General features: G+C 32.3%; 1 protein-coding gene and 1 pseudogene across 1 annotated transcript; both read right to left on the bottom strand.

The window, feature by feature from the left end:
* Positions 1 to 12830, bottom strand: part of LOC131064594 (sesquiterpene synthase Cad-like) — a 24854-nt pseudogene extending 12024 nt beyond the window's left edge.
* Positions 12831 to 61242: 48412 nt separating this feature from the next.
* Positions 61243 to 62270, bottom strand: LOC131857431 (sesquiterpene synthase Cad-like). The gene is made up of 3 exons (XM_059210004.1): positions 62178 to 62270; positions 61809 to 62048; positions 61243 to 61707 (listed from the first exon to the last, which is right to left on the bottom strand). Exons 1-3 carry the CDS (start codon positions 62241 to 62243, stop codon positions 61408 to 61410), a joined length of 606 nt encoding a protein of 201 aa, XP_059065987.1. The 5' UTR covers positions 62244 to 62270; the 3' UTR covers positions 61243 to 61407.
* Between the last annotated feature and the right edge of the window lie 9819 nt (positions 62271 to 72089).

Here is a 72089-nt window from a genome sequence, read left to right as displayed (position 1 = left end):
TTATTCAAGGTGCAATGAGATCTCATAAGATATTGGCCAGAACCTCAATTATGTGCATATCTTGTTTTAATCTTTTTTTATTTACTAGGTTATAGAACTTGTTTCATGGCATTTAACAAGATTTACACTCACAAATTCTTAGTCCCATGGATTTGTTTGATACATTACTTAATCCAATGATTTCCACACATACAAGATGTTGTAAATTTGATAATAATATTTTGGTTTTCCACTGACTAAAGTGTTGTGTATTCATTCATGATGGGACCTATTTCATTTTATTGACTACATTAGCCCATGGAATATGCTTTTTCACCTAAAAACTTGGTGCATATCCTTAGTTTTGTCTTCAATACTAGTACTTCACATTGCATAATTCCTTGGTGAAGGTGCACATCCTCATTGCACTCTTTCTTACTTCAATCCATGTCCGATATCCAATCTAAGAAAATAGTTTAAGGACATTGTTTCATTCTTGTGTGCTCGATTTCTTTCCCCACCATCTATTCCTTTATAATCATGCTCATTCCTACAACTAAGCTATGAAACGAAATCTAATAAAACCCATTCTAAATTATCACAAACAAAGAACTATCCTTTTTCCTAAATTTCACATTGAATCTTAATAGAAACATTCTAGAATTTTTATGCTAATTTTTACAATTAATTTATTCAACCATATCTTATTATGTGTTTTCCATCATCAAAATAAACTTTATATTATTTTTGCACAAATTACCTCATTCTTATTAAATTATGTTATGATTTGTACACAATCTAAAACATGAAAAATATACCTTCTTTCACCACTTACTCTTTACAGATTAAAATGTTTTCCTTTACCCATAACTATAACTCTATTAATATTACTTACCTTGATGTCAAATTTAATAGATTTATCTAATTTTCAAACATCTCTTTCATGTTATTATTAAATAATTTTAAAAACTGTAAGAAAATTAAAAACTGTAGACAATTGCAAAGAAGACCAATACCACATAACACATAGAAATACCTGGAAATACCTAGTAAAATTATACTAGTAAAAACCATGGGCAAATATTTTTCATATTTATTCTTAGGAATTTTATAGAGTTACAACAATATTTAAACTATAAATCAAAACACGACTTCCATCTACATAAAAAAAAGTTGCAAAGTCCTAATTGAAGATATCTTAGTAAATATAATAAGCATGACTTGCACAACTACATGTTAAACACATGTTGAAATTACTATTTCTAATAAGTCTCCTAACAAAAATTACTATGGATAGTAATTCTCAAATAAATTTGCACCTTCGACATGTTTCCTAACAGCAAGTGCCTAGCGGCGCACTAAACGAGAATCCATGATGACTCAACCACATCTAAATAAAAATCCAATTTAGACTTCACATTCCAGCACAAGCTACAAGAAAGGAAAGAAACATAGTAAAAAAGAAATAAGAAATAAAAGTTAATTTGTTCAATTTTCCTTAATCACTAGCTGACAATAAATTCTTACCTAGGAACACTTTTTTTTCTTAAGTCGCCTATTTACAATGATTGCTTACATAATAATTCTGACGAATAAGAACCACACAAAATCTCTACAAAAAATCTCTTCAAATGATATGACATATTACTTACAACTTTCTACTATATAAGGCTCACGAGGTGAAGTTTCTTTCCCATAATTCACTCTGAATTGAGTCTCTAAGTTTCATATATTTGTTGTTCCTTAATGGCAAAAGTAGGTCTCCATGTTAGCACTTGTCATTAGGCTAGTACTATTGGAATCGGTTGCATCCAATTTTATTAATTAGTTATTATTCAATTGCCTTTCCATCAATTATATCAATGAATTTTTTGTTTCGATGTTTATTTTTTAATTTTTCAATAGTTAGATGCATGATTTTTAAGTTTTCAAATTATATAAATTATTTTCCTTCAATCTAATTGGCTCAAACAATTTGCATCTTATTATGGGATTTTTCAGATCCACTGTTTACATGAGATTTTTTAGGCAAACTTTTAGATCATCAAAATAATATTTAGTATATTTTTATTTTTCTTTCCAAATTATTTTGAATCTATATGTAAATATTTAAATCTTTTATATCTTTATTTTAATTATCCTTGTGCAATTTGATAATATAAAAAATTTCATAAATTTGATAAATGTTACTATCATGACAAATAAATTTTGCCTTTATTAATGAGACTATGAAACTATTTATAATACTAATTGAATGTTAATTTAAATTAAACATGTTTAGAGATATTATAGTTAATTTTAAATGAAGTAACTTAAAAATAAAAAATTAACCCAAACCTTACACTAAATCAAATAGAAATCTAACCCTAAAACAATGCAAAATTTAATCCTAACTTTAAACATAATTTTAAACTAAGTAAAGTTAAATGCTATCCCTTTATGTAATTTAAGACAAAACCAAACTAAACATTAAAACTAAAAGTAAATTTTAACCTTAACCCTAACCTATAACAAAAATTAACACTAACACTAAACCAAATTTAACCACCGACCTAAACTATACAAAATTGAAAGCTAACTTTAAACATAATTGAACACTAACCCTTAACCTGAGTCAATACTAAACAAAACTAAACACCAACACAAAAACCAAACTAGCTTTTAAATCCCCACCCATAGCCAAATTTAACCCTAACACTAACACCAAACAAAATTTAACCATCAGCCTAAACTATACAAAATTGAAAGTTAACTTTAAACATAATTGAAGACTAACCCTTAACCTAAGTTAAGACTAAACAAAACTAAACACTAACAGAAAACAAAACTAAATTTTAATCCCCACCCATAACCAAATTTAATCCTAACGCAAAACAAGATTAACCCATAATCAAATTTAATAATAGTCCTAACCCTAACCCTATAAAAAATCAAATCCCAAAGTTAAATATAATTAAAAAATAAACCTAATTCAATTGTAACCATTATTAAAGTAGGACTAATGTGTTTTTGATTAGGATAAGTAGGTTTTGAGGGAGCCACAAACCCCGTACAATAGGTTTTGAAGGAACCTGAAACCCATAGATTTTTCACGGATCCATAACCAATAAAGGGTAGGATTAATGTATTAATACCAAGCCTAACTCTAATTTTAAATGAAATATTAACCATAACAATAAACCAAATTAAATTGTAACTATAAATGAAATTTAACATTCGATCTAACATAAAATCAAATTGAACCATAACCAAAATTGGTTGAATTCTAATCCTAATTACTTAATAGTGTTATTTAAACTCTAATCCTTAATATTGAATGCAAATATTATTAAGGTTCAATTTTATTTGTTATTAGGGTTCATTTTGGTTTAGTTTAATTCAAGTTAATATTTATTTTAATGTTAAATTTGATTTATTAAAAGTTTATTTTAATGGCTATACATTAGAACTAATTCTAATATTTAAATAAATTATTATACTTACAAATTAATAAATGTTTTTGTATTTAATTTCTTTTGACTTGTGCATGTGGATGCTTTATGATTAGTTATTTGTGTTGTTACTAATGGCAACCATGTTTGTTTATGTTTGGTATGTCATCTAAAGTATCTAATTTTAGTCTAATCAATAATAGATTGAGATGAACAATAAACTGCTAAGCGGCAGTCAACCGATAAGACGGAACAAATAAGGAGATGGTCAGCAGCTTTTATTTGGAGGGATGTAGATGAGATTTAAAATTCTAGCAAGGGTATTAAAAATGACATAATGAGAATTCTAGTTGAACCTATCTTTTTCTAGAGAAAAAGATACAATAATGTGTTAATTTAATGCTATCAATAAGTATGTGTCATATTAGCCTAGTGAAATTTATTTAGAAAACATAAGTTGTAAGACTATAAATGAAGGTGACAATCATGTAATTTATTTATATATAATTTTATTAAATTATTTTTTAAATAATTATTTATCAAAATTAAACTTTTAAATTTGTGAATTTTGAACTTCGAATTTTATGACTTTTTGAAACTCCTTTAAAGGTGGATTTCACTATTCACTTAGTTTTGATAAATTTTGGAACTTTTTTAAACTGTAATTTTGGTGAAATTCCAATGGGATGTTATGTGGAATTATGAATTCATATATGAAATTTCAACTTTTATCAATGATGAGAGTAGCTCCCTATTTATTTTGAATTTCTAGAAAAGGAAATTCATGTTGCAAGAACACAATATTTGACATTGTGTCATGCATACAGTCAAACACAAGTGCTACATTATTTGTCCTTGTAGAAGGTGAGACAACTATCTTCTACAAGGCTTAGTGGAGCATCTTGTGGTATGTAGGTGAAATTTGATTCAATTCCCAAAGGGAGATCTTAGCTAGGGTAGCACCAAGTTTCTCAACAAGATCATACTCCTTACTGAAATGTTGTGGAAGATAAGGGGGTGGAGGAAGAAAAGGTTGAGAAGGATGAAGAAAATTTGTGTCATGTTTATTGCTATGAGTGTTATATGTGTGAATAACTACATGATAATGAGGTTGTTGTGAAAGTTTTTGATTAAGTCTACTACTTTGAGTGGGTTGTTTTTCAAAGTTTAAATAGTCACTAGGAGGTATAGGTGAATATTTAATACCTTTGACAACAACCATTGGTTTCTTTTTTGGTTGGGGATTTGTGATTTGTCTAACAGTAATAAAACATTTATTTTGAGGTTGGGAAATATAAATTCTTTTCACTAGATATTGAATAGGATCTTTATTCACTAATGCTTCATCTCTAGAAGGGAGATTATTGAGATAAGTGAAATTGATATCATCCTCTTGCATCAAAATATCCTCATAAGACGGATAATGTTTTTGGAGAGAGATAAGCATGATACATCAGTTCTTTATCTCTATAAGGTAGATCATTGGAGTGAATATAAGGTAAAGTGTCATTAAGGAAAGTGTTAATGGTATCATCCTCCTATTCTAAAATATTATCATGGGTAGAGAAATTTTGGGAGATATAAAATCATGATCCATCAATGGTTATATCTATATAAGGGAGAGCATTGAGAAAAGTGCTAGTGCTATCATCCTCTTATTTTAAAATGTCTTTATACCTAGCATGAATTTCATGATAGGGATGGAGTGACATAAGAATAGATAAGAAAACATCACATCCATGCAATGTATTCATTATGAAATTAATTTAATCAACTAATTAAATACACAAGGGAATATTCAAAGAAACAACAATTCTCTAAACTATCATATATGTAATTACTTAGCCAATTAAGCAATATAAAATAGTAATAGGAAATGTTGTCATTAATTAATCAATTGATTAAGAAATTTGATGTAGAAATGTTATGGTTAATTAACCAATGCAAGTACATAATATTTTTTTTATAAATAATTGCATCTAAATAAAAAATATTATACAAATAGATTAGATTGCTGCCTTAAAATCAAAAAATATCTTCAACCAAGTTCCTAATTGGAGAGATGAACACTTGGGTGTATATTCAAGTTTATTGCAATGAAATTGAGATTGCAAAGTGTGTGTGAATTAACTAGATTAAATGATAGAAAAGTGGTGATTTAATAACAATAATAAGATGCATAACATAAAATCAACATAGGCCAAATCTAGATATAAGACACAAAGAGGAATTTGGATCTAAAAATGGTAGATTGGTAAATTGGATGCCCTGGTTCAATGGACTATCCATAATGATCTTCCTTGCACTCATGTAACACTATTTGTTTTCAGATCTAAATCTACACAAACGAAAATGAGAAAGAATGGTTCTACTATCTAGGGGATTGCCTAAATAAAAATTTGTGTTAGTGTTTGAAACTCCACATAAACTATGGTCGATGCAAAAGAGAGATTTTCCTAGGGAGGAAAAACACTAAACAGTAATGAAAATGTTAAAATGAAATGATTATACTTTAGAATTTAAATGCTCTCATGAAGTCTCACACAAAAGTGATGATGCAATTTTTCTTGGACAAGTCTTGCAAGTTTAGTGAAATAACATGATAGACATAAATCATAAACATGTTGATTTAATTTGATTGGATAATGCTTTCTCTTAGTAGTTATCTTTATGAATGATAATTGGTTTTCTTCATATACACTTAACAAGGTATTTTTGATGGCGAGTGGGAGTGGGACTAGGGTTTCAAAGGTGGAAAAGTGCTCTAATAGAGGGGAGATTATTTTCAGCTCGTTTTTCTCTATTGGCTTTAACCTGTGGGTTTTGGGACCTTTCCCAAAACTCAGTTTGTTGTTGGTTTCGGGAGCTTTCTCAAAACCCATTTTTGTTTGTAGGGGCCTTGATATACCCTCTGGTTGTGGGAGTCATGCAAAACCCAATCTCTTGAAGGTTAGGGGAGTCTTTCAAAACCCCTATGTCTCGATTCAAATTTTAATGCTTCTTTTATGTAATCACTTCTAGCTGGATGCTAATAGTTTTTGAGGGCCCAACATAGACTATAGCTGTTAGGCCCAATATGGAAAGCTAATGGACTGAGAGGGGAGGGGTGAATCAGTACGACAAAACTTTTCTTCAATAATAACTTTACTGTTATGCATAAACAGAATAGTGCAATAACATAAAATAAAGCTAAAAAAAATAAATAACAATCATACATGATTCACTCCATAATACATATATTTTGGTTATGCAGAAACTCTTGGTTAGAGAGAAAACCTGCGGTGGGGATGGCACCCATAAATTCACTACTGCAATAATAAAGAGTACTCGGTTAGAGCTACATTTTAGCTATTTCTGATAGCTTACCCTGTTAGGAGTAACAAGATCTGTTAGATCTACCTTGCTAAAGGATTTTACAATATTTATTCTAAATGTTGCACCTGGTTAGAGGCTTTACAATTTATAGACTTCATTAGTGTCTTTTACCCTGTTAAATGTTTCTCTTTCAACTTCACAATATTACAATAAAATCATTACAAATATCTGCAACTTTATATCTGAAATGTTATAGCAGATTATATGTGCTCAAAATAGATTACCTTGCTTATAGCATACCTTGGTAACCCATATAGTAACTTGGTAAATCCTTCTGTTTACTTTGTTCTTCAACTATTCTCTAAAAAGCTTCTCAGTGACCTCTGTGTCTCTGTAACAGTCTTCTTTTTCATACATACACCTTTTAACTCATGATGTATAAATAGATCTCTTAAGACGGTGATCCAATTCATTGCTTCGATCTTACAAACAAGATTCCTCGAATGAATAATTATACAAAATATTTCATTGGTTAGATTGATCTCAAAATCATACACAATCTTCTAGTGCAATTTCCAATATGATAACGGTTAGATGTGCCTCTATCTTGTAACACGTTTTCATATGCATGTCCAGGTTCAATGTATCTGGTAACACATTTCACTCGGTGTATATCAACTCGGTGTGTCATCTTTGTTGCTCGGTAGACATGAGAAGATACTTGGTAGACAACTCGGTGTATACTGCATTTTGTGACTACTTTCTTCTGTAACCGACTACACTGTGCATACCGACTTCTCTATGTATACCGACTGCATGATTCGATAGCGTTAACTAACTAGAGTATATAGTATGACTTTGAATATAAAAACTAATGGAAATTTGATAAGTAGTAACAATAGCTATTTTTGGTTAAGAGATGGGCTAGCCTTTTGCTACCTATTTTTTTAGAATATGGGTAGGGGATCCCAGAAAATCCTTGATGTTTGGTTGTGGGAGTCTATTGACTTCATCTAATGCTTTAGTTTGTTCTGCCAGGTGGTTTGGCATTGGTTTTTTTTTCTATTTTTTGTTGTGCTAGCTTTTGGCTAGTTCTAGCAAAATCTATTGTTTTAGTCTATTGATCTTATTTGTCTATCTTTATGGCAAAAGTTTCTTTGTAGGTTCTATATCCTGGAAAAATTAGAGGATTTCGGGTCCCTTGAAAACATGATGTGCAGGGTTTCTAGTCCCCTCAAAACCTATTTTCTCTTAATAAAAAAAAAGGTATTTTCGATTTTAAAAAAAAGTTGAAATAAAATAGTCAAGGACAAAAATTAAGACCAAAATTCAAATTATGAAAGCAAACATTTTCACTAACTATAATTTTAGGAAATTTTGATAAGATTGGTGATCTAGGAAACTAGGTCCCATCAAAATAGGATCCCCAAGAGAAAGACACAAATTTTTAGGTTTTTTTTTGGTTATATCTAGTCCTAGTTTACGTATTTAACAATAGTTAAACTGTAAAATTAATGATTAAGTTCTAGAGTAGAATAGGGCCCGAATAGGCTTAAAATGATTTAGGAAAAATGCACTTAAGTAGGTCCCAAATAGAGTGTGAAATTGTAAAGGGATATAATTTACTATATTAAACTTGCAATAATATCCTAATATTTGAAACTTATAAAATAGTTTTTCAATTTATTTCTTATTTTTGGAAATATATATTGTCTTGAGGAGATTATAAATTGCTTTGGAAATTGTGGATGTGTAAATTTGAAGACAAAATTCATCTAAAACACAAAAAATATTATTAGTAACTCTCAACCTTCTAATTGGGTTTATCATACCAATTCCTCTTATCTCTATATTAGTCACATTTATTGATGTTTCTAAAACTTATGTCTTACAAATCTTCAAAGTCAAGTTGATTTTGAACCTTTTTTCTTTCACGAAGAATAATTATTACCTCTCAATAGATAAGATTTAGGAAGTGTTACTTATGGAATTTTAGAATCCATTTTATTGGAAGTAGTGTAATGCCCCACCAGAGACCCTTAAGGAAAACAACACAACTAGGCAACTAAAGGGTGAAATATTTTATTTTTATTTTTTTAAAAATTTAAGTGCATTAATTATAGCAATAGCACATTTAATAATACAACGGAAGTCTACAACTAGATTTCCTAAGGTTTACCAATGAAGATTACTTCACAAATTATATTAACACCATGACTAATCCAATTGTTCATCTAATTAGGAAAATTAAATGCTTACGATAAAACCTACACATACATCTAAATTCCATAATGAAAGAATTAAAGTAATCAAATGCATCTATTTATCCATAATTCATTTATACATAAGATTTAAACCAATTGAATTAACATACATTCCAATGATCAAATATTACAATATCCATCAATACACGATTTCCAATAATACCACGGATTACAAGGTTACATAATCAGTTGATACAATGACCACATGCTCTCAACTGAACAATGATCATGAACAAGAGCTGGTACATGAACCACGAACTAAAAAACACTAGTGAAGCCTTTCCTCGCCTGAAGATACAATCCAGAACATCCGATCGGAAGTGGCACTACCACCCGACCATGTGATTCCAAAAGGGAAGCACCCCACCGTGTTGGGAGATAGTAGAAGACCCTCAAGAAAGAAAAATAAGATAAGTACAACGGAACTACATGACTCTACAAACATCCATGTGACTCAACTCATAAACACTTGTGACTCTAAGGAGAGAGTGTCATCGCATGGCCTAAGGTGGTTACCCAAGGTAGGCCTCCATAGGTTCTGGCCCCCATCCTGGGTTATCCTAGTAACTTCTCCCAAACCCCCGACCCCATCTAAGCGTCATGCGGACCCTACCAGTCCTTTCACAGAGACAAGGTGGTAGCTTTCCCATTCCAGGCCTTCTCACCACATCCTGAGCCTAGACAATCATTCAACCATGTGCGAGCAACATTATCTTAATTAATATTTTAGCTACCCACCCCTTAATCAATTATTAGGTCATCACTTCTTAACTAACTTTCGAGGGGTTATCCTGCCATCCACTTTGGGCATGGCCCCCACTCGAAAGCCACTCTCTCTCATAGGACACTAATAGGAAAGGTCTCTCTCTATGAGAACACTATGGTGAAATTGATAGCCATAACTAATCCTGACCAAATAACAAGTGAAAGGTACACTATCAATAAACCAGGATTGCCCATAAGGAATGTAACACACTATGGCTCACATCGACAGGCTTACACAACAACATCTGGCCAAGGGGTATATCCATATATGACATGATGACAAATTAATCAAAATTGCAACGAAATAACGCTTGACTGAAAATATCGTTAAACTAAGATTCTAAAATAGATAATCTTTTCATAAAATAGCCAAAAGCATAAATAACTTGCAATTTAAGTGATTTTAGAAGGTAAGATAATACACTCTATCATAAAGGAATTCCAAGTTGCCATTTGTACGAAAGCTAAATTTATCACATTGAAATAAACCCCTAACATATTGCCATGATTAATCAAGAATCTAATTATATGCTTTTCTGAAAATAAACTAATTTTGGAAATAATTAAATATTAAACATAACTATTTGCAAAATATTTGATAATTCCCAATTAATAAGATGCCATTTCTTAAAACATAATTATATAAATAGAAATATATATATATACATATTTTCAATAAATAAAAGAAATTGATTCATGAATTGTACAAGGGGCATGCACAAACACAGGGGCGAGTTAACTTTTTGGCATGGCACTTATACTAACCCACGGTAGCCCTGCTATCGCACAGTAGTAGATACTACAGTAGGTAGCACTACTACCTTATAGTAGCAGGTGCTACCACCGATAGTACTGCTACCATTCGGTAGCTTTGATACCGTCAGTAGCAACTACCGACCCCCCCCCTTAATATATATATATATATATATTTTAATTTAAATTAAATTTTAATAAAACACTTAGACCTCCAATTTACAAATCCCCTTTCTTTTTTTAAGAAGAAAGGAAAATTTTACCACAGAGAATATAAAAACCAGTTTCCATAGAATGTATAAATCAATTTTCACAGAGCTTTAAAAAAAAAATAGTTTCCATAGAGATTAAAATCAATTTTCACGGAGATGAACAATTATTTAAAGAACAACCATAACCAATAACAAAGATAAACAAATCTCTGGATTAAAAAAAAACTCTAAGATAGTACAGGGAAGAGAAAAACTCAATCGCGGTCCAAAATTATCGAAACTAATACCAAAACAAGAGGAAATATTTTCTCTGGCAAATACCATTTTCTCCCAAAACTTGCAACTTTTTATGCATAGTAAAATTTCTTGGAAAAATTTTGCCAGAATAATTTTTCCAAATTCCTCAAAATATTTAAATCTATAATCACCCATGGAAATAAATTCTTTGCAAAAACTAAAAATAATTTTCAAGAAAGGATTTTAGTGCAGAACATGAAATAACCAGAAAGGGGTTTTCATTTGAAAATTTATTCATAACACACAGAGGTTGAAATTTTTCTATAACTTTCATAATATTCATTTCCAAAACTACTGCATGCATTCTAAACATCTATTTAAAGCCCAAGGGTGGATGAGTATTCAAAGCCCTCCTGACCATAGGGTGAGTAATATGGTCATCCCGAGGGTGGCCACCTTAGATAACCCTCTTATAAACTTCCTCTTACACCCCAAGCCCTTCCGGGCAAGATGGATTTCAAATAGTCAAGCATATTTTATATTCTATCATATGAGTATACACTTAAGCTATTATCTATTTATGCACACACACACACACACACACACACACACACACACACACACACACACACACACACACACACACACACACACACACACACACCACAGGTGAATGTGAGAATGAGAGTGGTGAGAAGGGCAAATCTGAAATAACATCAAATTGTTGTATTTCCCCTGATCTGAAGATTAATTCCTTGTTAGACTTTTAAGAGTCAATCTTAGATTTATTTGGTCTTATTTGAGTGCTTCAATCCTCCTAATTGATCTTCCTTGTTGCAGGTGTATTGCTTCTAATTTTTGTTGATCTGTAGAATATCTTTAGGAATGAATTGTTTTGACTAATTGCTTGATTTCTTCCTTCCACCACAACCCTCTCTATTTGTATCCCATTATTTGTAATGTTCCAGACCTATACGGTGTCAAAATGCTGATCTACCGTACGGTGGAAGGGACATCCGTACGATGGCTGGGCGGTCGTACGATGACTAGGAGTCACTTGTACAGTGTTGGGTGGTCGTACGATGACTCAGGTCACCCGTGTCTTGGGGGTCATAGGGTGACTAGGGTCACTCGTATGGTGGCTTCTCTCCTTCTTCTATGTGCCTTAACCCTGCACACCCTTCCACTATGTATTTGCCTTCATTGATAATATAATTGCCAAAAAGTAATATAGTTCAAGGTCATAGAGATGTTGTGTTGCGTCTAGAAGAAATGATCAACAAAAAGTAACCAAGACAAGATAGCACTTCAGATTAATAATGATAATACTTCATATTTCAATAATGTCGAACTCAGAATAGGGAAAAATAGGGAGAGGGATGAGTCCCACTGAAACTATGAATACGAAGTAGGGAGGGTCTTTCACTTCCGAAATGGTGGACAACAGAACTCCAAATGGAATTTGCAAAAGCAAGAGAAATACCAAATTTGCATACCTATAGTAATAACTAACTCGGCCATATATATGGGCTCCAGGGAGATTCCTGAAGGGTTACAAATGGGCCAACACCAATAAGTTTATAACTAATTAATAAAAGGGGCCTGAAATATATTATTACATACGGGGTCATACAATAAATTATTTAAATTAACTATTTAATTATATCGGGGACATTACAGTCCTCCCAGCCCAAAAAATGCTTGTCGTCAATCAATTGCAGACTCAGATTCGCCCTGATCTGTTCACTCTCCCAGATGATGTCATCATGTCTGAATATTGCCTCCATCCGCCTCGCCAAAATTTCCCTCGCACAGCCATTGGACATTCCCCTTAGTACCACCTTCTTGCCATCCACTTCAAATGAGAATTCCATCCTCTTGAAGCTTTGTGTTTATTGGTCGAGGGTCTCCATCCATTGAATGTCGAAGATGACATTTATATCATCCAAATCAATCATGAAGAAATCGGCTATCACTATGTAGTTTCCCATGGTGATGTTGAGTTGTGGAACTAGATGAGTACATGACAATAGATTTCCTCCCGCTACCTTGACTTCAAATCCCTCATGCTCCTCTATATGCAAACCCGAGATAGAGTTGAGAGTAGCCCCACTATCCAACATGACTATGACCCATTGCCCTTGGAGTGTACCGAGAAGCCGAAATACACTATACTCTGGAGGGGTGGTCAAAGCAGCAATGGTACATCCCCTACAAACCAATATTGAAATTATCTCTACACGATCTATGTTTTCTTTATCCTCCCCTATTCTTTGTTGACCATCTTCCTCATTCTCTTCTTCATTGTTGGACATCACTTCAATGGCTAAGAATCGGTGCCCTGGTCCCCATGGCTCCTTGCAGGTAAAGTAGAGTTTTCTTCTCCTGAGTTCCTGCCTTGTGGCTTCATCTAATGATGGCTTCTTTAGGGTAAGGGATTGTTTGTCATGTGAGTAACTCTCAGAAGAAGAAGATGAGGTCGCCATTTCACACACCTTCTTAATCTCTTCAGAGTGTGTGTTGGGATTGAACCCTTTCACCCAACCCTTCAATGGTTCCATCAATCCATTCATGAATAGAACCACCAATCTCCTCTCTGAGATATTTGTGACCAACACAGACTGTCTCTAGAATTCTGCAATGTAACTATCCACAAGCCCAGATTACTTTAATTTAGCCAGTTCTTTGAAGTTGATTTCTGGGTCCTTTCCATCACAATAGTGTATAAGCCTCTCTATGAATTTAGCATATGAATTTATTTGATCATGGCCGAGGGTGACCATTCCATGATGCCAGCATTCGTGAGCGACTCCTTCCAGAGGAAGTGCTACAAATTTGATAGCTTCATCTTCAGGCATCGGGTTGAGCTGGAAGTAGGTATCTTTTTTTGTACCCAAGCTCATGCTAATATTGCTCCAATCCCATCAAAGGGTGACAAATTAATCTTACCAACCTTGTATTTGATATCATAATTGTAGCAGCCACGACTTCTACCACCCTGGTATTTCATCCGGAGTTCAACTTAATCCTTGAAGGATATATCTTCCTCAAGATTTGCATCCTTCCAATTTTGATTCAACTATTCTTGCAAATCCTAGAAAGTGGCCTCTTGCTCCCCACGAGGTGCTTCTGTTCTCTAGGGAAATGTCGGTATCAGTGGTCATAAATGGGAGTGTTGTGGGTTTGACCTTCTAGTGACCAAATTATCTCCATGATCTCCATTTGTTTTACCTACTATCAATTGTTGCAATGTATCCTCCATGATTTTTTGTCGTTGTTCCCCTCTTATCATTATTTTATTGAGTTGAGCTTGGCTTCTGGTCAGCTCCCTTAACAATGCCATAACTTCCTTGGTAGGATCCTGTGGTTCCCCCATTCTATTGGCAGAATGGTACCTCCTTCTAGTGTACACATGCATCCACTACCTAACAAGCTAGCAAGATCACTAGCTCTGATACCATTGTAATGTTCCAAACTTGTATGGTGCCTAATGGCTGATCTACTGTACCATGGAAGGCACACCCGTACAGTGGCTGCGTGGTCATACGATGACTATGAGTCACTTGTACGGTGTCGGGTGGTCGCCCGTGACTAGGGTCACCCGTACAGTGGCTTGGTAGTCATATGGGTGACAGTGGATTCTCTCCTTCCGCATGCCTTACACTTGCACACCCTTCCACTGCGTATTTGCCTTCGTCAACAATATAATTGCTAGAAAGTAATATAGTTCAAGGTCACAGAGATGGTGTGTTGCATCAAGAAGAAATGATGAACAAAAAGTAACTAGGGAAAGATAGCACTTTAGATTAATAATGTTAATACTTCAGATTTCAATAATGTCAAACTAAGAACGGGGTAGAATAGGGTGAGGGATGAGTCCCACCGAAATTGCGGATACCAAGTAGGGAGGGTCTTTCACCTCCGAAATCGTGGACAACAGAACGCCAACTAGAATTCGCAAAAACAAGAGAAATAAAAAATTCGCATACCTACAACAATGACTAACTTGGCCATATATATGAGCTCCAGGAAGTTTCCCGAAGGGTTACAAACGGGCCAACACCAAAAAGTTTATAACTAACTAATTAATAAAAGGGGCCTAAAATATATTATTAAGTATGAGGCGGTACAATAAATTATTTAAATTAACTATTTAATTATATCAGTGAGATTACATTATTCCTTTTAATTTAGGTTGATTCTTGTGAAGGGAAATACCCCTTAACTACTAATTGATTATTTGTTTCTTTTTCTTTATTGCACCTCTTCATGTTTTATTAACACCTTTAATTATCTTATAATGTTGTTTGTTATTGTTGTTTTCTATTAATTTAATCATTGTTCATCCTTATCTTCTCACTGACTTATTATAAAAATTACCACATTAAAATCATTCATCCTTATTTTCTTGCTTCATTACTATCTATCCTTCTCATTCATGATAAGAGTCTAATGAAGACGCATATACAAAAACATGAGACTTACAAAAAAACACAAAGCATATACATAAATATATGAGATGAAAAGCATAGACACAAATACATGTATTGTCAAATGCATTCATTGATTCACCTCTACCTTGGAATGTCTAATGAAGAGGTTGTTCCTTTAATAGACAAGGAAACTTTGGGGTCTTATGAAGAGATTTCAAGTTGACATATTAAAATTTTTATTGTGGAGATTCAGTTTCTAGATCTTAAGGATAGGAGGGCATTGTGATTACTAGATTGGTTCTTTGACAAAGCTCCATTTGTTCACTGTCCCTTCTTATTTTGATAGTATTCTCTTAAGATGTATTCTCTTAAGATCTCCTTCATCATACCCTGTTTTCTTGTGTTGGTTTATTTTTGCTTCTTTGTCAAAGGTTGCTTTATATTATAACCTTGGCTTCCTTTTCCACATGTGTCTATGTTCCCATGGTTATTTACACTTGAAGCACAAATTCCTCCTTTTTAGGTTATCTTGTCATTTTTTAAGGTTATCTTCTTGGAAAACATGTCTGAGCTCCCATTTCTTATTACAATGGAAACATGTTTTCCCTTGGAGTTCCTCCTTATGCACATCACCATTATCAGGATAGTTGGAGTGTGTGTTCGATGTAATGTTTTTTGGATTGGGCATATCATTTGATGGGGTAATTTCCAACCTCATTGCCTTTTGTATTGCATCTTCAAGGTTTGTTGGACCAAGGGAACTTATCATACAATTGATTGAATATCTTAATTCCTCCACAAATAGGTATGTGAGCCTTCTTTGAGAAATCCCAAGTACCATAACTGCTAGTTTTTAGAATAGTGGGGCATGATTTTCTATGTCTCCATGTTGTTTCAATTGTGTTAATTCTTTGAAATACCATTAAAGATGCTTTTGATCAAATCTCATGATAATTTTTTGGGTAAATACATCATAAGTGATTATATGTTAGTGGCCTTGAGTAATATGGCCATGATACCACCAATCATGGGTTGTTCCCATTAAATTGAGTATGATGAATCTTATGGCATTTTTAATAGTAATGGGGCTAAGTGAGAGGTAGGTGTCTAGTTTTTGCACCCAAGATCGTGTTGTAAATTTCTTGGATCCATCAAAATTAAGAAGGGTCATCTTACTTACCCTTTCTTTCAAATATTTGTCAAGGTGCCCTATTCTCCTATTAGGGGCAATTCATGCTTTAATGTCACAATAATCCCTAAAGGTGATAGTCCTCCTAATTTTGAGATCTAATCTTAAGTATATTTCAGTAAGTTCTTCTGCACTATCTAAAGATGGATTATTTACTTTTTCCTCTACCATGTTTTCTTCCCTAGGTAGGAAGGGAGGTCTTGTTCATCTAGGGGTTGATAGGAAGAGAGAGTAGGAGGATTAGAGGATGAGAGATATGAGGTAGAGAGAGAGTGAGAAGGAGAAAAGGGTTAGAGAAGTGTGATGGGGAGAGACATGAGATAGAACTCAAGGAGGATAATTAGGGCTTAGAATAGACAAAGACGGTGATGGGGGAATGAAGATGAGAGAGAGAGGAAAAGAAGAGATACATGCATGTATACAAACATATATATATGTGTGTGTGTGTGTGTGTGTGTGTTTGTGTGTGTGTGTGTGTGTGTGTAACTATAGATATGCATATATACATACATAAACTTATATTATATAGGTATGTCTAACATATGTATATTAAATGTTAAGTTTACAAGCATGCATTATTATGTCTTCATAACCTGTATGGGTTTTGGGAAACACAAAAAAGTGTTTTGAGTTTTACATATCCTATACTGGTTTTGTGAAACACAAAAAAATGTTTTTAGTTTTACATAACCTGTACGGGTTATTTAGAATTGCAAATAGTACTTTTTTTTTTTCAAAACCCATGCAGGTTTTGGCTTGGTAAGAGGGTTGGAAAACAACCCTAAGGCTTGCAAGCCCACTTCTTCCCCATTTTTGTCCCTTTACATGTTTTTTCATCCTCCAACATGATTTCTCAACTTTGTTGTCATCAGGTTTACAAATGATCAAGTGGGTATCTCTAAAATTACCACCATAATCTCACACATCTTCTCAGTTTTGTGACCATATAAATTTTTCTATTTTTGGACAACATTATCATAGTAAAATTTAGTTTTCTTTATTAGTTCCTTGATAGTCCTCACAAACATATGTCTACCATTTTTTTAATAACTATTGATATACTTGACCAAATTCAAAATCAATTACATATTATTGTTCTACACTAGATTCTATTTAGTTTTTTAAAAAATTTCATTTTCTATTATTTTGATGCAAGTTATGCCCAGCGCATGAACAGGTACCAAATCTTCAGGATGCGGTCACTTCAAAAAATCATAAAAAACAAAATACTCAACTAAAAATTAAAAAAAATACACACAACTTATAGATCTCACTCTTGCCTATCATCCTACCAAAGGGTTTTGTAAAATACTAAATATAACTATATATTGTGTGCAGCACACTAAAACAGCTATGCTATGTTTTTCTAAAAAAACAGGAACAATTTTTCGTGTGTGAAATTTTTGGCCCTCTTAATCTTATCGAATTTTTTTTTAAATTATTAGTTTAGAAACTAGATTCAAAGTACTACAATCATTATTCTTTTCTTAACTCCTAGTTTTGAGTGCATGAGCTTCAAATATCTTTTTGAAGTTCAAGTTTACCTATTTTCAGAAGAAAGAAAAAAAATGGCCACTTATACCCCCTTTTTTGTTCACCATCTTGGTACACTTACCCAGTGTCTTATTAATTATTAATCATGCATATTTATTTAATTTGAACTTATATAACATGAATTAATTTTCATGCTTAGCATATGCATAAGTTAGTTAAATGAGATTGAAATGTATCTTGTCAAATAGTTAAATCAGCAATATGATTCTTTATGTGGTAATTAAATGCTAAATAGTAGATATGTGGATATGATGGAAAATGGATGTTATTACTCCTTTCTTGTTATCTCTTTAGAAATGGAATGAATTAATACTTGTACCCTTTAATATTTTCATATGGATATAGATTTAAACTAAGTAGATGTTAGCTCACATTTATGAGATCAATGATATGGACAATGACATTAAATGAAGAACTTATACTATCATTGGTAAAGCATGTGAAATACAAGATTCTTGTAGATGTAGTTAGATTCTTGAAAACTAGAACAACAGTAAGGCTGAAAACTATTACGGAACTTAGTAAATAGACATCATTAGATGCTATAAGAGAATTTATACAATTGTGTTATGGCTTCCATAAAACTAATGTCACATAAATGGCATTATGAACATGTATAATTGCATATGTAGGTTAATGAGCATGCCCTGGTAGATGCATTGAATAATAGACAACAATAGTAGCATAAAATGTAAATCATATGATATAGGTTAAATTGTATACATGCATTATATTTGTGGTCCTCGGTAAGATTAAATCATTATAATCATAGAATTGGACCAATATGATGATGGTAAATTAAGTATCGATCATAAACCAAATGGCATAGATCTAAATAGTGACATCAATATTGTAAATTACTAAACCTTGGAACATGTCTTCACTTGTATTAGTAACGTAGTGCCTGAAGCATCATATAACACTTAACAATAGATTTTAAACTATTGAACTAAATTATAAACTTAATGTCTAGATTGAGTTAGACATAACGTTGTTAGTAAACAAAAAAAAAAAATATTCCACTCTTTTAGACCTAGTTGTTGTAAGTTTCCTTGGGGTTGTTGGCAGGTGCTACAATTTGGCTCTAGGTGTTAGTTGGGTTTTATTCCTTTTTGTCAACTGGTTCTCTAGTTCGAGGTTCTCACTCCCCTTGAGACCCCTAGTTTCTTTTCTTTTGTGGTTATGTAATGGTTCATGCATCTCCCAATTTAATCTAATCAAAACATTGAATCATATTTCTTAGCTATTATATTAAAGAAGAAGTATATAATTATAATTTGTTAAGATGTGACTCATAAATCTTTTACATGATTTTATATTGTCATATATATAACAAATTAATGGAAAGGGTATTATTTGGGATTATAAAATCTTATCATTAATCTCAACACTATTATTTTGAAATTTTAAATTCATTATCTTAATAAGTATTATGATAAAAAATTTACCAGAATACTTATTTATTTATTATCTTGAATGGGTAGGTGAGTTGGTTTCGGCGATGAATTTTCTTCCCAACGGTCTTAGGTTTGAATCTCTTCTCAAATTTAAGAGGGAGAACAGCTTGTGAGATATGGATCATACCATCAGGGACTAGTTGCACCTCAGCTTGCCTTGTTCATTGGGGTGGATCGCGAGAATACCCTTAGTATTAAAAAAAATAAAAATACTTATTTATTTATTATGTATCCTCTTTATGTTGAATTCATCTTACATTGTAGATAAGTATAGGATGTCAAACCAACTAGGAAGTCTTTTTTGTGTATCCATATGTATTTATAATATTATTACTTAAGGAATAGCTTTTAAAACTTTCAAGATAAAAAGGGATAATGCATTTATCTTGAGAACTCTGAATAGGAAGAATCCAAATTAATAAGCTCAATGAGTTTATATCGATCATCAATTATTTCATTTTGAGTGGAGGAGATATTCAAATGAGAAAAATAATGTGCTTATACATACCTATCAAACAATTGAAAACAACTAGATGTTAACAAATAAAAAACTTCTAATTCAGATTACAATTTTATTACTTACAAATAACTTTTATTTCCCATTATAATAATTGATGTTTTGAACATATAAATAGTAAAACTCAAGGATTGTGACATGAAAAATTTAGGGTTATAACTAGATTATAATAAAATAAAAGTAGTTAGACTTGTTTTGTACATAGATAAAACTTTAAATTGCATGTTTATTACCTGTAGACACCGAAAATTATTTTTTAATGAAATAAATATTTATTATTTATTTAATTAATTCTTGAGCTTTTTCTACTATTAATTAAAGATATACTGTATTTATTTAGTTAATTCACTAAGCATCTTCTTTCTAGTTTAAATAAATATTTATTATTTATTCAATCTCATCATTCTTTCCCAAATTAAATAAATATTTTATTTATTTAAATTATGTGGTCTTTCTTCTATTAATTAAACAAATAGTTATTTATTTATTTAATTAATTCATTTACCTTTTTTCTTATCCACATGACAACTTGTTTTCCTAAATACTTACTTTTTAATTTTATCCCTTCATTTCATCTTTAACTTCTTAATCTAAACCCTCCATTCTTATGATGATCTTTATAAAATTGGTTTTCTTCTCTCTTTTTCCATATAGCATACACTATAATACTTAAATTCTATTGAAATTACTCTAGCATATATCATCAAATCATCTTTGGATCATATCTTTACATTATCACAACCACATTCCTTCTTCCTTAAGATCTTGTGTAAGTGTAACACAAATATGAGAGCAACAACAACAAATAGAAGATCATGGAGGATAGGAGAACAATGGAAACAAACCTACTTTGTGTGTGAATTGTTTAAGCTTTGTTATTTCACTGTCATTTACATGCATGGTAGATCTCTACTGATGTTGTGTTGAATTAGTTTGTAGATCTAGGTTTGTGGTTTTCTTTGTTAGGGTTTACAAATAGGTTCAAACTAATATTAAACAATTGATGCTTTTCTTAAATTTGATTTTTATGTGGTATAAATATTAGTGATTCCATGTGAACAATGACTCTTAGTATTTTTGAGTTAGTTCACAAGAAAATTTCCCTCTAATTGATCTATCATCATGAAAGCCGGTATTCAAAAGTTATAATACAGAAGATTTTTTTATTATAACAACTTAGTCAATTTTTATTACTGTGACCTCTCACCTTATCATAATAGTTAAGTTATCTTACCACTTGGACAAAGAGGAAATCCTTTAATAAGGTACCATTTATTATTTCAACTTGTGGTTATGTCTTCCAATGTTGTTAATTAATTTTAGCAATATTTAAAATTAACACAATGTCTTATTATTCTAATTGTATAGGACAAAAATATTATAGAATATCCATATAATTGTAGAGTTCCAAGATGAGAGGTGTTTCCGTATCAAAATATTTAAATAATAATTTGATGTTTTCATGTACATGAACAAAGTTTTTCAATAAGTTCAAATATCATTCCATACCCTCCTCTGAAATTGTGTACAAACAAATGTATGATTATGTAAGTTATTTGTTACAACTAAATCTATTTTAGTGTTCAAAATACTCAAAATATTATTATATTTTGTTTATGTTCAAAATGATTTGTTACTCTAATTCTAATGATTTATCTATTATTTAAAATTAAAAAGAAAAATTATAATTTTGACACAACTTCAAGATACAAAAAGGAGCGCTAATTATTTTGATCCAATTTTGATTAAACATTTAAAGAGTATTATAATACATAAGATAATTATACAAATCAATCTCTTTCCCATTCTTTTAATTCAAATATTTTTCTCGATGATATTATTGAAAAAAAAAAATTTAATTCTAAAGTTGTGTAGTATGGAATTGTTGATTTGTTGATGACTCCAATATAGATATATTATTTTATAAATAATTTTTATTCATTGCCTATAAAGTATACATTCCAATAAAACATGATATTATTATTTATTTATAATGATCTTTTAAGGATTCAAAATAGCATTTAGAGAATGCATCATAAATATAGGGTTGTATGAAGAACAATCCTAGAAGTACTTGGTAGTCGGATTTAGATCATGTCAACATGATTATCAACAAAGATAAATATCAACAAATCCAATAAGATTCCCTTTTGGAAATAATTTTGTTTTAAAAAAAAACAATGTAATAAAATATATATTATTTTCCTCTCATTAATATCAAATGAGAAATTATTAAGGCCTATCGTGGATATAATTAGTGATTTGTTAAAAAGGTGGTGGAAAGATAAGTTTTCTCCTCCCACTAGATAAACTGAGTATGCAGTTGTATCTCCTCTCAAAGGAATTTACCAATTGTGAATGGAAGCCCATGTGCTTTTTTTTCATGTTCTCATGGTTTCTATCAAAGAGATCACATCCCTTGATTCATTTTTACTATTTTGGTAAGAAATGGGGAGATCGATTCAATCTTGCTACAAATAGAAATAATGGAAATTGTGTCAAAATTACAAGTGATGTGGAAGCAATTGCATAGTGAAAATTATTTATGAAACTACTTTTTTTTTTTAAAGAAAATAAGTCAAAAACCAAGTAGATAACAATTATTCTTAAAAAATATCATTTATCTATCAAAACTCATAAAATCAATTTTTTTCTCTAATTTTACATTAGATATATGAAGATATCTTTGTCAATCTATTTGGGATACAAAATAGGTTCATTGTATATTATTGATTCAGAATTACCATTATTTTGTGGAGACAGTAAGGCCTCCCTTTAGGGATGTTTCATCAACAAATGTAGCAATATGTTTATATTATGGAAGGGAAAATAACTCAACTATATAGGAAAATCATTGATGCTCAAATCAATCATCTTTGATAGTCTTATTTACCTAATGTCCAATCTTAAAACAACTTTTAAAACTTGTGATAGTTTGGAAAAATAATGTATACAATTAGTTTAAAATAATATTAAATAAAAATTTAGAAAAGATTGTATATTAAAATAGGATTGAGCGAGCATGCCCACTCATTTAAAAGACACAAAAAATAATTATATAAGAATTAGTAGTCATTAACTTAGTTCTTTGAAAAGAATCTACCATAATATGATATATTGCAATTCATCAATAAACAAATTTTTTTTGTCCTAGTGACTGACATACATTAATTTCTTATTAAGTACAACCAAAAGAAACTTCCTAGAAATACAATAAAAGAATTGAGTGATATATTTAATTTTAGTCACACACACACACAGATATATTTAATTTTAGTCACACACACACAGGTACATGATAAAAATAGGCACCTCGACAAGGATATCTCTCACTGTATTTTATATATATGTGATTAAAATCAAATATATGTAAGCTAGTAGCAGTCCCAGCACAACATGGGAAACAATAAAAAAATTAAAAATAGAACTATATAATATTATATTATTAATGTTTGTTGCAATAATATGTAATATTATTATTGCAATTGATAGTGATGCTCATATGTGGGAGGTAAGTGTGGATGAGATCCCTTCCTCGGTTTTAGAATTTTTGAAGTAAAGAAGGGCATAGTTGTTGTCTTCATCTACCTCCTTATTTGGTGTGGCTTTTCTTTGGTGTGGAATCTGTTATGCTAGATCACAATGTTTATTTTGATAGGGTGTCTGATTATGGTTTCATTTCTGCTATGTGGTATCATTCTAACTAGTGGTTCGAGAATTGTGTTTCATAGATAAGGGTGGTTCAAACTGATGCTTTTTGGCAGCAATGGATATGCATCCTTTAGTGATCATACTTTAATCTTCCTTCTATATTCTTCTATTGGTGGCTTCCTCTATATCTAATGTGGCTTATGTAATTGGGATGGGTTTTTTGATGTACTATGCCAATGGGCATTTGGTATTGGGTAGAATAGGCTTGTGTTACTTAAGCAATACTAAAGGGTTTTCTTACTAGTTCTTTCCCTTCAGTTCTTTTTGAACCAGACATTGTAAAAAAAACTTTTAAAATTTAATATAGTTCAGTGGTTCTATCCACTTTTATCAAAAAAAAAAAAAATATTATTATTGCAATTATTATTATTATTTTCTATTTTTTTGTTCTAAAATAAATTATATTACAATATTATTATATTATTATGTAGAGATATATGAAATTTAAAACAACGAAAAGAAACTTCCTATAAATAAAACAACAAGACTGAGTGGGCATGTCCACCCATTTAAAAGATACAACATTTACTTATATAAGATTTTTTTATTCTTGATTTAATTCTTTGAAAAAATCTACCATAATATGATAGAAGGCAATTCATTATAAACCATCAATCTTTTGTCCTAATCGGTTACAACAATAAGTAGAACGAAAAGAAATTTCTTAAAAATACAAAAATAACAGTGTGTGGGCATACACATTTAAAAGATACAACAATTAATTATATAAGATTGTTCTATCTTTACTTCAGTTATCTAAAAAGATATACCATAATATGGTAGAAGACAATTTATCAAGAAACAACCACCTTTTGTCCCAATCACATGAGCACAATAATTTTTTATTAAGTAGAACGAAAGGAAACTTCCTAAAAATACAACAATAAGACTGAGCGGACATGTCCACTCATTTAAAAGATCTAACAATTATTTATCTAAGATATTTTTATCCTCAATTCAATTCTTCAAAAAAATCTACCATAATATGATAGAAGACAGTTCATCAAGAAATGCAAATCTTTTATCCAATTCTTCCAAAAAACAAAAAAACAAAAAAAAGCAACCTACCATAATATGATAAAAGACAGTTCATCAAGAAACACCAATCTTTTATCCTAATCAATTACAACAATTACTTAATAAATAGATAGAAAATAAATTTCTTAAAAATAGAAATGAGTGAGCATGCACACTCATTTATAAGAATTTTTAATCCTTAATTCTATTCTCTGGAAAGAATCTACCATAATATGATAGAAGGACATTCATGAAGAAACAAGCACCTTTTGTCGTGGTCACTGTATGCAGTTATAAAGTAGAACGAAATTTTTTTCCCTTAAACCAATAATCTGAAAAGTATCTATGGACTACAACCCAAAAAATTTCGGAAAAATATAAAAATAACTGAACTACAACCACACGAAAATGTCAAGCAGACCATCTCTCTCGCAGTATGAGGGCGCCAATATGAGATTTTAGCCTGGAAATTTTAGTATGGTGACCAATATGTTATTTCACCATTCGTACATAATTATAATTGAACATAATTTTATCTGTCTTAATCTGCTCAGTAAATGTTTTAATTCTCTCGCAGTACGAAGGCGTCAATACATACTGATATATGTACATATATATACTGTACATGTATATGTATATGTATATATATATATATGTATATGTATATGTATATGTATATTTATATTTATTTTTATATCTATATTTATATTTATTTTTATATCTATATTCATACATGACAAGAAAATATGTAAGACATAGCTTGTAAAAAATTGCTTATCAAGATAACATGACTAAAAGAGAAATAACATCCAAAATCAAAGTGATCTCACCTACAACTCATGATGCACATTAAAACAATATATGCACAAAGACATCATTCAGTGTATACATGTGCATGAGTTCTCAAAGTCATGTGATGCACATGTCATTCTCTAGAAATTGCTTCCCTATCTTCGATGATGCTTTCCCTCCTTTTTGAAGAGGGGAACTAGTTTTTCCTACAGCCACCTCCTCCAACCATCAAGGTAGTTAGTCCATTAATCAATAGTGTCATAACACAATATAATTTTTTTAGTAAACATTATCAAGATAATAAATTCACAAGCATATCTTTTCAATCAACATCTAATTGATAATTTCATTTTCCTTAACACAAATAACCATAGCATAAATATCCACAATACATTTTTGATGTTATAATTGAAACAAATATCAAAGTATTTAAAGTTTATAGCTAGTTAGAAATGCCTTGGTCAACTTAATTCAAAAATAAGGTATGACAAAATTAGAGAAGTTATTATTAAAATAAGTGGTATCATGGTAGCAATGGCTATTCAGTGCAATATGTGAAGGTAAATTTGATGCACTACCATCCCATGAATATATTAAATATTAATCATTTCTTCCACGCATCTACTTACCATCATCTACTAAAATGCTCATCTATTTAAAAAGGTCTTGCTACATTTGAATCTTATAATTTAGAGTCCAAGAAACTCTTTTGCAAAACTTTATTTGATTTTTCCTTCCTTACTATTAACAATATCAATAAAAATCTCGCTAGCTCTCTTACTCTCTTATATTTTATTTGCACACTTCATTATTGTGGCTTGCTCAAGAAAAAATATTGTTGCATTGAATTAGCATCTCTGAATGCCCTCAATATTTTCTTCATCAATTGGTTGGTAATGTTCTTAAGCAAGTTTCAATTCTTTTTTTTATTGTAATTATTTTCTTTCTATGCAATTTATTTCTATCCTTCTTGATAAATCTATTGGTTAGTATCACCAAATTTTTATCAAATATTATACACACAATCTATAGTTTATCAATCCTTGTTGACCTAGGATTTGATATTCATAGTTATATTAAATTGATTTGTTCTTCTTATTCCTAAATGCACATAGGATAATAGAACATACAATTCTAATCTGCATTTTCTATATGAATACATCAGAAGGTTGAAAAACAAAACTATGAGCTTGGCCATTCTTATCTATAAGACTAAATATGTTAATCACCTAATAATTAATTGACAATGTATTGGTTACTTAGGTTCTTTATTAATTTATTCACTTAAGATAAACTTAGAATTAATTTTTAATATTTATATTGAGATAATAATAAGTCATGTTGTCTCAATTACATAAGATGAGTACAAGTGTCTTGATCTATCTTAATCCTTTTTTAGGGTTTCATCTTTTCACTTTTAGAAGAATTCATTTATATGTTGTAGTAACCCAATTGTATCCAAGTTAATATAAATATAAAATGATTTTGTGGATCAATTTATCTCTCGAGGTTTTATAAAAAAATCATGAATTTTTGTCTGAATATGTGATAAGTATTTTGGTTGTAGGTGATTTCTAGGAGCTATGGGGTTCACTATCAATGCAACAAGGTATCAGAGCTGCAGATCTATGAGTTTCTATTTTTAAGGGATCTAGAATTGAGAAATAAACCATTATATACAAGAGATAAATAGACTTTGCCACTATAATTAAAGTGGCAAACATTTCATGAGAACTTGAGAATTTGATTTTTGGGTGATCTTTTGGAAGAGTGGAGAAATTAAAAAAAATTGTACAATTATATCAATATGTATAATCATATTGATTCATATAGGGTACCTATTTGTATACCATCATTGTCCTCTGCATTTTTTTTTTGAGATTTGGCATCAATTTTTGGCCTATCTGCATTATCTTTCGATGCATGTACAAAAGCTAGAGCATCATCATGATTTGTTGTTGTTGTTGTTGTCATGGTATATTTAATTGGAATAGTCCTTCAAGAATTTTCCCAAGAATATTTCCACACACATTGATTCTAGCACCTATCACTTGCCACTCACCACTTGAGTATCTCCTTCACTTTCCCCTCTACCACTTGTTTGTTGGCATCAGCTCCCTACATGACTATGCTTTCTATTTTGTCCCCTACACACTAGCCCCTAATTATATTAGCAACTAGGGAAGAAATTTAGCCCTTTGTTCCTTGTGGTGGTCTCCTAGGTAACATGAGCTACTTTTAGCCCCTTATTTTCTTTTGAGGATAAATTTTACAACATGGGTATATCGTATGCTTACAAACTTTGATTTACATGAGTCATATATTGTTGGAAATATGATTCCTAGCCCAATCTAGTTGTGATGGTGATTTTTCTAGAATCTTATCTTGGTGATTTGTACAAGCCTCTAAAGTTATATCAAGTTGTAAAATAGATCCTCTAGTGTCTAGTTGCTTTCCTTTTGTTATTTACAAATTTGAATTTAGTTTGTCAATTTTGTATATCAATTTCCTATAAACTAGAATTTTATGATCCAACTGATTTTTGACATAATAGAGGTTTAAAGGTATAACTTTTACATGTTACAAGATCATATTTGTAATGGATTATATGGTCATACTATTTGGTCTATTATGATATTTTATAGACATAATATGCTAAGGAGGGATGGAATGGTGTGTGGGGATATGATAATATAGTATATTTTGATGGTTATAGATGCCAATATGTGACATAAACTCCTTAACTTAGTTATAGTGGGTAAAGGATTATATTACAATACTAGGAGACCTATATGGGTTTGTTAGTTTACTCCTCATTATGTTATTAGGAAAATGTCTATATAAAATAGGTGAATTCCATTGTAAGAATGTGGGAAAATTTTGATAGTTTGCTATTTTTTGGTGCATAACAACACCATTGCTAATTATAGATAAAATTAGAGAAATCTTAAGTTTTTGTTTGTTAGATCCTTAATTTTATATTATAGTCCTAATACATGAAGCATTATTAAGATATTCTTTCTCTTATTTTAGTTCTTAGGTTCTCCATTAACAATCAACATGGGATTATTCTCATGTGTACCTCAATGTATATTTGGTGCATATCCTTATGATTTTTCCATTGTGCCTGATTTCTCCACATGGTTTAAAATTGACAAGCCATTTTTTATCCTATTTATGTGTGTTCATTAGCATTTATTTATTTTTGTGCGACATATCCTTTATTTGAGAATCCTTAATTTAAGATACAATGAGATCCCATAAGATATTGGTCAAAATCTCAATTATGTGCATATCTTGATTTACTCTTTTTTTATTTGCTAGATTATAGAACTTGTTTCATGGCATTTAACAATATTTACACTCACAAATGCTTGGTCCCTTGGATTTTTTTGATCCATTACTTAAGCCAATGATTTCCACACATCTAAGATGTTGTAAATTTGATAATAATATTTTTGTTTTCCTTTGACTAGTGTTGTGTATTCATTCATGGTGGGACCTATTTCATTTTATTGTCTACATTAGCCCATGGCATATTCTTTTCCACCTAAAACATTGGTGCATATACTTAGTTTTATCTTCAATAGTAGTACTTCACATTGCATAATTCATTGGTGAACATGCACATTGGCAACATTTGGAGTTTCCATATCTCACATACACAAGTCATTGAAACTTAAAATTCTAGTATTTGTATTAGCACATGGCTTCCTTGTGCATCATTGAGAGGTTGTTAGACTAGCAACATTTCCTCATTGCACTCTTTCTTACTTCAATCCATGTCTGATATCCAATCCAAGAAATCTTTTAAGGAAATTGTTTCATTCTTGTGTGCTTGATTTCTTTCCCCACCATGTATTCCTTTATAACCATGTTCATTCCTACAACTAAGCTATGAAACCAAATCTATTACAAACCCATTCTAAATTATCAAGAAGAAAAAACTCTCATTTTTTCCTAAATTTCACACTGGTTCTTAAAAGAAACATTCTATAATTTTTATGCTAATCTTTACAATTAATTTATTTGACTATATCTAATTATGTGCTATCCATCATCAAAATAAACTTTATATTTTTTTTTGCACAAATTATCTCATTCTTATTAAATTATGTTATGATCTATACGTGATCTAAAACATCAAGAATATAACATGAAGAATATACCTTCTTTCACCACTTACTCTTTACAAATCAAAATGTTTTCCTTTACCCATAACTATAACTCTATTATTATTACTTAACTTTACGTCAAATTTAATAGATTTATCTAATTGTCAAACATTTATTTCATATTATTATTAAATAATTTTACAAATTGTAAGAAAATTAACAAGTGTAGACAATTGCAGAGAAGACCAATACCTAGTAAAATTATACCAGTAAAAACCACAGCAAATATTTTTCGTATTGATTTTTAAGAATTTTACAGAGTTACAACAATCTTCAAACTATTCATCAAAAAAAGACTTGAGCTGCATAAAACAACCGATTTCTAAAGTCCTAATTAAGGATATCTTAGTAAATATAGTAAGTATGACTTGCACAACTACATGTAAAAAACATGTCCAAGAATAGGAGAATTTCATCCAAATGTTTGGGAGTACGACTTCCTCCAGTCCCTTTCATTGCCATATGGGGTAAGTAAAAGTTTATAACTGCAAAGTTCTTAATACTATATTTCATTTCCTTAGACTGTTTTTTCAGTCCTTTCATCACCATGTGGGGTAAGTAAAGGTTTATAACTGCAAACTTCCTAAATACTATATTTTATTTCGTTCTACTTTTTTAATCCCTTTCATGGCCATATGGGGTGAGTACTTCATCTTTGGACTACAACCAAGTTTTTAATTCCCTTTTGTTTTTTTCTCTACTGTTATGAAATCTCACGTTGCTGTAAACATCAGGCACCTTCGTACTGTGAGAGAGTTAACACGTTCGTTGAGGAGATTAAGATGGATATATTAGATGGTCTGGTTGGGGATGGAGAAAAGAATCCGTGTGCTTATGACCTGCTTTAAATGTTCTTCATTGTTATAGGATTTCTCGAATCTACCTTTTATATGAGATTTTTTAGACAAACTTTTAGATCAACAAAATAGTATTTAGTATGCTTTTAGTTTTCTTTTCAAATTATTTTGAATCTATATGTAAATATTTAAATCTTTTATATCTTTATTTTAATTATCCTCGTGCAATTTGTTAATATAAAAGAAAATTATTTATAATACTAATTGAATGTTAATTTAAATTACACATGTTTAGAGATATTATAGTTAAGATTAAATGAAGTAACTTAAAAAATAATTTAAAACCCAAACCTTACACTAAATCAAATTGAACTGTAACCCTAAAACAATGCAAAATTTAATCCTAACTTTAAACATAATTTAAAACTAAGTCAAGTTAAATGCTAACCCTTTATGTAATTTAAGACAAAACCAAACTAAACATTAAAACTAAAAGTAAATTTTAACCTTAACCCTAACCTATAACAAAAATTAACACTAACACTAAACCAAATTTAACCACCAACCTAAACTATACAAAAATTGAACAATAACCCTTAACTTGAGTTAAGACTAAACTAAACTAAACACGAACACAAAAACCACACTAAACAAAATTTAACCACCAGCCTAAACTATACAAAATTGAAAGCTAACTTTAAACATAATTGATGACTAACCCTTAACCCAAGTTAAGACTAAACAAAACTAAACACTAACACAAAACCAAACTGAATTTTAATCCCCACCCATAACCAAATTTAACCCTAATGCAAAACAAGATTAACCCATAATCAAATTTAACAATAACAATAACCCTAACCCTATACAATATTGAATCCCAAAGTTAAATATAATTAAACAATAAACCTAATTCAATTGTAACCATTATTAAAGTAGAATTAATGTGTTAATACCAAGCCTAACTCTAATTTTAAATGAAATCCTAACCATAACAATAAACCAAATTAAATTGTAACTATAAATGAAATTGAACATTAGATCTAACACTAAATCAAATTGAACCATAACCAAAATTGGTTGAATTCTAATCCTAATTACTTAATAGTGTTATTTAAACTCTAATCCTTAATATTGAATGCAAATTTTATTAAGGTTCAATTTTCTTTTTAATTAGGGTTCAATTTGGTTTAGTTTAATTTAATTTATCAAGGTTTGTTTTACTATTCAATTTGGTTTATTAAAAGTTTATTTTAATGGCTATACATTAGAACTAATTCTCATATTTAAATAAATTATTATACTTTCAAATTAATAAATGTTTATGTATTTAATTTATTTTGACTTGTGAATGTGGATACTACTTGCTTATATCTATATTGTTGGCTTGTTGGCATAACTGATGGAGATGATGATATACTGGTAAAGGTTGATATAAGTATATTGATGGACTATTGGTGATGATATAACTGTGATATGATGCTTTATGATCAGTTATTTGTGTAGTCATTGATGGCAACCATATTTTTTTATGTTTGGTATATCATCTAAGTTATCTAAGTTTAGTCTAACTAGTAATAGATTGAGTTGAACAACAAACTGCTAAGTGGCAGTCAACTGATAAGCAAGAACATAGAAGGAGATGGTTGCGGTAGAGATTCATGTTGAGTTAGATGTTGTGGTTTGGAATGTATGCTAATGACATTGTAAAGAGTCTATGGTCGCAACCGCATCATGTTTTGAGAACCGAAAGTTATGTTTATAATTGAATACTATATATTTAGTGTAGGGTTTGAGAATCGATATCTTGATCTTTAATTAGTGATGTTTTATGGTTTGGCAGTGAAGCTTATCATGTTTATTACTTAGTGATGATGTATCAAAAACTGTGTGATGATAAGATTGCATTTAAGCGTGTACAAGGATCAAATTTCTTGGGAAACAATGAAGTACTTACCAGAATGTGATAAGGGTTTGACAACTTATCAGATCGATGTGCAGTGATATGTTATGATCACTCAATGGTTGTAATTGTCCTAAAATTTATTGTAATGATCTAATATGATCTATGATGTAAACTCATTTTTGGTTAGGGTTATGTAACCAACCTAGTTGATAAGGTTGTTTAGGTCGAGTTTGAGAAGGTTTAGTTTGTCAGTGATCAAAGAAGAAGAGTGTGCCAAACCAGATTGAGATGTCTGCATTTGAGAAGTAGATTGGAGCTGAAATGAATCTAAACTAGCAAGCAGAGAATGCATTAATCGGATAATTTATCTGTTGTACCCTAACAATGGCAACAATATTAAAATCCCTTAATCGGGTAGGTCCTAATAGGCCTAATCTTTTAAATCACTTCACTAGGTGGCTTACTAACTTGAGTTTAAATCCTTTAGCAAGGTTATTCCTAATAGGGTAGAGCTCCTAACAGGGTTGAGGTTAAAATCCCTTCACTAGGTGACTCCTAACAGGCTCAGCTCTTAACCGAGCATTATAGTAAAGCTCCTAACTAGGCAAGGCACTTAACAAGGCACATTTCGAAAGAGTTCAAATATTTTGTGGGTACCAATTCCCACCTTGATTTTTCCCATTTGGGTTTCCAGGTGAAAAATCCTTGTGTTCATGTTGTGGATGGATTGTTGAGTTATTCATTTGATGTATTTACTATATTTTCTTAATGATTAACACTTCAGTTGCTACCAGTAATGTTTTGGTAAATCTGATTTGAAGACTATTTGATCAGCTACCGATACTAGTTATGAACTATTTTATGAAGTATTTTGAAAATTGGTGAAAGATTGTATCTTATTGTTATCACTGATTCACCCACCCACCCCCTCTCACTATTAACTGGATCCTCACAATAACATATATATATTCTATAGTTATTTTTGTTAATAATGGATTTTACTTTTAAGTTAATATAATTTTTTTTATGAAAATTAAATTTATTAATATAAATTAATTATTTGAAACAATTATTACATTTTATTAAATAAAGAGTATAGATTACATAAATTATTATGGGTTTTGAGTTATTTAATTAAAATATTGATAAAATTAAGAGATAACAAAATTAAAATAATCTTATTATAACAGATGGTAAACTCATCAATTTAATCATTTGGGTTGCTTGATTCTCTCTCTCTCTCTCTCTCTCTCTCTCTCTCTCTCTCTCTCTCTCTCTCTCTCTCTCTCTCTCTCTCTCTCTCTCTCTCTCTCTCTCTCTCTCTCTCTCTCTCTCTCTCTCTCTCTCTCTCTCTCTCTCTCTCTCTCTCTCTCTCTCTCTCTTAGTGTCGTACTATAATAAAAATAGAATAATAATGTAAAAAGGAACTTTGTCTAGGAGGGAATTCATCATTAGGGTCAATAGATATCGTGAAATTATACAATTTACCATTAAGCTTGAAAATAAAATCTAATTAACATTTAGTTTTAGAGGGGAAATTCATAGTTAAATCTATGTAAGAACATTACCATTAATTAAGATGCAAACAAGGTTCATTTAATGAGAATGAAACAAAGCTGAAATTATTTTTTTACATGAGATTATTAAGCATGTCTTGCCTTGAAAATCTCAAATTTAGTACTCATCTTTCATTGTAAATGTCTAATGAAACTTAGTTTGAAAGCCAAAATAAAAATAGAATTTTGTTGTTCTAGATTATTGGATTCTTATCCTTGCCAAGAAAATGAGATTTGAAGAAACCTATTCCATGATGACTTAGATTACTAAATTGGATTAAATTTTAGGAGAAAACATTAGCTCACTTTTAGGAGTTTGAAATTGAAAGATTTATTATTTAAAATATCTAAGGATAGAGTCAATGTTGCTTCAAGTGAAAAAAGTAGTTAGTTATGAATTGGCATTAGTCTAAGAGTAACTAGAAGTGGGCTGATTAGAATTATTTAGGAGCCATACTTACATTGGTTAATTAGAATGTAATAAGACTAGATCTCTTAATCTTATTTTCAATATTGGTAATAAAGCTTATTATTAAATAGTTTTCCCTTCAATAGGTTAGTATTGAATTCATTTGTTACTGAATAATTTATTTTATTTTATTCAAGCAATTAAGTATGTTTCTAGTATTAGGCTTCATAATTAAAAGAGATAGTTTTGGGTTTCAAAAAAAATGGTTTCTTAAAAGTAATACAAATCATTCTCATAAGTTCATAAGTTATCTCTTACAAGTATCATAGTTTCCAAGCAATTAGTGTTGGCATTTCAATAGAAGGAGATTGTTGATATTCATTAAGGATATTGAGAAGGTTGTTGAAGATTATTGATATAACTGAAGAAGGATGATAACTATCTTTATAACATTATTTTATCATTGATGTCATGAAATTGATATTTTGATTCAGTATGATGTCACCATATCTTGAGAAGATTGATTTGAAGAGAATTAAGATGTCGGTAAAAGACACAAAAAGAATGTGATGAATAAGGGGAGAAATAAGTTATTCAATGGGCAACTATTACCAAGTTAGACAATGATGAGATCATGATATTTAGATTGTTTTGATATCCTACATATGTTGTTGATTGTAAGGTTAATACTATAATATGTCACCGAGCAAAGAACCTAGTCGGTAAGCCCTAAGGAACCTAGTCGGTAAACCCTAAGGTTATCAATATCAGTAAATGAAGGCGGAATGTCTACCGAGTTGCAAGCGAGTTATGATAGACATCATTGAAGGAATGAAAGCATTATTTAATGAAGGAAGTTGATTAGCTGGAGTAGATTAAATGATTGATATGACATGCAAGAAATTTATTAAGGATCTACGGCTTTGAAAATTCAGGAGCTAGATCTACAGCACTAATTGAACCGCTTAACCTAGCACAAGTTCTAATAATGGAATGCAAGTTCCTAGGTGAAGTAAAACATTTTTCAAATCGAAGGATACATTGAACCTAGTCAAGATTGAAGATCCGATGGCTATGATTGATCAAGGGAAATGTGATCAAGGAGATTCAGCAGTTAGCAAATTGTTTATAAATAAGGAATTATTGATGAACAATGTATGTGGGCAAGTGTAAGCACAGGGATGCTACATAGTGATTACCGAGCACAAAAGCTTGAAGACCTGTTTGAATAATAAAGTAAGGAGCCCAGCAGAGGGACAAGATAAGTCCTGTGACTAGACAGTATTGAGCAAATAAGAATCTGCTTTAGCATTTTAGATGTGAAGCTGTAGATATATTTTTATTACTGTTATTTTGTAAAGTGACAGAAAATCTCTTAACCGAGTGGACCTAGCAGTCTTATTTGTAAATCCTCTAGCAAGGTAACATTTTAATTGAGTGTTTGAAATCCTTTGACAAGGTCGCTTCTAACAAAGTGAAGATCCTAACAGATCTGAGGGAAATCCTTTAACTAGGTCACATCTAGCAATGTGTTTGTAATCTTTAACATGATTTGCTTTTAACTGAGCATACTATAGAAGAGTATATTTCTTAGTGGGTCTAAAATCCCACATTGGTTTTTCCCTATTTGGGTTTCCACGTTAAATCTGGTGTTATATGTGTTATGATGATTATGTGTTTATGAGTTAGCATGTTTAGCAGTTTTTGGTTATATTGCTGAAGTATAAGCTACTGAGGTTGAATCTGTTGATTTTACGGAAGTTTAAGTTTGTATGATTCACCCCCCCCACCCCTCATCTTATTAGCTATTGGCATCAGAAATTTACAATTGGTATCAGAGATTTGGACTCTAGAAGAAAAGTTTGAAGGTACTTGAGTTAAGATTCGAAGATATATAAGAGGGATGCCCCAAAGCTAAACAAGTCAAGTTTTTCCACATGGCAGAAAAGGATGAAGCTGCACCTATCAGGAATTGGAGAATATGCTACATACTATCTGGAGAATGATTATGTTGCATCAATCACCTACCCGATGACTATGGAAGAGATAAGAGTGAAGCAAGAACACACTCAAGCAATGATTGAAATATCATCAACATTGACTAACTCAGAGTTTAATGATCTAGAAGGTTGTATTGATACAAAGGCAATGTGGTCTAAGCTTATATCTGCTTATGGCGGTGATGAACATGTAAAAAGAGTAAAAGTGGACAGTTTAAGAGGACAACTTGAATCTATGAGGATGAATGAAGGAGAGAACATAACCCAGTATAGTATAAGATTAAAGGAAATTGTCAATCAAATCAAAGGAGTAGGAGGAACTATTGGAGAGAAGGATGTCACAAGTAAGTTATTGAGAACCCTTCTACTTGCTTATGCAATCCGAGTCTTTGCAATCAATGAATTGAGGTATGTACCTAACATGCCATTTTATTTAGATGCTACTATCGGTAAGATACATGCATTTGAGTTAAGTAATTTTGATAACAGTGGGTCTTCGGTAAATAAAGTTGAATCTGCATTCAGTTCTTTTCATCTTGGTGAATCTAATGATTAAAATGATAGAATGAGTAAGTATTCTAAAGGGAATCACAGTGGAGCAAGTGAAAGATTTCGTAAGAACATGGAAGAAGTGCACAAACTATATGAGGAAATCAGAAAGCAAGAAGAGTTTGAAGCATTGTTGGCCAGGAGGTTACCGAGAGGCAATGGTAAGTATAAAGGAAAGCTACCTTTGAAATGTTTGAATTATGATAAAATAGGGCATATGGCCTCTAACTGCCTTGAAAAAGAATCTAGTGAAAAGAGAGAATACCGAGATGACAGATAGAAAGGCAATCACTACAAAGGATACCGAGATTTCAGAAGAAGAGATAGAAAGACATGCCTAATTGTCGATGATGAATCCAATGATGATAAATTTGATGAAATGGACACAGAGGAAGTTGTTTATGTGGCCATTAAGGATGGATCTGATGAAGAAAGGTATGAAGAAATAGCCTTAATATCTCACATAAATAAAAATGATTCTTGGATTATAGATAGTGGATGCTCACATCACATGATAGGTGATAAACACAAATTTGTGAAATTATAAGATTATGATGGAGGCTATGTAAGATTTGGTAATGATGCACCATGTCCAGTAAAAGGTAAAGGCTCTATCACACTTCTTGACAATGCAAAATGTGATGATGTTTATTGGGTTGAAGGTTTGAAATACAATTTGTTGAGTGTAGCACAACTAAACAACACAAGTTACCAAATAGAATTTCAGAAAGGAATTGTCAAAGTTCCTGACAAGCATGGAAAGTCAGTAGCTAGCGGGACTCAAACAAAAGGTAACACATTTCACCTTGACTCAACTCGGAACAAGTGTCTTTATGCAAAGATAGATGATACCTGGTTATGGCATAAAAGGTTTTGTCATGTAAATTTTGATAATCTGATCAAAATAAGTAAGAAACACCGAGTAAGAGGTCTACCGAGTTTGGAGAAACCTAAGAATGCTATATGTCGGGGATGCCAGATGGGTAAGATGAGAAGATCAAGCTTTACAAGTAAGTCCTACACTTCTAAGGGAATTTTAGATCTTGTACATACTGATCTTTGTGGTCCTATGAAAGTTCAGAGTTATTATGGTGATAAATATTTCAAATTATTTGTGGATGATTATTCAAGGATGATGTCAGTTATGTTTTTAAAAGAAAAATCAGAAGCCTTTCAAATGTTTAAATGGTACAAGGCAAGAGTTGAAAATGAAACAGGAAGACAACTGAAATGTCTTAGATCTGATAGAGGAGGAGAGTTCACCTCTAATGAATTTAACTTATTTTGCAATGATCATGGTATAAAAAGACAAGTCTCTGCACTGAGAACTCCACAGCAAAATGGGATTGTGCTAGAACCCTAATGATTGAAAAGAGAGTGCCAGAAAATTTTTGGAGAGAAGCAATTAGCACTATTGTTTACACCCTAAACCAAGTACAACTGAAGAAAGGAACTTTGAAGACACCATATGAAATCTAGTATGACAAGAAACCTAATGTAAGTTACTTTAAAATCTTTGGAAGTAGATGCTATGTACACAAAGATGACATAAATGAAAAGTTTGATTAGAAAAGTGAAGAAGGAACATTTATAGGTTATTCTTCTAGAAGCAAAGCATTTAAATGTCTGATCAAATCATCTAACAAAACGGTAGAAAGTGCAAATGTGAAAATTGATGAATTTGCAGAAAGAAATGATGAAGGAAATTCCAGGGAACCAGAAGATTATGAAGAAGTTGTCTATGTTCAACTGACAAGTCCTACTGAGAGAGTTACTGAAGAAAATGAAGAGAATATCTAGTTATTGAGTAATGAAGAAGATCATACCAACCCCACCTAGCCTGTATTAGCCAAATATGTCAGAATGAATCACACATCAAGTCAATTATAGGAGATAAGGATGATCCAGTGATGACAAGGAACAAACTGAGACAAAACACATATCTGATATCTGAATTTGAATCAAGAATAGTAAAAGAGGCATTTAACAGTGAAGATTGGTCCCAAGACCGAAGGACAAAAATGTAATCGGTACAAAGTGTATTTTCAAAAACAAGCTAAATGAAAAAGGTGAGGTCATTTGAAATAAAGAAAGACTAGTTTGCAAAAGATATGCTCAAGAAGAAGGAATAGATTATGGCGAGACCTTTGCACCTGTGGCTAGACTTGAAGGAGTAAGAACATTGTTAGCATATGCTGCTTTCAAAAGTTTCAAGGTATATCAAATGGATGTCAAATCTGCATTTTTGAATGGTATACTAGAAGAAGTTTATATTGAACACCCTAAAGGATTTGTTGAAGACAAGAATAAAGATCAGGTATGTAAATTGAACAAAGTTTTATATGGTCTGAAACAAGCACCTAGAGCATGGTATGAGAGATTGCACTCTTACTTAATTAAGATTGGTTTTATAAGAACAAGTGAAAACATCAATATGTACATGAAGAATGATGAAGATAATGGAATATTGATCTTAGCCATATTTGTTGATGACATTATATTTTGTGGAAATGATTCTCTATGCAAAAACTTTGGTAATGAAATGTGCAAAGAATTTGAGATGTCACTAATTAGTGAGATAAAGTATTTATAGGTTTATAGATACTACAAATGAAAGATGATATTTTCAATACTCAATCCAAGTACATAAAGGAAATCTTGAAGAAATTTGGAATGGAGGATTCAAAACCAGTAAGTACTCCTATGACTACCAACTATAAACTATCAAAGAATGATGAATCTACATCTGTTGATGAGACACTTTACCGATCCATGATTGGAAAGTTACAATATGTTGTGCATAGTAGACCGGATATAGCACATGTAGTAGCCATTGTTGCAAGATTCTTTGCAGATCCCAAAGAAACCCATATGACAACAATCAAGAGAATTTTCAGATACCTGAGAGGAACTAAAGATTATGGCTTAGTATATGAAAAGAGAAATGATTTTGATTTAAAAGTTTATACTATTGCTGATTGGGCAGGCAACGTTGATGACAGGAAAAGAAAAAGTGGAGTAGCTTTCTTTTTAGGAGAAAGACTATTGAGTTGGCTTAGCAAGAAACAAGGATGTATTTCATAGTCAACAACAGAAGTTGAATATGTTGTTGTAGCATTGAATTGCACTAATATAGCATGGATAAAACAACTGTTGGAAGGTATAAATGAAAAGGTTACCGAGCTAGTAACTATATTATGTGATAATACAAGTGCCATTAACATTTGAAAGAATCCGATAATACACTCTAAGACAAAACATATTTCTATCAAGTATCATTATCTCAGAGAAGAAGTTTAAGAAAAGAAAGTTGTGCTGAAATATGTTAGCACAAAGGAGAAAATTGGAGACATCTTCACAAAGCCACTACCAAGAGACACTTTTAAGTATCTGTGAAGCAAGTTAGGGGTCCTACCTCTATCTTCTACTCACTGACAGAGTTTAGTGAAAGCATCAATTCAATGAATCTATAGAATATTATGTGTGGATTGATGTTGATTTACACACTTTAGAAAGTTTTCTAAAGGTGTGCAGGAACGTGACCAGGGAACAGGATACAGGAAATAGTATTGAAGGAAAGATTGCTCTGATCAAGTTTTAGATGTTACATTTGCATGTGTAACTCAGCAAATGCAAGCACTTCATAGTAGAAGAGTTCATGATTTAGTTCTTTTACTTTTTGGCATTGTTGTCAAAGGGGGAGAAGACTAAATGGTAGACTAAATGGTAAAACCCTAAATGAAGAAGATAACAAAAGACTAATGATAGGGGGAGAAGATTACTGAAAAAGGGATAAGATTAAATGCAAGATAATAACTCAGAAGACTGATGAAAGAGGGAGAAATCCTAGAAGACTTCAGAAGAAGAAAACAACTCAAGGATAACAAGAGAAGTCTCCATAGCAACCGAGTTATGACAGACAACATTGAAGGAATGAAAGCATTATTTAATGAAGGAAGTTGATTAGCTGGAGTTGATTAAATGACTAATATGACATGCAAGAAATTTGTTAAGGATCTACGGTTTTGAAAATTTAGGAGCTAGATCTATAGCACAGATTGAACCGCTTAACCTAGCACAAGTTCCAAGAATGGAATGCAAGTTCCTAGGTGAAGTAAAACATTTTTCAAATCAAAGGATACATTGAACCTAGTCAAGATTAAAGATATGATGGCTATGATTGATCATGGGAAATGTGATCAAGGAGATTCAGCAGTTAGCAAATTGTTTATAAATAAGAAATTATTGATGAACAATGTATACGGGCAAGTGTAAGCACGGGGATGCTACATAGTGATTACCGAGCACAGAAGCTTGAAGACCTATTTGAATAACAAAGTAGGGAGCCCAGTAGAGAGACAAGATAAGTCCTATGACTAGACAGTGTTGAGCAAATAAGAATCTACTTTAGCATTTTAGATGTGAAGTTGCAAATATATTTTTATTACTGTTATTTTGTAAAGTGACGAAAAATCTCTTAACCGAGTGGACCTAACAGTCTTATTTGTAAATCCTCTAGCAAGGTAACATTCTAATTGAGTGTTTGAAATCCTTTGACAAGGTCACTTCTAACAAAGTTAAGATCCTAACAAATCTGAGGTAAATCTTTTAACCAGGTCACATCTAGCAATGTGTTTGTAATCTTTAACAAGATTTTCTTTTAACTGGGCATACTCTAGAAGAGTATATTTCTTAGTGGGTCCGAAATCTAACAGTGTTTTTTCGCTATTTGGTTTTCCACATTAAATCTAGTGTTATATGTGTTATGATGATTATGTGTTTATGAGTTAGCATGTTTAGCAGTTTTGGGTTATATTGCTGAAGTATAAGTTACCGAGGTTGAATCTGTTGATTTTATGGAAGATTAAGTTTGTATGATTCACCCCCCCCCTCTCATCTTGTTAGCTATTGGCATCAGAACTTTACAATTAGTACTTTCATGTATTTAGTTCAAGTTTTAAGGTTTTAAATATTACCTTGGTTTACCCTTCAAGAAGTTGATTTGTTATTCTCATTCTTATCAAATTTTCCTTTCAACTATGCAAATTTATATCTTAGTTTCAATTTAAAGCAATAATTCCTTGCATGTAATAGTTACATTGTTCATAGTTATTTTAGCATAATGTTTATTTAAGCCTTCTTGAATTCAAAGTTAATTCCTTGTTAGACAACTAAACAAGAGGAGTTTAAACAAAAAACTAGCAGTGTTCAGTATCTATGGTGCCTCTAGGTCATGCTTATGGGTAATGTCATTGTTGTGAACTGCTACACTTAACACCTAATAAAGTTGCAACAACGATGTTTGTGGCATCGTCCCTATAAACCACCAAGGAGTAATAAGGATCATTTGGAAAATAAAATCCGAGGGGTGAGCAATCCCCCTTGGATCGATAATCTAAAAAGATTAATTTTAAAATGAATTTCTACCCAACCTTGAAGCTTACATTCCCTATAATTCTGGGTCAATCAAAAATACCCGACCCTACATGAATTACTTAGCAAAATGAATTTGATAGACAAGATGGAATCTAGTGCATGCCTATAATGATACATGCATTTTTACTTTTCTAATTCCATTAAGAAACAAGCAAGATCAATCAACGATATGGTAGAGAGCATAAATAAATCCATCAATTTCAATGGTCAATAAGTTACCTGGCCGAGTATAATGCCCTCCATAGCAATAAAAGATAGTTTGGAAAATAAAACTATTCTCTCTATGATTCCACATTCGCCACCCATCCCGGAAGTTAACTTTCCCACAAACACAAGCATGTCTCTCTTTTCTAATTTTCATATGAAACTAGAATAAATATATAGAAGAAAATCTTTCTTTTTTCAATTCTAGCTTCCTATTTTTCGCATGATAAAAATATAATGTTAAAGAAGAAAATATTTCATTAAATAGATATAGAAGAAAACAATATTTCATTTACAACCAATTATATCTGACAAGAAAATAATCTTTTTATGGACAAACAAAAATATATATCCGAAAAGAGAACATTCTTTCACTTCTATCTTTTCAAATAAATCAAAGACAAGAACTAAAATAAGTAGTTGTAACACATGTATGTATATTTAAATATAAACGAATAGAATATGAGTACACATTTTTCTTCAAATAACATATTAAATTTGATACTAACATGTGTTTTTTATGATTTATGAATTCAACTATCTAAATTCAGTAAATTTTCTACAACGAGTATTAAGTAAGATGACATTTCATATTGCACATACCTATTTGGCTTCTTCAAAAGAAATATGAAAATAAATTATCACGTGTTCTAATGTAGAAATTAATTCAAAGTTTAACTTGATGACATGATGAAAGAATAAGGATCTGGTAGAATACCGAGAGGGGGGGGTGAATCAGTATACTAAAAAATTGATACAAACTCCCAAACTCAAAATAAACTTACCGACAAGATAGTTTTGTCAAGATAATGTCTCAAAGATTACCAACATCAACTAATCATAAACCAGTTTGACTGTTATACCAACTTAACAATAAACAACTTCAATCTTGTAAACATCAACAATGCTTAATCAAATATCAACATATTCATCTCTCAATGCCTCCAATTAATCATGCCATATCAAAATAGTTAATTAATTAATCAAATCAACAAATAAGATCATAACCACAAAAAAATTCACCACTTGACACAAATATTTATGTGTGGAAAACCCAAATAGGTAAAAACCACAAGGAGATGAGACTCACAAGGATAGCTATCTAAACTCTTTTGAAGTTCACCCTGTTAGGAGCCAATCCTGTTAAAGCTTCACAATAAGTCTTGCTAAGAACTAATTCTAGTTAGGAATCACCTGGTTAGAGGATTTTACAAATATGCCTTGATGAAAAGAACAATACCCTATTAGGAGTAACCACGCTGGAGGATTTGAGAATCCAAACTAATGGACCACCTTGTTAGATGATTTAATAAGTAACAAATCTTGTTAGAGCTTACTTGGTTAGGGGATTTTGATTTCTGTTGTAATTGTTAGAAAACAATAGGTTTTCTTGATCTATCTAAATAGCACTACATCTACTTGATCAGATCCTTTTTAAGATTCAATATGCCTTTACACAAATTAAAGATCCATCCACTGGTTTGGCAACCACACACTCAACTAATTTCTGCCAACTTTTCCAAAAAAAAATTCGAACAACTTCATCGACCTTAAATACAAATCAACTAGGTCATAACACAACAAAAACCCAATTCTCATTGTCGAGATTACAAACAAGTCGGTACAATCTTGAATGTTAGAAATTATAACAATCTCTTCACATTATTCAAGAAAATTCCAACCGCTCCGTGATCACCCATTCACCAAACTTGTAACTCATCACGCGCTATGAATTTGATATAATCCACTTTTCTTCTTTCCAAGACAATCAAACACACCAAATTAATCTGAACTTATCCTCATACAATGATCATACGTGTCTCCATCATTATCGCTCAACATCAAATCTTAAACCAACAAACTTGATCGATTAGGATTTAACACAAAATAGATGGTAGGTTTTATCGGTTTACGTAACATAGAAATGTTTAACCTTATACACCGCTTCAACGTACAAACTACCATATACGGATTACAACATCTTTCACAAAATTTATCATACTGGTTACAACACAAAACTAATATCAACAATAACATCGGTAATATCATGAATATCATTCACCGGTTCAATTGACATCAATGACAACATATCATTAATGCAAAATGCCAAAAATCTAAAAATACCAACAATCTCCCCCTTTGGCATTGATGGAAATACAAATATCAACGCCTCTGATTGTTGATATGATTGTGAGTAGGAATCCTGGTTTACATCACCAAGTATTTACTATGTTCTATCTGTCTTCAGCTTGCCGCTAGATTCCCTTTGCCAGTCACATAATTATTCTCATCAATCATATAATCACATAATTCTTCTCTTCCTTTAACGGCAATGCCAAAATGAAAAGTTAACTATGTAATATCAAAATCTTATTGTGCATCAACATACTGTAACTTGATGCTCCCCCTGTGGAATACATCCACTCCTTCATCAATCAATGTAAAATTCTGCAACTAATTCAGAGACTGATGCAATCAACATGATGCTCAACTGACTTCATGAAGAGGGACAACCCCCAACTGACTTCTAAGATACTCAAAAGTGGTCTTAGGAAGAGGTTTGGTAAAGATATCTACAAGCTACTCCTGGGTAGAAACATGCTCTAAGATAACATATTTACTTTGAACTTTCTCCCTCAAAAAGTTATACTTCAATTCAATATTCTTAGTCCTTGCATGCAAAAAGGATTCTTAGAAATATTAATTGCACTCATATTATCACACAAAATATTTATAGGTTCTAAGATCTTCATCTTAAAACCTTTCAAAATATGTCTCATCCAAATAGCCTATGTGCAATTCATATAAGTTTCTACATACTTAGCTTCAGCAGTAGATTGTGAAGTACAACTCTGCTTTTTACTACTCCATGAAACTAGCCTTCCTCCTAGAAATAATGCTCCACTAATAGTACTCTTCTGATCATCAATATTTCCTGCCTAATCGGCATCAGTGTATGCCTTCAAATCAAAATTTCCTCCATATGGATACCATAATTCATAGTCAATTGTACCTTTCAGATATCTAAAAATTCTCTTGGTTGCTATCGGATGTGCTTCCTTTGGATTTTTTGAAATCTAGCAACAATACCAATTGCATGGGTAATATTCGGTCGACTGTGAACAACATAATGTAATTTTCCAATTATTGACCTATATTCCTTATTGTCTATATACTTAGATGCATCTTCCTTGGACAATTTACAACCTGTAATCATAGGTGTTCCAACTGGTTTATAGTCACTCATGTCAAAAGTCTTCAAAACTTCTTTCACATAGTTAGATTGAGTAATGAAAATACCATTCTTCATCTATTGTATCTGCAAGCCTATCAAAAAATTTATTTCCCCTACTAATGACATCTCAAACTCATTTTCATTTCATTTGCAAAGTTGTTGCTCATGACATCATTACCTCCAAATATAATGTCATCAACAAATACTTCACTAACTAGTATTATATCTCCTTCAGACTTGAGATAAATGTTGTTGTCATCACTGGTTCTTGCAAAACCTATTTTCATTAAATGCGTATGAAGCCTTTCATACCATTCTTTGGGTGCCTTCTTTAAACCATACAAATCTTTATGCAATTTGCATACCATGTCTTCTTTGTTTGTCGATGCATAACCATTAGGCTATTCTATATATACCTCTTCTTCCAATATCCCATTCAAAAATGCAAACTCAACATCCATTTGGTATACCTTGAACTTCTTGTGAGTTGCAAATGCAAGTAATGTTCTTACTCCTTCTAGTCTTGCTACTGGTTGAAACTTTTCTCCATAATCCTCTCCTTCTTGCGCATAACCTTTGCATACTAATCTTGCCTTATTATGAACTACAACACCATCTTCATTTAACTTGTTTCTAAACACCCATTTAGTACCTATGACATTTTTGTTTACTGGTCAGGGTGCCAGGGTCTAAGTGTTGCTTTTCTCAATCTGATCTAATTCTTCTTCCATTGCCTTAACCCATTGATCATCACCAAATGCCTCCTTAGCACTTCTAGGTTCAAAGGTAGAAATCATGCAAGAGTTCTCTCTAAGTAAGTACTCTAGCATCCTTATGCCCAATAATATTCTCAGTACTGTGATTCAGTCTCACATATCTAGGAATAAAATGATCATTCTCCTCAGGTTCAACTTCTTCATTGTCTTCTTCCTCTAGAATTATATGTTCTAGTTGAATAAGTACATCAGGATTTGCCTTACCGGTTTTAGTTTTAACTATTTTAGGTTCCAAAAGAAAAATGCAAGGATCTTCATCCTTTATCTCTGAACTTGTTTCTTCTAAAACTTCAAGACATTCATCTACACAGACATCGGCACTCTCAACAATTCTCTAAGTCCGGTTGTTGAAACATTTGTAGGCCTTACTCTTGGTGGAATAGCCAAGAAATATGCCTTCATCACTTTTAGCTTCAAACTTGCCAATGTAATCACCTCTTTTGATAAAAAAATTAATACCCAAGAATTTGAAATAACTAACATCTGGTGATCTTTCATACCAATATTCATAAGGTTTCTTGTCCTTACCTCTTTTCACCAAAACTTGGTTCATTGTGTAGACCATTGTACTTATAGCTTCTCTCCAAAATGTTTTCACCACACCTCTTTGTATCAACATAGTTCTAGTTGCTTCAACTACTGACTGGTTATTTCTCTCTACTATACCATTATGCTGTGATGTCCTTGGTGTAGAAAGTTGCCGCTTAATACCATTTTCATCACAATACTTAGTGAACTCTGTAGAAGTGAATTCAGCGCCTTGATCTCTTCTTAGACATTTAATCTTTTTGCCACTCTCTTTCTCTACTAAGGCTCTGAATGCCTTGAACTTACCAAAAGCTTCATTCTTATCTTTCAACAATGTGACCCACATCATCCTTGACCAATCATCAATGAAGATCATGAAATATCTATCACTTGAAATGCTTCTAGTTCTTATTGGTCCACATAGATCTGTATGAACCAAATCTAACAAGTGCTCTACTGAGAAAGACTTTCTCTTGAAAGTAGAAGAAAATTCATCTTCCCTAATTGACATTCTTTACAAAGAGCATTAACCTGTTTATCTATCTAAGGTAGACCTCTTACTATCTTAGACTTACTCACTTTAACAATATTGTCAAAATTTATATGACAAAATCTTCTATGCCAAAGCCAACTATCATCTATTTTTACAATCAAACAGTTGATAACTTTTGGATTAAGATGAAATAGATTACCTCTAGTCTATTTACCAATTGCAATCAATTCACCTTTGTTGTCAAAGATTTTGCATATTCCATTTCTAAATTACAGTGGGTATCCTTTGTCATTCAACTGTGCCACACTCAGAAGATTATGCTTAATACCTTCAACCCAATAAACATCAGCAGCACTGCTCTTCCCATTAAGAGAAATAACTCCCTTACCTTTAACCATATAGGGTGAGTCATTGCCAAATTTGACAACACCACAATCAAATTATTTTAAGGAAATAAATTTGCTCCTATCACCAGTCATGTGATGTGAACAACCACTATCAATGATCCAATTATTAGAGTTATCCATCCGGGATACTAGTTCCTTCTGATCAAATTTTTCTTCCTTAATAGCTACAAACACAATATCTTCACCAGCATCATCATCAGATTCATCATCAGTAATACCACTATCAATAGCTACAAGACAATCTCTCTTTCTTGTACCCTTATACTTCTTAAATTTCTCTCTTGTATTCATTTTCACTATTAGGGCAATTAGTTGCTATATGACCAATCTTATTGCAAGCAAAATATTTCAACAGTAGCTTACCTCTATATTTACCAGTGCCTCTAGGTAGTCATTTTTCCAAAAATGCTTCAAGCTCCACTAAAATGTCTTCATCATCAACATCTTTGCTGGATCTAGATTCATAGCTATGGTCGGTATCTCTACTTGTTCTCACAAATGGGTTAGAGACAGAAGCTCTAAATGCAGATTCTGATTTTTGTACGCTACCATCACAACCATTTAGCTCAAAAGAAGGAAGTTTGCCAATAATAGAGTCAATAGTTACCTTTGTCTTATCAATGGATTTCAGCTCTTGAATAGCTGCAACTCGAATAGCATAGACCGATAGCAAGGTTCTTAGTACCTTACTAACAACTATGGCATCTTCCACTTTCCCTCCTACACTTTTTATTTCACCAACTATTTCTTTAATCCTTTAACCATATTGCTGGATATTATCACCTTCAGTCATTCTCATGTCATCAAACTTTCCTATTAAACTCTCTTCTTTAGAAATCTTAATATGTTCATCACCGTTATAAATCTCTTCAATTTTTTTCCACACTTCATATGAAGTTTCAAGACCATGAACATCTACATATTCAACATCAGATAGGGAACTGATAATAGCCTCTAATGCTTGATGATTCTCTTGTTGTTATTTCTTCTGATCATCAGTTAGGATACCAGTACGTGCAATATACTTAGTTTCTATATGATCCCAATACTGACTACCAAGACTCTTAATGTTAATCTTCATTCTGTCACTCCATATTCTATAGTTCTCTTTGTTGAAATTAGGACCTTCTTTCTTCATCATGATCTACAAGATCTTTTCCTCAAGTTGTTGGGCTTTCAGGTAAACAAGACCTAAGACACTCTAATACCAATTGATGATATGATGAAATAATAAGGATCTGGTAGAATACTGAGATGGGGGGTAAATCAATATACTCAAAAACTGATACAAACTCCCAAACTCAAAATAAACTTACCAACAAGATAGTTCTGTCAAGATAATGTCTCAAAGATTACCAACATCAACTAATCATCAACTGGTTTGACTGTTATACCAACTTAACAATAAAGAACATCAATCTTTTAAAAATCAACCATGCTTAATCAAATATCAAGATATTCATCTCTCAATGCTTCCCATTATCATGCCATATCAAAATAGTTAAGTAGTTAATCAAATCAACAAATAAGATCATAACCACAAAAACAGTCACCGCTTGACACAAATATTTGGTTGAGATGTATCTTTATTTGTATATTGAGAAGCCATAGATTGGAAGATAAATGTAATCATATGTTGGGATGTTTTTATCAGTTTCCTTTATGATATGTGTACATGCTTATTGAAGAGGAATTATATTATTTCCTTTCAATCTTTCAATGATCTATCTGTATTTTCTTATGGCTTCTTGTGATCATTGAGTTAATGATGGATTAATTATATTTGTGGAATTTATCTTGTGGAGTTAATTCTTTGTTGGTAACCCTTAAGGAATTCTGGTGTAAGTTTTCCTCTTGTGTTATCATGCATGTTGTGTAAATGCACTTATGATGTTTATACTTTAAAAAAAAACATTGCTTCACCCTTATTGTGGGTTTTCCTTCGGGGTTCCGGTCGGGGATTACACATACACAGAGACATACACATATACATATACATATACATATACATATACATATACATATATATATATATATATATATATATATATATATATATATATATATATATATATATATATATATACATACATACATACATACATACATAAATACATACATACATACATACATACATACATATAAGAAAAGAGCAATTCAAGTGTCTCTTCTACTTTCTAGAAAACCTTCTCTTTCCCTATTGGTGTTTTCCACTACAAAGAAAGTATAAATGCACCTAAAAATGACAACCAACCAAGTTTGGGAGTTTTTCAAATTGTAAACAACAAACATAGAGGATAAAAATAAACACATTTGTAAGGAGAAAGAATCAGTGCCAAAAGACCAATTGCAAGCCAAAATAGGAAAACCTTAGAATATAACTTCTTGATCATGTTATTAATCTTATTTATTAAAGTCAAAATAGATTATCTTGTTCTTCATAATACAAATTTTTTTTTAAATCCAACTTTACTAAATGGGCTCTTTTGAGCTAGGAAAATTAGGATTGGGGAATTGAATCCTTAAGAGGCCATGGCAAAGGCTATGTTTCATCCATGTTTAATTTTGTATCTTATGCTCAAGCTAATATATATAATACAACGCCTAGTTTATTTGTGAAAAAAAGGTTATCTACAAATATTAAATTTTAACTTTCATCCATGTGGGTTGAGCTACCTTTTTACTTAATTTGGAATTTAGATCTTTTTAAAGGATAATGTGGCTCAACTAAGAAGAGTTATCTAGTGTAATCATAATAAATTTTCAAATTTAGGGTTTACCTTAGGGCTTGTGTGGAAGTAGACCTAAATTAATTGTTACCTAAGAACATTAAACTTATTAGCCCAAGTTTTGAATTGGATTATCCTATAGTTTATTTGAATAATCCAAATGCATGTTACTATTACTGGAAATGATGACATTTGATTCATGAGTGTCCTATTATAGCAAAATAATGGTCCAAACACCTCTGATTTATCCTTTATCTAGTTATCAATATCTTTCTCCTTCCTCACCTATCACTAATAATATGTCTCCTCCATTTCCCATTCCTTTCCTCTCATTTTATGTTTATGTTGAGTTTACCCCTTCTTATTAAGACATGGCTATGTCAAATATTGCAGAAATAGATTAGAAAGAACAAATAGCTACCTTTCCCTTCCCTTATTCATATCTCCCATTCTCTACCTAGTAAACAAGCCTCATCTTCTCCTTCATCTCCTAAAATCCATGCTCATAAGATTTTTTTTGTCATTTCCTCTCTTTAACCACTTTCTTGTGACTCCTTTTTTATTTCTTCTTGCTCCCATCATAGATCCACGTCTCCTCCACCCTCAAAGATCATGAATTAAAGGAGAAAGAACTTACTTTTGATAACAATTTCAACATGTTGACTTGGGATGATGATTCTTCCAATCCTCATCATCAATTTTAACATAGTTATGATAGATTTTAAGATTTAGAGAAAAATAGAGACATATTTAAAAAACGCATCTTTTATATTCTTGGATCCTTCTTAACTTTTGAGAGATTTCATGTTTTCTTGTTTTACTAGTACTCTTAGAAAATAGAGGGGATCTGTTGTTGTGCCTCATGTTGTTTTGTTTCTATTTCGTGGGTGGTGTTTGATATTCCTGTTGGACTTAATGCTTATTATTTCTCTTGTACAAGGGTTAGGGCCCTTTCAAACTTCTTGTTTAAATCTAATAAAAAACACATATAGGGTATATGATTCATCCCTTGTGGATGACAATGGTGTCTACTCCCATGCAAGCTCAAGTTGTTGTCCTTGTGATTTAATATTGGTTTTTTTCACAAATTAATCCATTGGGAAGTTTTTCCAGGGGTTCCTATTTATGATCCCATTGTCTTTTTCTTCTGGTCTGTTATAGGCATATTATTTAATATTAGTCCTCATATTTAAGAACAACAAAATTAAAAAATGACCTTTATTAAATTAGAATTTTATTATTGAACACATTATTTATATTATTATTTTTATTATAATAGAAATAGTTCATTCAATATTTTTAAAGTCATGTGTATACTGTTAGCATTATTGTCAATTGCAATATAGCTATATTGTTTAAATTACTTTGTCATATGATTAAATTAAAGTTTACTATTCTTTTGAATAGTGTTAAAATTAATCATATTATTGTATATGTAGATAATTATGATAAAATATATTTATTTATGTGTACTGTTTTAAAATCGAATATGCTCTTTTATGGAAAAATTCATGAAATCATATTTATAGGAAGCTCTCAAGGATACATTAGATGGTCAAGTTATATTTTTGGTATTTAGAATCATATAAACAACAATTACAAAATTCTAGAGTCTTTATTGGATACCTTGCAGCTAGCTAAAGAGTTAAAACATAGATTGCAGGAGCTATATCAGTCGGTATCACAAGTCATGATATAAGATCATATACATAGGAACTAGATTACAAAATTACACAAAATGAGAGATATATAAAAATGAAACAAATGGCAAATAGCTAGCTAAACACAAAGGAGGAGTCAGGATCATTATTGTCGCCCATGGGGGGGGGCCATGCAGTCCAACCTAGCTGTCCCTCACACCAGACCAACACATTTCCTTCGGCAAACTGATCTCTGAAGGGGTGGGAGGGTAGTCCTTCCAGCTCTAGCTCAATGAAGTCTTCTCTTTGTTTTCGTGCCTCCATCTCTTGCATGAATCTCATCAGCCCCTATTTAAAATGAGTCTTATTACTTCCCATGCAATCCCAAGTGAAGCCATGTGAGAGCTCTCGAATGAATACTAGGGTAGTTCCATTCTTTAGCCACCTGTCAAATTTTTCTTCCTCCAATCTTAGTACCACTGTGACTTGCATAGCAACAAGGTAGCGAATGCATCTCCTAAGAGACTCAGTGAGGTTCCTACTCTTTCCATTAAACAAATTATCATTCCTAGACTTCCAAATGATCCATAAAATTTCAAATGAGAGAGAAGAGAAAAAAAGATTAGCATATTTCTTGCCACCTCTAACATAACCAAATACCATCTCTTCAAAAGAAAAACAATTGTTATTGACTGAGATACCAAACAGATTCCAGACTTCTTTGGTAAAATGGCATTCAAAAAAAATGTTGTGTACTGATTCAGGGATACAACAAAGTTTGCATAGTAGGGGGTTACCGTTGTTATCCTTAAGTGGCAGTTTATGAAGCAGAAGCCTCCAAGCAAAGAAATTTTTTTTGGCTCAGTTGGCTTAGACCAGAATCTCAAGAGGCAAGAGTGTCATTTATTTGTATCCCAGGAAAGGTTCCAGATGCTATTCAGGTGCTCAAGAATATCCACAAAGTCAGAAAGGGCAGAGTAGATCATTTTGGCCTTGGTTATCTGGAGGGGAGAGCCATCTATCCAGCAGAGGGAGGCTAATGGGGGAGGGTAAGGATGGGTTAGGAGAGGGAAGGATGGGGGTAAGTGCAGACTTAAGGATGTTGCAGGTTCTGGATTGGGACAGGGGAAGGTTAAATTTGGAGCTGAGAGTCTCCCAGGAGATCAAAATGCCATCTTCCAAAATGTGCTCAAATGTGACCAGTCCTCGATTGTACCATTTCAGGGCAGAACATCCTTGAAGATAGGCTAGTTTTTTCCCACTATGTAGAGCATTCCACCATATAGACCTTCCCAGATTAAGAGAGCCCTTCTTATCTGAAATGCCCTTATTGCTGATGTATTGTCTAACATGGTTCCAAGCCTTCCATATAGACTTGAAGACTTCTGAATTCACAGGGGAGACCTCAAAGGTCCCTACAATTAGGTCTCCCATGGGTAGGTTCTTCCACTTTTGGGTTGTTTTTGGGGTGGAGCATTGAATATTAATTTCTAACAAGAACTTTCCAGGGTTCATTCCCATCAAGGGCTTTACAAATCTATTTGGCAGCCAGTGCAATTCCCTGGAGTTTGAGGTCTTTGAGGCCCATACCTCCCTGCATCTTAGATTTGATACACCAATCCTATTTAACTGCATGTTGCTTCCTACTGCCCTTCCCATCTGACCAGAGGAAGTTTCTGATTTGTTTTTGTATGTAGTTGAATTGGTAATTGCTGAATAACCAGGATGAGGAGCAATATATGTTATATGAGGATAATAGTTTCTGACAGACCTAAAAATGACCTACTAGGGAAAGGAAGTTCATGTTCCATTTAGTGAGCTTCTTATCCACCTTATTTCTAAACCACTCTCAAATTTCTTTCAAATTCGGGGAAATGGAGAAGGGAATGCCCAGGTATATGATGATAGTATTCGGCCCTCCCCACTTTAGATCAAACTTAGACATCGAGATAGGAGGGGAGTCTATCCAACCTAGTAAGGTAGATTTGTGAAGGGCAATTCTATTGTCTGAGGCTTTGCAGAAGATTTCAATGTTGTGAAGAAGATATGTTAAATTTTCTTCATCCAAGGAGAACAAAATAGATGTGACATCTGCAAACTGGATATTGATGATTTCTTCTTTGTTAGGGAGTGAAATTCTTTTGACCCTAGGGGATAAACTGAAGTCCTTTAAGATATAGTGCATAGCATCCGCAACCAAGATAAATAGGGTCGGGGCAAGTGGACACCCCTGTCTAATTGATCTAGAGAGAGTGATGTTGCCAGATTTTAATCCATTTACCTCAACAATTGCATTGGCATCACTAAGTAGTGTCTGAACAATCTTGCAGAAGGACTCTGAGAAGCCCAGACTTGCTAGCAAATTATTTATGAATCCCCATTCTATCCTATCACATGCCTTCTCAAAGTCTATTAAGAGCATAGCCCCATTCTGACTGGAGACCTTTTCCCATTCAAGTGATTCCCAGCAAGTCACCAAATTCTCAAGGATATACCTACCTTTAACAAAGCCTATTTGGGTAGGGCTGATTATTTTTGGCAAGATTCTAATCAACCTATTGGCTACTACTTTGGCCAGTATTTTATAAGATACATTTAATAGCATGATAGGCCTCTAATTCTTAATCAAAGTCTTGTCTCCCTCCTTAGGGATGAGCTTGATAAGCCCTTGGTTGATTTCTTTGCCTAGGGTTCCTTTGGTAATAGCCTCCAAATATAGGTCATGGAGGTCTCCTACAATCCATCCAATGTTTTTCTTATAGAATTTCACTGGGTATCCATCTAGTCTAGGGGATCTGTCATTGCCCATAGAGGATATGGCCATTACAATTTCCTCTCTTGAGATAGTGTGCCTTACAAACTCAAAGTCCTCAGCATTAAGTTTGGAAGGAGTCAATTGCTTAATGAGCTCTCTAGCATGTCTATGTTCATCATTTACTTTATCTAAGGTAAAGAGCTTCTGGTAATAGTGGGAGAAGCATTCTAGGATCCCCTAGGAGTTTGTGATATGAGTGCTATTGTCCCATATAGCATTGATGTTCTCTTTATCCTCCTTAACTTTGAGCATATGGAAGAAGAATTTGGAGCCATTGTCTCCCAAGTCCAACCAATTTAGTTTGGACCTGGTTTTTAGCCCTTTGATTTTCTGGATTTGAAACTTCTTGAATTGATATTTGATTGTCATCAGAGTGCAAGTAATATTTTCATCATTAGGGGAGTTCTGAAGTTTCTTTTCTGCAGTACATAGATCCTCTTGAAGTAATCTTTCTATCTTCCTGGCATCCCCGACCTTCTTCTTCCCCACTGTTTGACAAAGAATGGTCCAATTTTTAATGTTTCTATTCCACTCATCTATTATAGAGAGTCAATTCATATTCTTCTTGTTAAATAGTCTGATAAAGGTCAGAGTAGAGAAAAATTCCTCATCTTCTAGGAGTCTAGTAGTGAGGATGAATGAAGGTGACCTAGAAGAGGTGGGGGGAGCAGCTGGGGAGAGGGAAATTCCCATTATTATCGGGTGGTGGTTTGATAGGGTAAATGGGGAGACAAGATAGTGATCTCCATTAGGGCCTTTGTCAATCTCAAAGTGGCATTTATTAAAGTAGAGCTTTTCCAGTCTGTAGTGTATCCTTTTATTCAACTATTGATAGTTACACCAGGTGTACCATATAGTGTTCAAATGGTCTTTTCTTCCAGAAATAGGGTCAAAAAGGTGTAGTTTATTGATCATTCTATCCCATTGTAGCCTTTCCATTCCCTTCCATTCAAATTTGTTGCCACCTTTTTTATCACTAGTAGATTCAACCATATTGAAGTCCCCCCCAATAATACAAGGAATATCCTCTAGCCCTGTTAGCCAATTCCATAGTTCTCCCCTTTCTTTGTAGTCATTTGGGGCATAAATAGAGCAGATTCCAAACTTATGGTTCCCCATTTGAATAGAGACCCATATAGCCCTAGCACAGGGGGATTGTCCCCAGTTAATCACTTTGTTGGCCCATTTAGCACTAAGGAGTATGGCTGAGCCTCCTTTTCCTTTGGTATGGTTAGTGTAAAAAGAGGTGGCCTCACTCCAGATACATTTGAGGCCAATTTGCAGGGTAAGGCCCACAACTTTTAGCTCTTGGAAGATGAGTCAATCCATATTCTTATGTGCATTGAGAAATCTCTTTATGATGTATTTCTGATTAGGGGCCTCAAGGCCCTTGATGTTCCAGGAGATTATTTTCAGCATGATTCACCTGGTTGGGATGGGTCTATTTGGGATTTAAATCCCTCAAAACACTTGGGCCATTCCTCTTTGTTTGCAATATTGCTAGCATCAAATGCAATAGAAGAGGAGGGTCTACCTCTCTTTTTCCTTGCCTCAGAGATTTGTTTCGGACCTAGTGACTCCTTCCTATTAGCACTATCTTTATTGTTCTTAGGAGATCTCTTCCTCCTAGTTTTCCTATGCTTTACCATAGTAAATCCATCTTGAGTATCTGTTAGCCCTTGTTCAATGTTGGTGATCAGAGGAGTGAAGGGGTCTATGTTTCTCTCCACATCTTGAGTGGCAGTTGACTCTACCTTCAAGGCAATAATAGGGGTGCTAGCAGTATAAGAGACATCACTAGCAAGGTCTCCCCTAGAGACCTCTAAAGTATCAGAAGCATCTAGAGGGTTTGTTGGGACCTCCTCCATAGTAGGTCTCTCCATTTCCCCTTGCACGGTAGGGGTTTCATGAGTATTGAGTCCAGTAAGTTCTTTACAAGTGGGTAGTTTAGGGTCCTGGACCAAGGCCCTGCTAATGGTATCTGCTATGGCTGGAACACCCCTATCCATGACCTCAAGGTCAAATAACTGGCACCGAGAGGATTCAATTTCCAATTTCTAATTAAAAAAATTTTGTTCAAGAATTTTCCTAGCTTGAGATGCTTTTCTCAATTTTTCCATCACTAATTGTTGGGAATTAAGGGTCCTCGAGGTTGAGAGATGAGCAAGGGTTTCAATAGATTCAGGGGGATTAAGGGGAGGAGGATGGGCAGTGGCAAGGGCCGCTTTGATATCATTGTTGTAGTCTAGGATGGAGTTAGCCATCGAGGGGGCCGAGGAGGAATGGGGAGGGTTGCGGGTGAACGAAGAGAGGGAAGGAGAAGATGCAAGGGGGGATGGGGTGAGGAAGGGATATGAGGGGGGGAAGAGGGGGAAGGTTCAGAGGGCGAAGGCTTGGTTGTAGGGGGGGACTGGAGGCCCAATTTTTTGATTTTCAAGATTTATTTGACAATAAGGGGCATTTGCTTCTAAAATGGCCACTAACCTTACAAAAATGACAGGCATCAATTCCACCCATATACTCAATTGAACAACAATAAGTTTTATTATTAAGGCAAATATCAATTTCAGGAGGGTAAACCATACCTGGTTTGAAGGCAATGAGAAGTCTGCCATCAAGATGAGGGAGCATCGAGGGAGAAGAGTCGATTTTTACAATTTTTCCCAAGGGTTCTGTAATTTTATCAACATAGGACCAGAGGAAGGGTGGGACATTCTTAATGGTTATCGATTTCAGGTAGGAAAGGGTTAGAATTTCATCACTACAAGCCTCAAGGTCCGAACGAACAACCCTAAAAGATGAATTCCCTACCAACCAAAACTGTTTATTTACAATTTTACTTTGGCTTTCCTTACTATCAAAGAAAATTAGAAACAAACCTTTTTGAATCATTCTACAAAATGAAAAGTGAAACTCTAGTTTATTTACCCACACATCTTGCAGCCATTTATTCATATATTGACGAGATGGTAAGTTATTTACATCAAAGGCAGTGAAAAAAATTGTTGAATCCCTAAGTCAAGAAATCCTAGAAGAAATTGTAGAGAGCATTGAATCGTTAGGTTTAATGGTGATGTGTTTGGATGGGTAGACCTCACCTTGTGCTCCCACGAGATTGGCTTCATCTTCATGGTGGAGAGTGGCTTTGAACTTCGCATCTTCAGGGAATGAAAACTAGTTTCCCTCTACTGCCTGGTTGAAGGTCTTACGTTGTTCACGACCACTGACAGAGGAAAGAATGGGCAGTTTTAGGTTGTTGGGGTCACCTTTATTTGTCTCTATTTATTGTAGGCCGGTAATAAATGCTTTGAGGGCTTCCCAACAAGGCCAGGGAACCCTCGCACACAGTGGCATCCTGCAACTAGCGGCACCACCGAGGTTCATGCCCTAGTTGCAGAGCGCAATCGTCAAGACTGAATAAATCTTAAAATCTTCTAACCTCCTAGATAGTCAAGTTGTTGGAAAACACTAATGTTTATCATATGTCTCATTCATTTAGATTTACCCCTGCATGGGTAAAGAGAATTCCATGTGGATGAAAATTATAGTAGTGTGTTAAGACTTTGCTTCATAGGCTCTACTAAATGCAGATTTACCCATTAAATTTTTTAAGTTATATAAGAAAAATAATAGAACTATATAATTTCAAGTTAAAATATAAATATCAATCATGCTATATACTTTCACTACATAAAATATGATAATAATATATTTATGATTCATATTGCTCACTAATAGCTACATATTCAGTAACTACACAATGACTCAATAACTACACAATGGTAAACTTTTATGTAAAAATACAAAAATGGGTTTTTTAAGGGATGTTTCGTGCCTAGAAAAGGTGCATAAGTTCTTTCCCATGCAAGCCAAATCGGTTTCCTCATTCCTCTGATGTCTCTTCTCCTCACCTCACAGGGATGACTACCAGCATGGACGACTCTTTAGCATTTCATTGATCAAAAGTAATACCAAAGGTCTGTTTGGGATCATTTTGATGGGGAAGATTATCTAAAGGATCATGCCCTCATCTACAAATTTACAAAGACTTGGAAAAATTTGTGGAATCTACATGCATGAATTTTAGAGTACTGGAAGGAGGTATGGAGGAAGAAGTTTACATTTATCTTTGTGTCAGCGGTTTTCCTATCCTTGAATTTGACTCACTAGAAGACTGGAGGAAGGTGTTGAATATGGGCCCATGGTTTCTTAATGAAGATTTCTTATGTCTGAAATGTTGGTTACCTTCCTTCGATCCATGTTTAGATTCTTTTTCCACAACTTGCTTTTGGGTTTGACTCCCTTACTTGCCTCTATAGTATTGGGAATTGGAGAGCTTGTGAGAAAAGGGAAATAGCCTTGGGAAGTATTTTTGCTCAACTAGAACATTAACTATGCCAGCCCAACCTATGCATGCTTATGTGTTGAAATGATGGACCTCTCTATTGGTCTTCCTGTTGAGATAGATTTGAAGGGAGGTAACATAAATTGTTGGCAGCCTATAGAATATGGGAGAATCCCTTTCTGGTGTAGAATTTTTTTCTTTATAAATCATACCATGGCACAATGTAATAAAATGGCCTCTACACAAGGGAATCTGACCTCAAGAGATGGACCCATCTGGTTGGTGGGGATGAAGCCTCACCTTTATTTGATCTCCCCTTAGGGTCAAAATAATACTTCAACACACTCAGATACTCCTAAGGCTATAACAAAATTAGATTATCCTCCTTTGATAGGTTTGTAGGATCCATCTTCAAGAGCTTCTCATGATGATGATTGTAATGGTAGCAACACAGGGCACTCACCAAATGTGATAGCGATAGACAATTCCTTGGCTCTACAACTTCTTGGACTCTATTATTGTTCTGAGGAGCTTCGAATGGATAGGAGGGAATGGCTATTTAGTTTTTAGAATGCATTAAGGTATCATTATTTTTTATACAAATTCATTATAATAAATGTTTGGTACATATTAAGGGTTGGATAACCATTTTCTAGACGTCAAGTCGAGACTTGTAGTATCTTCAGGGCTGAGGATACCAAGATTGATGTTGACAACACAATAGGTAAAGTTATGCAGAATGTGTATTCGATAGTAGTGAAAAGGAATAAATTCTCTCAACAAAAGTTTCAAAAAGGTTGCAGCTAAACTAGCTCCAAAAAGTCACTATTCCCGCATAACACAAAGGTTAGTCAAAAATTACAGATCTTGTTTGTACTTGACGGAACTAGCTTTGTCTTTAATTTTTCCAAAAAATATATAACACGAAGGTTAGTGAGTCCTAGAAAATGAAAAACTCTTGAATTTTAATAAATTCTAGTGTCCATGTTAAGATTAATTTATCATACGTTCCAATGACAAATTATTAGATTGCATGCTTTGGCTATTTTATGCATCCTATTCTTAGAGCGTCCACTTCTAATTTTTTTCTTTATCATATCAGGTACTCTTCCTTTATGCTTCTAGAGATTAAAAAAATAACTATACAATACATATTTAATAATAAGAACAAAATTGTGAGCAATTTTTAAGAAGTTGACAAGAAACACTATAAACAACAAAAGAAATTTAAAATAAAATGAATTATTAAATGTAGAGTTATGATCATGTGAAAAAAGCATAGATTTGTAAACATTATTTAATAATATCGCATTAAAATGATTTTTTTTCAAAATTTATTCTCCGTCTTATATATTTTTTCTTTATATCAAAATTTCTTATTTTCAAATTTATTTGAATAAATGAATTAATTTAAAATATATTTTTAAAATCTAATATGATTTATGTTATATTTTATTTATGATGTAGTATTTAGGTTTATTAAAATAATTTATCAATTTTAGATTAAAAATCTCATTAATAAGAAAATATTCTAGGGTCAAATAAGGTTAATAAAATAATAATTATTTCAATAAATAATATCTCAAATAAACATTCCATAGATTTCAATTGTGATAAACAAAATTTTTTTCTAAGAACAATATATGTTAATGATTACATAATTGTCACATTCCTTTACAATCTTAAAACTTATATCTCTCAAATATTTTTCATGCATATAATACAACATACACACATATCTATGGTACTAAACAAATCTATTATTTTTTCCCACTTATACTCTAAAAAAATATAGGTTCAACTAGAATTTTCATTATGTCATCCCTAATACCCTTGCTAGATTTTGAAAATCCATCAATATCCCTAAAAATGAAAGCTACTGACCTATACATGTCAAAATATAATCTCTTGCATGTAGTTGGTATTTCATACTCATAGAATATATGGCATTTCACCAATTCTTCAAAATTTAACTCAATGAGCATATTGATATGATATAAAGCTTGCTCCCTTGTTGTTCCAGGATTGTCCTTCATATAACACTCTATCCATGATGCGTTCTCTCCATGCTCTTTCTCATCCTTCAAAAAATAATTGAAATAAATATTTATGTCTTTTTTTATTAGAATGTATACTTAATAAATAACGAGTCAACACTTTTTACATAATAGTGGATATGTACCTGAAAATCTTTGGAGTCATCAATTAGTCGACATCCCCATGCAACACAACTTTGGAACATGTTCATTTTTTTAATAATATCATCATTAAAAAATGTGTCAATTAAAAGCATGGGAAATAATGAGAGCACTGGAACTGTTGTAGATGGTACAGAACTCTTTAAATATTCAGTCAAACTTGGATGATAATTGTTAGCGATCCATTCAGCATCTTGAAGTTGTGCTTGAATAGTAGTCTTCCACTTCAATTTAAAATAAAAAATATACCATTAGATTTATGGTAACAAATAATTTCAAACAAAATCAAAATGAACTAATATTTTTAGATATTTAAACTCTAAATTAGATTTTGTTACAATCAAATAACTTACATTATCATGCATCCACTTTCGCACACTTGGGCCATGTATCTTCTCTGCCTCAATAGCTATTTCCATGTATGTTTCGTAGGCAAATTTAAAACATGTTTTTGTTTGAGAAGTCCTATCTACCAAAAAATTCATTGAGAGCATCCCAATATCATTAGCAACAATGTTCTAGAATGATGGAAAGAAAAACATCGAGAAATCTTCAAGCCCATGAGCTTTATCACCATCAAAGGAGAATGTCACCTTCTTTATTTCATCTAAAGAGGGAACAATGGTGAGAAACTTATTCTGATCAATGTCCACCAACTTTGGGATGACTTCAAGGAAGGAGAATTGAACGTCTTCATCCAACAAGCCTTCATCAAATAACAAACAAGAAACGAATGCCATAGCTTCATTAATGATATCATCCTCTTCAGTCAACCTTCTCCCATTTTTATGAATGTGGGAAATTCTATTGGAGGCTCTATGTTTAAGGGTTGAAATGTGGAAGAATCTTGTATTTCTATGTCTAGATTTTAACCATAAAGCCCTTCAATTGAATTTTCTATTCCAATAGATCAGCATTATAGCCCTCTAATTGAATTTTCTCTTGAATCACCTAAAGATCCATTTGAAGAGTAGCTTTAATGGAGAAAATATGGGCAACAAACTCCTTATTCCATTTCCTCACACTGACCTTGACATGAATTAACTTTATGCCAACTCGGTACATAGTTGATCCCTCAACCGCAATCCCCCATCAATTTATGATTCTATCTCTAAATTGACGATGAAGGAGCCAAATCTTCTCAAATGTGAAGGGAAATCTCTTCTTTTTATCAACATATCAACATGGGTGATCCCACAATACTAGGATACACCTTTTTTTGCATCCCGATTTTTGTTGAAATCATAAAGTTTTTAGAAAATATAATGATTTAAGATTTAAGAGGTCTCATTTGAAGTAATTAATTGAGGAGAGTTAGATCAAAGGATCTTAAATCAAAATTTATTGGATTTAAAATCTCTACTTCTAAATCTTACCTATATTAGAGTCTTCTTCACACCTATCAAAATGTTGATAAAAAACCACTTTTGCATTAGCTTTTTGGGGGGTCAAATTTAAGTTCATTTAGAAGTATTATTTTTTAAAGTATTTAGTCCTTATTATAAACTTTACAAATATAATAATTTTTAATATATTTAATTTTGTTAATATATTGGTGTCTTATTTCTTATGAATGTAGGTTTTTCATCGAACATCAAGGAATGTGTTTCACACATGTGGAAAAATTTTAAAATAGAGAAAATTTTATACAAAAATATATTCTCCCTAAGTATTGATATCCTCATTTCAACACAAAAAAAATGAAGTTAATTCAAATGCATACCAAAAAACTGATACATTACAGAATAAACCTTCATCCAAATAGAAATTACTTTGTCTTCAAAAGTTAACTAAAACAAATATATGTAATAAAAAATTATGAAAAAAAATCCATTCACTAGATATTGGTGTGACAACTCTATATTTCAAAAATTAGAATTTTCTTCTTGCTATAAAAAATGTTATGCATTACCAAATAAATGTCACTTCTAAAAAATGTTGATAACCTATAAATATTGAGCTATTAAAAGTTACATAAGAATACATAAATTTAATTTTTAATTATTTTAAAAAATATATATTTAGGATCTATGTGAAAAATCTCACAAATTAGTAGTTTACTTCATTTTCAAATCATTAATGGTTTAGCTGCTATAAGTCTTATAAAGTAAAGATTTGATGCAAAATACTGATTTCAATGTCCAAGTTTGGCCAAAAAGTGTAACCTAGTATTATAGGATCACCTACATGAAAGAAAAGAGGGAAATGATCAAAACCAATTCAAGCAATGGTAGAAAGAGATCATGAATACTTAATCAACCACTTAGTTGAGGTCAAGGCTCTATCCAATTTAACCTAAATCAAATCTCCCCCGGTACGTCTATTCAACCATGTATGTGCCACCCCTCTGAGGTCTATGTAAACTAGGTCATGATCTTGAATCAATTCCATTAGGTATATCTCACTATCCAACAAAACTTGAGGGTCCAAAAATTTCTCAACATATAAGAGAGGAGTATTAAAATACTCAATGACAAGCCAATTATCAATTAGATATTGAAGCCTAAAGTTTGCAAAGGATTTACAAAAAAATTCTTAGCTAGGCAGATCACACTTTGACTATCATAATAAACCATCATTGTACCTTGTTTTATTCCAATATCTGAATACAACCTTGTAAGCCAAATGAATTCCTTAAAAGCATGAGTAGCTTACATATACTCTGCTTCTATAGTGGACAAAGCAACCACAATCTGTCGCTTACTCATCCAACTAATTGCACCACCAAATAAATTAAACACATAAGCACTAGTGGATCTTTTGCTATTAATATCACCTACCCAATATGAATCCACATAACCATGAATATCAAGGGAAATCACGTTTCCAACCAAAATAACATGATAACACAAATAATACTTTGAGGTACCCTTCAAATAATTGAAGACTCTTTTAACTGCATCCTAGTGAGCTCTACTAGGATTAGACATATATCTGGAAAAAAATCTCATTGCTTGGGCAATCAATGTCTAGTATAGTACAGACCATAGCATACATCAAACTTCCAACAACACTCTAGTAAGGCACTTTTCTCATATCTTCCATCTCTTGTGGAGATGTAGGACAATTTAAAACAGATAATTTCGTTCCATTTGTGAAGGGAACACATAATGGTCTACAATCTTACATGTTGAACCTCTGTAATATTAAATTCACATACTCTGACCTAGCCATAGTTTTCAGTTCACTCTATCTCTTCTAATTTCTATCCCAAGAATGTGTTTCACTACACCAAGGTCTTTCATTTCAAATTTAGTAGCAAGTTGAGACTTTAGTTCTGAAATCATACCTTTCCCTTTACCAATGAATAACATATCATCAACATATAATGCAATGTACATCAAACAATCACCATCATATTTATAATAGACTGATATGATTTAGAACTCTCAAATCCCAAACTCAACACATATGTATCAATTTTTTTGCACCACATCCTAGGACTCTATTTGAGGCCATACAAAGATTTCTCTAATTTACAAACAAAATTACTTTTACCTTTCACCACATAGTGCTATGGGTGTGTTATATAAATATCCTCCTACAAATAACCATGAAGAAAAGTAGTTTTCACATCCATTTGCTCAACCTCTAAATCATAAGCAACATTAACAAAAAACAAAAATCTATTGGATGTCATTTTTGCAAGAGGAGAAAATATCTCACCATAACCAAGACCCTAAACTTGAGAGTAGCCTTTTGCAACCAACCTTTCTTTATACTTCTCAATTCTTTCCTCTGAACCAATCTTTTTCTTGAACACCCATTTGCAACCAGCAGGCTTCCGTTCTTTAGGCAATGGTGCAAGATTGCATGTATCATTATTTTTCAAAGCTTCCATTTCTTCTTCTTCTTCCATAGCAATCTTCTAGGATTCTACATCATTCATACCAAATGCCTCTTCTATAGATTTAGGTTCATCTACATTAATATTCAAACTAAAATTACATCTCCAATCATCAGATGAATACCTTTCAGGTGGTTGTCTATATCTTGTAGACCTCGAACAAGTCAAGTTGGAGGTTCTTCCTCCTCTTCTAAATATTCAGAGCTAGATGAGATCTCCTTATCTTCTTTCCTGTCAGGTGGTCTTGATTCAACTCTTTCGGGCATAGAAGGGAATTTAATCACATCTTCTTGTTTAGTTTGTTCTAGCTGCAATATAACAAAAGGAGACTTAATTTCTCTGAAAATAACACTTCTATTATGAATTAGCTTTTGCACAATAGGGTCTCAAAGCTTTTATCCTTTCACACTATAACTGTAACTAATGAAGATACATTTCACAGCCTTGTTCTCCAACTTTATTCGCTTCTCCTTTGGCACATGTGCATATACCTCGCAACAAAAAAACTCTAATATGTCTCAATGAAGGTTTGTGACCTGGCCATGTTCCGTAGGAATTTTATCAACAAGAGATGATGTAGGAGACCTGTTAATTAGGTAAAAATTAGTGGCAACAAATTCAGCATGAAACATTTATTCTAGACTAGCACCGCTCAACATAATCCTAGCCTTCTCCATTTGTGTCCTATTCATTCTTTCTGCAACTCCATTCTATTGTGGAAAATACAAAGTTGTCTTCTATTTGTTAATGCCATAGTCTTTACAGAATATATCAAAATCATTAGAAAAAAACTCACTACCACTATCAGTCCTCAAACATTTAATTTTCTTTCTAGTCTACAACTCAACCATTGCTAAAAATTTTAAACGACTAAAAAATTTAGATTTACTCTTTAAAAAATCTACCCATGTCCTTCTACTAAAATCATCAATAAATGAAACATAATATGTGGATTTTTGAAGGGGAGGAACATCTACATGACCAAACACATCAATATGAATAAGATCCAAAAAACCACAAGATTTATGAGAACTCGAGTAAAACTGAATGCATTTTTATTTTTCATAAATGCAATGCTCACAAAAATAAAATGTCAAGATTACAATAATTCAAACCTTCAACACGGTTTTTATTTTTCAAGGTCCTTAGACCCTTTTCTCCAATGTGGCCAAGTCTTTTGTGCCATAACATAGTCTTCTTTGCAAGTAACTTTTCTCTAGAAGAAAGAGCACCCTTAGGTACCCAAAAGCCATGTCCATCCACTGAAGGTGAAACCCTCAAATCTTCCGACAAAGTATCTTCAAATTTACTTTTTATAGAAGTGATATTACTCTCAACAATGCATGCCTCTAGCTTATACAAAGTACCAAACCTGACACCTCTAGCAATCACCATTACACACCTTAATCATCTTACATCCTGCATCAAAAAAGACTACCTGCACACCCGCATCTATCAGTTTGCTCACAGATAATAACTTTTCTTTTAATCCATAGATATGCAACACACCGCTAATCCTTTTTATTCTACCATCACGAAACCTGATCCTAACTTTACCTCGACCAGCAATGTCTAAATGTGAATCATCACCCAAGTACACCTTGCCTCCATTAAATTCTTCATATTCATAAAACCAATCTTTATTGAAAGTCATATAAAAATTAGTACTTAAGTCAATTAACCATGCATCATTACCTGCATGAGCAGCCATTGCTGCAATGAATGCATCACCATCTTCCTTCTTAGACTCAAAATCAAAATCAAACTTCTTCTTTTCTTCTATTTAGTCCTTACGGATGTGACCTAGTTTACCGCAATTCCAACAAATGACTTCATACTTTCTAGGAGATTTTGATCTCACTTTGGATTTGGACTTATTGCTCTCCTCATTCTTCTTGCATTTTTCCTTAGGTCTTTCATGAATAGTTAGGGTTTCCTTCAAACTGATGGATACCTTCCTTCGCATCTCTTCACCAGGTAGGACACTCACCACATCTTCTGACTTCAAAACAACAAAAGTACTACTGATAGCCATAACAAGAGAATCTCATGAATTAGGCAAAGAACAAAGCAAGATATGACATTTCTCCTCTTCAACCATCTTAACACCAACAGATACCAATTGAGCCACTAGCATATTAAATTCTTCCAAGTGATCTATAATTCATCCACCCTCTTCCATATTCAAGGAATACAATTTCTTCCTCAAGAAAACTTGATTTAATAAAGATTTTGCTTGATACATCTCACCAAGCTTAGTCCATAATTTATTTGCAAAGTTCTCTTTATGGACATTGATCAGAACAAAGATTTCCAAGCACAATCTGATTAGACCCTTGGATTTTCAACCCATAACATCATACTCAGTCACTGCATTAGGATTTGTAGGTCTTGAGCCATGCACATCAAAGACATCCCATAAATCTTGAGCTATGAGCAGATCTACCATCTTCAGCTTCCACATCTCAAAATTACTACCATTAAATTTCTCCACCTCCATTCTCTCTAACAAACTTGTCATCTCAAAATTCCTACAACAAAATAAAAAAGGTATCCTCTACACAAACTCCCACTCAAATTTGGATTAGCTCAAAAACCCCAACACACAACTGAAACCAAAGGTAATAAGGCTCTGATACCACTTGTAAGGAGGCTAAGTAGTGGAACAACTTCCTACACTAACCTTGAGAGGAGGGTAATGAATTTTTTTTTACAGATCTTTACAATAGTAACATAAACTTAACATAAATAAACAAAATATCATGGATGCCACAACACAACAACACAGTGATTTATGTGGGGAAAACCCTTTCGGGAGAAAACCCCACACTCCAAAAGCAACTCAATATATTATTTAGCAATCAATAACATATTACAATATACTTGCAAGAGAAATCTCTTCACAAGAGTACCACTAATTAGAGACTCAAATGTAACTCAATAGTCATAAGACTCTTACACGCAACCTCTATTTCACACATCTCATATATAGGAGATATAATACAAGAATCCATCAAACGGTATTGCAAAACCATGGGCTAAAACCACCCAATAAAGTTGAGCCGACCTTATCTCCATTCTAGATGCCCTATGATGTGTCAAAACACACATCAACACATTTTCCTCCCTTTTACGACTCATTTAAGTGTCTGATGTAATTTATATTTTTTATTTCAGGAGTCCAAACATCTAGAGGCCATAACTTTTGAACCATGTGTTCAATTGACAAACCATTTGAAGCACCAAAAAACTTGTGAAGTGCTTTATTACCTCGTAAACTACTATACCATTTATGCCCACTTTTCAGGATGTTTTGGAACCTCTAAATTCCCCAAAATTAATTTTAAACCTTTCATCACACCCATCCAAAATGGAAAATTTTAATATATTCAAAATTAGTTGTGATCTTGTGACGAAAAATTTATTGGCATGCTTATCTAGACAACTAGAAGCTTCCGGGAGAATTTCGCATCATTTTGTGTTCAAACAAAAACTTACTATAAATAGTAACCTCATGTAAATGCAAGGTTAAGACACCATTTTCTCAACATTTTAGTGCCGGTGTAGTGGGAAGGCTTGTGCCACATATTATTGAGAAAGGTGTGCTTCTATGATTGTGAAAAAATGAATAAAGAATCTTGGACTTGGGGATGATAGTGATCATGTACGAAACAAATTTATCCACAAAATAATTAATGTACATAGCTTCAAAAATCAACTGTGAATTTTTTTGCTAACGTTTTGGATCAAACTCCATGATCCATCATCAAGAATTTTTTCCTATTCCTAATGATGGATCATGGAGTTTGATCTAAAACATAAGCAAAAAAATTCACACAATTGATTCCTAAAGCTATATACATTAATACTATGGAAATTATATATCCACAAAATAATTTATATCTTTTAACTTAAACACAATTACTAAAATTCATTGATATATATATATATATATGATTGTTTCATATTTAACAGTGTATTACCTATATTAATGGTTAGGTAATGAATGCCACTTAATCTATTTCAATAAGTACAATATAAAAGAGTGTTAGGGTTGACGAAAATAACAAACATTTATTTAATCAACGATATTTAAAGTAACTGCTAAAATTTGTGGATAAAAAATGTATATATAGTATATTAATTAGGTAAACCAACCATTTCTTGTGAAGGATAAGATGAGGGAAAGATAGTAAAAAAATAAGTGCTATTTCTTTTTATCTTTTAGTGGTCATGTAGTGGGAAGGCTCATGACATGTATAATTAAGAAGTGTGTGCTTTCATAATCATGGAAAATGAATAAATATTGCTACACTTGGGTACGATAAGGGTCATTTTCCATATAAATTTTACCATATAATAATTTATATCTTTTAACTTACACATAATTGCTAAACTTTGTGGATATAGAATTTATATATAATATATTAATTAGGTAAAACAACTGATTCTTGTAGGGTTGATTGTTTCATATTTAAAATGTATTACCTATGTTAATGATTTAGTAATGTATGTCACTTAAATTCATTTCAATAAATAGGATTTTGTATTCTAATATTCCAACCCAAGCTTAACTTGATGGTACATATATCATATGGAATATGTCATCACCTAGCATTTCCCTTTGGTTTCAATTTACTGATTTTTAAGTGTATTTAATAATTAAATAAACTTATTCTTAATGAAAGGCTTGGTGAATATGTCTATCACTGGATCTTTTGTTAAGAAATATTAGAAACAATTCATTCCTTTATGAATGCACTATCTGCTAAACTACTTAATAATCCAAGGAATTACTTGGGTGGTATTCATAGTTCCTTAATACTCTACCTCCATTGTAGAAAGAAAACCATTATTTGATTTTTTATGTAGGATTTTATGTCATCCATAAAGAAATTTTAGTTTCTCAATATAAGAGCATGAGCTTTTAGGATGATCATGAAACCCCATTCAACTAAGAGCCAAGGATTGAGGGGTATCCATTTCACCAAATTCACCCAAGGAATGATCTCAGGCTCATCCCTTATGATGTCTTGAGGCCTTGCACTTATTGATTTTTTATAATATAAAATATAATTGTTGAAGATACCAAATAAAAAGTATATCCTAGTGTAGGTCCTTAAGTACTAATATCTCCTACCTAGTGAAAGTTAATATACCACACTTTTTTCCCCCCTCATGAGCTCAAATATTTTGACTCTTGTGAATTTTCCATTTGGTGTATCTAAAAGTACTCTTTGTTGCCTACCAAAATTTTTCCTTGGGTTCTTGCATAAACATGAAAACCAAACTAAATACAAATGAAATATCAAGTCTAGTACGAGTTAAATAGATAAGACTCCCAATATAGAATTTTTTGTAAACTGTTACCCCAAATGGATAAGGAGTGGAATTAGGTTTATAATCTATTATATTAAAGTTTGTGAGAAATGCCAAAGTATGCTTAGGTTGAGATACAAAGTTCCCATCATCCTATCAATCAAGTCATCTAAATCAAAAGGAAATCAATCTAATATTTTAAGATCTATCTTTTCTTATGATCTCTCAAGCTCCTTCTTCATGTCATCAATCATCCAAGTGATGAAGATAATTCAGTAATAAGATTGTCAAAATGTAACATTATGATCATGATTTCAATTAGTCTTAATGTACACAATATGAAGAAATTGAAATTCTAGCATATCCTTTTTTGGTAAAGAACTTATCAATCTTCTCATACAAAGCTCTAGGTGATTATTTTGTAATCCTCAAAAGATCTCTCACACCTACAAATTTGGAAAGATAATTTTCTTACATATCTTATTAAGGATATTCTCATGCAAGAAAGAACCTAGCCGCATGAAGCTATTAAGAAAAGTACTAGATCCCCTTGAATTCCCTCTTGGCCACTAGAGAAAAAATCTTTTTATAAGAAATACTGTATTTTTGAGAAAATCTGTTGTCTATGAGATGATTCTTATTTCTCTCTATCCCTCCATAAAATGCACACTTTTTGTTCTCATTTCTTTGGAGGTTGTGTAATTGTTCTCATTATCCTTACACTTGGGGGGAAATGATTTATCTCTCTTACCCTCTCTAAGGATCTACTTTTCCTTTGTTGAGTGGTGTTTGTTTCATAATTTGATGTCATTTCCTTATGAGTAGTTATTGTTTACTCAAGCATTATCTCTTATGCAAGAGGTGTATGTCCTTGGCTACAACCTCTTTTTCATGTGGTTATGTACACCTATCATAAACTTACCCCCCTCACATTGGTTCAAAAGTGTGTCATCCTTCATCATGAATCTCTTTCACCTAGCAATAGGGAGGAAGGTATGAATTCCTATTCCCCTTCCTTTCTTTTGGTATAAGATGTTATATTTGTTCAAGAAACTCCTCTTAGAGGTGGATGCATTTTGAGCAAATATTTCTTCTCCTC

This window comes from Cryptomeria japonica, chromosome 8 (assembly GCF_030272615.1).
Source record: "Cryptomeria japonica chromosome 8, Sugi_1.0, whole genome shotgun sequence".
Classification (NCBI taxonomy): domain Eukaryota; kingdom Viridiplantae; phylum Streptophyta; class Pinopsida; order Cupressales; family Cupressaceae; genus Cryptomeria; species Cryptomeria japonica.
Note: the sequence above shows the minus strand (reverse complement) of the source record. Positions and strands in the feature narration are given on the sequence as shown.

Excerpts from the sequence above, each read along its gene's own strand:
- LOC131857431 (XM_059210004.1), bottom strand. The coding sequence starts at position 62,243 with ATGGAAATAGCTATTGAGGCAGAGAAGATACATGGCCCAAGTGTGCGA. Across the intron at positions 62,049-62,177 it reads GAAAGTGGATGCATGATAAT|TGGAAGACTACTATTCAAGC; the intron begins GTAAGTTATTTG and ends TTTAAATTGAAG. Across the intron at positions 61,708-61,808 it reads ATGACTCCAAAGATTTTCAG|GATGAGAAAGAGCATGGAGA; the intron begins GTACATATCCAC and ends TATTTTTTGAAG.